Genomic DNA, 60,948 nt, shown 5'->3' with positions numbered 1-60,948 from the left:
GACAATGCGAGAAATATACATACATTTATGCAGATTTTTCATTATTTAATTTCTTCAAATATAATGCAGGACTCTAACATTTGGTGGCAACAGTTTGAAAAGTGAAACGGACATTTATAGTGATTCATCGCAAAACGAAAACAATTGTCCTTCAGGGACAAAGCCCGTTTGAACTAAAAAGAATTAATTTTTAGAATCAATATTTACTACGAGATCACACATCAAAAATTTTACTGGGATATTTTAAAACAAAATTGCGGAGACTGGAAATTTCGTTAAGGGCTGAATTTAACCGCCACTGAAACAAATTATGAGACTTGCATTTACATTGCATATATATATTCGTTGTTAAATATAGTATTTGTAACAAAAAGTGATTTACATTTTGCAATAAATAAAATATTTAATAAGTATAGCAATTTTAATAATTTAATAAGCATAGCTGTTTTGCTATAAAGTATAAAAATATGAATAATATGGGGATTTTTTATCTTAAGATATATTTTTTTGGAATACATTTTAATGATTTATTTTTTACATTCCTCCAATGATATTAATGAGAGCTTTTTTATCCGATAAGCGACTGATCAATCGATGAAATTTTAACCGATCGACTAAATTATTCGTCAAGTTCTCAAAATTTTAATCGATTTGAAAGAAAATATGGAATATTCCCGCTGAGGAAATCAATGTTTAATTCTTATTACCGTATGTATTCACGTAATAGTCGCGCATTTTTTTGTCAATTTTTCATTGTGAAAGTCCCTAGGTGCGATTATTATGCGGAGAAATCTACTACACAATATTATACGCTTTTGACGATTTTTCCGGTTCAAAGTAGGGGGGGGTGACTATTATGCGAGTAAACATGGTAATGAGACGGAATTACAGAAACATAGCGTGGCGTTTTAGGATGATTTAAATTAAGGTTTTTCTGCCTGGCTATTGACGAGTTGCTCGTCATTAAAGTCAGGATTCAAATGCTTGCAATTTAGTGCATAGTAAAAAGAGGTAAAATTTGGTCCCAATTGGAAATGCTAATTAAAAGAATAGCTTATATTCTTTCCACATGCCGGTCATAAAAATATTTGTCTCAGATGGCAAAACATGACAAATGGGGAAAAAAAAAATGCGAGTACCTGCAACATCAGGACTATCTGAAAGCCATTAAGCTCCATTTAAGTGAGGGGAAAAAAAAAAAAAAAAAAAAAAAAATATGCCGAAAAAGCCGAAGAATGCCGAAATGATAAACTAGAGCCGAAAAATGCGAATAAAATTTGTGCATTTGAAATCTCGATTAGAGAGAACAAATTAAATTTAGATTTCGTAAAGCAAATACTACAGATGCATTTTATAAATTAATATTAATTAATCCCAACTGCTTTCAATTTTTAATATTTCATAAATTAATATTAATTAATCACAACTGCTTTCAATTTTTAATATTTTAAAACTTAATCTTTAAGCTGGGGTTATTTGTCCTCTATTCTAATTCCAAATTTTCTTTTCCTTATGTTCATAGTAAAGCAAGATGGAATATCTATAATAATGGAAGATCCATTAAATTTTTCCCTGCATTTATTAGCCGTGGGGCATTTAAATGTAAAATTTCGAAAGATATCTGTAAAAGTTGGTGAGGATACCTTTCATTTATACATCAATAATTTTTTAATTCGATTGATCCATTGATTAATCGACTTATAACTTACTCTTTGCAGATTGAAAATATTAGTCGAATCTTACTCCCACTACTTAAAATTAGTTAAATATTAATCGAGAAGAGCCTTTTTCACTTCTTCCGTCAGCACTGATTGCGTGAGAGATAACACTTAGCGTCTCCCAGTATCAGGAATCACTCTATATCAGCCTTCTTCCTCATTAAACGAAGCAGAAATCAAAGCTCGAATCTAGCTTTCTGGTCGGTTTCGAAAGAAGCCCCACACTGATGACTGTTTACTCTTTTGACACCTAAAAGGATTATTTAAGGGACCGCGATCATTGAGGTTTCCAAATGAGGTGAGAGAAGGAAAGGGTTTGTTTATCTTACCGTGGGAAAAAATCTCCTCCCCACACGTGAGAAAGTCTTTTTACAACGGTAGGACAATGTAACATTATCTGATATAAGCAAGTCTGTAGAATATCGTCCTGTTTAAGCGTACGAGGATCCTTATGCCTATCATTATGGGCTTTTGTATGATAATTGTATAATTTGTTAACGTTTTGGGAGGTTTGTAGTTTGAAGTTTCCGAGAAATACGTCTCAAGAGTATTATAACTTTAGCATTTATCCTTCTGGGAACAATTTCATTATTTCCGTCTCCTTAACTTTCTTAAGTCCTGTTGACTTTTCCGAACGCATAATATGGCATTTCGTCTCCACTATTCTTTTCTTATGTCTATCTGTTTTAGATATTTAAAAGAGAAATGGAGAAATTTCATATTTTTTCTCCTTATAATGCTAAACAGACATCATGATAAAATGATGCTATAGTGAAAAAAAGAAATGATATTGGTTGCGAAATTGAGATTTTTTGCGACAACTGACTTGAAGAAAAGTTTCTTGGAAAAATTATAGCACGAATGATTTAACAAAGTCCGAGGAGTTACTGTTGTATCGCAGAAAAGTACTTTGCCAAATACGAGTGCACGTCCTTATTTTCCGAGTGACATTTTTTCCGTTCCTTATTTTCCGGGTGACATTTTTTCCGTTCCTTATTTTCCGGGGACATTTTTTCCTTTTCCCTTTTTTCCGGGTGACATTTTTTCCGCACACCGGGAAAAAACACTGCACAAATTCATAAAGTTCAAAATAAGAAATGCACCTTTCATAAATAATAATGCACCTTTCATAAAGTTCAAAATAAGAAAATTCAGTTCCTCCATTTTTGATTACTCTTTGCAGACGTCTGATGACTAATCATAGCATTCGATTATTAAATACTTAATTAATTTATCTTTAATAAATTCAATTATTTGTAAAATTTTCGAATTCGCATGAGATTTTAACATTTCAAAAAGTCGTTATTGTTCTCATTTAACATATTTAAAATTACCTACTACCAAGGCAATAGCCGTAGACGCCAATCCCGTCTTAAAAACTGAAGACTACACAGGCAGCTTGAGTATTAATGCAAACGTTGCTAGTGAGCGATGCTTAAGATCTTTCACCTAAGCGTCTCTGCAATCGATTCTCAGAGCGCTGTTATTCGGCAAAGCATTAGATCGTTCATGTGTCTTTGAAATTTAGTGAATCTATTTTTGATTGATAGCCTTGAAAAATTAAAAAAAATATATACGCCCTTTTTAGTGATTTATTTATTTCTTTTCTTTGGTAAAGTATTTCATAGATATAAATCAAATTAGATTTGATAATTTTGTATCCAAATAATAAATTTAGTTAAAGTTTGTCATACGTAATAAAAGATACTGTTAACGCGTATTTTTACAATTGATCAAGAACAATTTGTTTGTCATTAGGTTATTTCGAAGCAGGAGATGTGAAAAATGTCCAGTGCCGTCTCCAGGACTCGAACCTGGACATCTCGATTACGCGTCGAGCATGCTTACAATTATACCATGAAGGCACGAGAAAAGGAAAGAGAAAACACATTATATACTCTCCCTTTTAAAGGGCGACTGGGGATCAGGAGACCCAGTCGCCCAATCCTGGTGGTTACGAATAATGTTCCCCACCATTTATTGATAGCTCGGGCGCCATTTGTAGATTTACTAGTTTTTTTCTTTGGTACCAGGAGATGTGAAATATATACAATGCCCTCGCCGGAACTCGAGCCTAGACATCTCGAATACGCGTAGAGTTTGCTACTGTTACACATTAACGCATGTTGGAAGGAGTGAGGGAAAAAAAACCTTATATATATATATATATTAACAAACATGTATATACGTAAAAAACAAATTTAAAGTTAAAATAATTAAAAAATGTGCAAACATATATAAAAGATTTAATTTTCGAACTAATTTACAATATCATTTAAATTCAGACAGCATAAGTAAATCAAGTGCAAAACCAAACCATGAAAATAAATTCACCAATTTAGCAAATTAAAATTAATCTAAAATTTTTTCTAAAAAATGCATAAGTGAATGACTGTTGAGCAGGCAGGAGACAGACTTATCAAGGGAAAGTTGCCTCCAAACCTAACTCCACAATCATTCAATTCGTGTTTGGTCATTCATGCAGGCAAGGGTAAAAGTCAAAACCAAAAGTAAATACATAGTGAAGAATGTCCAAAAAGAAATACCAATAAAGTGGTACCTTGAGAAATTAGCAATTCAAATAAAGGTTTAAAAGGAAAATACGAATTTTGAGAATTAAGCAATATAAAGTCTAATATTAAATTAAATTTAAAAAAATTGTTTTTAATTAAAAAAAAAATTTTTAAATTAAATTTTTCAGAAAACTTTAGAAACCAATGCATTATATATATATATACTGCCCCTTTTAAAGGGAGATTGGGAATAAGGGGGCCCAATCGCCAAACTCTGAAGGTGACAAATTATCGTCCACCATTTTAGTTCGGACGCCGCTTGTAGAATCTTCTATAATTTTTTCGATGTCAGTAAACGGAAGAATTTCGCAGTGCCCTTGCCGGGATTCGAACCCAAGTCCTCTAGGATGTGCATCGAGTAGAAATCCAGTTACACCACGAAGGCATGTCGAAAGAAGAGACAAAATACCTTATATGATTTTAAATTTTAATAATGTATTAAATTTTAAACTAAAAAATAATTTATTATATATTTATATTTTTTTGAAATGTTTAATGGTAAATTCTGTTTTCTGAAATGTCAGATTGTAATGCGAAATTTTTAAACTGCAAAGTCTATGTTTTATTTATTTATTTATTTATTTACTTCAAATATAATCTCTAATATTATTTTATGTCTTTCTTAAAAAAAATAAACGGTACTTACGTATTATCGCAACCAGGTTGGCGCTATTTGTAAGTTTGAGTAAAAAAGTATGAATAGAAATAAAATGTACATTTATTAATTACAGATAATTTTTAATACAGTTTTTTATATTATTTTGTTTTAAAATATAAAATAGCAATTAAACCCTTCCGGTTTCGAATTTGAATAAGTTGCAGAATTAATTTTTCGGCGAAAATCTTTTGGCTATTGCTTTTAGCACTGATTGAAAACCGTATTCGCCATAACCATGTACACGTCGACTTATTTTTAACTTAAAAAAACATCCCAGAATTGCACAAAAATCGCATTGCGCACACTCTTGACTTTATCCATGTACACTGCTATTTTCTCATAAATTACAAAAATTTGCACGAAAATGCAGGAAAATTTTGTGAATCTCTACATGCTCTTTTTACAAAACTACGTATAACACGTAGAGTTGCCGTAAGTAGGGTCGCCAAATTTGGCAATTTATGCGAATTTTGGCCTGATTGCGATAATACGTAAGTACCAAATAAACTCCTGGTGTCAAGAGTACTAAAACCGAAAATGAATTCATTTATGTACAGTCGCTAGCAGTAGAAGTTAAGATAGAATTTAACTTGAATCTCTTTGAAAGATTCTTATATGAGGAGACAAAAATTCTATTTAGTGTCGATGAAGTAACAAGATCAAATTTCAATACTATGTGATGAAATTATCTTTTAAATCTAGATTCCATAAGCAGTTTTGGTTACACGTTGAGTGCGTGATATTTCAAACTGACGTCTATAATTTACCTTCACCAAATTTCAGTTTTTTGCAAGTATCGAATGTTGAACACAAAGGGGGTTTTAGTCGTCTTCTCATGTTTTAAAGGTCTGCAAATTAATTCATATTTGAAACATCTAAACATAGTAAACGAAATATTCTGTTGAGGGGCTTATTTTGCAAACAAATGCTGATTAAAAAAATTCTAAAAACTTAATAAAAATGCAGGATTTATCCTTCCTCTCAACTTGATATAATTATGATAGTTATAGTGCTTCGTCCTCAGAAAATTCGCGTTTGGAGGACATTTCGCTCAGAACTTAAATTGCGCCGGAGCCCACCGGAGCCCCGCTCTGGTACTTCTCAGTTTTCGAGATAAACCGGAGCCCTAAATAAAAGGGCGCCGGCACTTCTTTTATGTAAGCAAACCAAAATTTTAGCAGATAAATTTTGTTTTTATAGTAAACATGCCTTAAAAATCAATTCTAACTTCTGAATGCAGGCCTGTTTTTCACTCGCACTTAATCACAGAGGCCGAGACTGCTGTCACTTGTACAGAGAAGTCTTATGTTTATTCTCACGTTGTATTCAGAAAAATTTATCAAGTAAACGTATTCAGGGAAAACTTCTACTTGACGGCTAACATTTTATCGGCAGAGCATCGCGATCAGAAAGTCTTGAAATTTTCCCTCTTCATTTTCAAATCTACACTTTTCCGTTAAATTTCTTTCCATATTCTCATACCGTTTCTAGAATTCTAACTATTCTCTTTAGTGGAGCTTTAATCGTTTTCCCTTTTTCCCTTGGTAGGCTTCAAAAAAAGAGTGGTATCTGGCATCCCTTGGAATAGAACATTATACTACGTATAATCAGGGCTTCAATTCAGACGGAGATCGGCTGAGTTGCTTCTTAGCATCTAAGTGGAATTGTAATCCTAGCCGATGCGCTAAATAAAACAAAATTCGATACTTTTTTTTTCTATTTAACTATTTAAACTTAATTTAATAATTTGTTAGATTTCTGTTTCTGTGTTTACCATTTTCTTAATTTAAATTTATTATCTATTTAATTGATTTAATTAATTAATTGTTGAATTAAATTAATATTAATTTAAATGTATTGTTTAATTATTTTAATTTAACTGGTTTTTTTTCCTTCTTCCCAGTCTTCCATAGTGCTCCGGCACTTCTAATTTTAGAAATTAAGCCCTGATTTCGCTTCTTTCTTTAAACAAAACCGGCACGTTTATTTAATCATTTTTAACTTTAGAGCATTATTAAGGTAAATACAAATGGAATAATTTTACTTTATACTAGTTATTAATCACCCCCCTCCATTAGAATTAAATTACACTTTTTCGTGAAATACGGTAATGTAGATAAACATCGGATATCTTAGCAATATCAATGATTGCACGTGAACAGCTATCGGGTATTGCAGTTAACTTCTACGATTTAGAAGATTCTTCTCCAGGAATAAGTTGTAAAATAATTGGGCATGATTGCTGGCAAACCCAGCGTGAGGTTAACACCGTCTTAGCCCTCCCAATGATGCCATTTGACGTAAACACATCGACGTGCTAAAAGTGATGCAAATACGATGAACGATAGTGAAAGCAGCGGTGCGTAGTTAAAGACTCCCATGGGGGGTAAACGATTGATCTCTTTTCCAAAAAAACCCCTAAAAACAAATGTTTCTGCCCGCAAAAAAACATGAGAACACATTTGGCACTTTCCATTCCTTCCCTAACAGCCACGCTCGTGGCGCGATTCGGAACAAGCGATTTTATTGCACTGTGGCCGCGGCTTTCCATTCATGACACACTAAGCAATAAAACCAGGAGGGGAGGAAATGCCCTCCTGACCCCTAAGGTCACCCGCGAACAGAGCTACTGACAAACACACAGAAAGGGCCAGCGGTTACCCATCCTCTACAAACTACTAAGTAGCACTTTGGGACGCTCTGGGCTTAGAGTATGACTTTCGACCTTGCTTGTCCAACTTAACCTGTAATCGTTCTTCTTGGCTCGTGCGGATGATACGTATATTAATGACGCATAACCGGTCGTCCCATACTACCGAGTATGAAGAAGAAGAAAGAACATAGGAGTTAAGATGGAAATCCTTTCATGCCGATTGTATTGCAAGTGTGAAGGCGAATGAAATGGAAGGTGAAGCTAAATCATTTGCGATTAACCATGATATAGTTCAAAGCTGTAACTGCAATATTTTCTTGATTTTCCAAGGAATTTTTCAATTACACATATTGCCGGCACCCTATTTAAACCAGAAGTCTTTGTAGTGCTTACTTATATAGCTTATTTTGATTGTATTCAAAGTTTTACATTGCTAGAAAAGAGAATACGCATCTCTAGAAATGCCTATAAATGAATTAATATGTAGATGCCAAATTTTGAGTTTTTCTCGCAATCAAAGGCAGATCAAACCTAGAAACACACTTCTCTAAATAATGATTTTGAAAATTCGGATTTCTAGCCTGTTGCAGGCATACAGTTCCTTTCCTTAAATAAGCCACCAAGGTATCCAGAAGAGTAAAGCTTAATCAGAATCTCACATTTACACTGATGGCAGGGTAGCTAATCAATCGAGATTTTAGCATGTTTGCTCTTAAGGCCTGCTCTTATTTAGCTTCGTTTTAATTTTGATGGAGAATCCCCCAGGAGGAAGGGGGGATACAAGGATACTTCTGTTACTTTACTATCAGACTCTCGACTTTTAGTTCTACAGCCTTTTAGTTCATTCCGCAAAAGCACTATACACTTACAAGCATTCTTGTCTTCTCTGAATCCGAGTTTTAGCATGTTTGCTCTTAAGGCCTGCTCTTATTTAGCTTCGTTTTAATTTTGATGGAGAATCCCCTAGGAGGAAGGGGGGATACAAGGATACTTCTGTTACTTTACTATCAGACTCTCGACTTTTAGTTCTACAGCCTTTTAGTTCATTCCGCAAAAGCAGTATACACTTACAAGCATTCTTGTCTTCTCTGAATCCGAGTTTTAGCATGTTTGCTCTTAAGGCCTGCTCTTATTTAGCTTCGTTTTAATTTTGATGGAGAATCCCCCAGGAGGAAGGGGGGATACAAGGATACTTCTGTTACTTTACTATCAGACTCTCGACTTTTAGTTCTACAGCCTTTTAGTTCATTCCGCAAAAGCACTATACACTTACAAGCATTCTTGTCTTCTCTGAATCCGAGTTTTAGCATGTTTGCTCTTAAGGCCTGCTCTTATTTAGCTTCGTTTTAATTTTGATGGAGAATCCCCTAGGAGGAAGGGGGGATACAAGGATACTTCTGTTACTTTACTATCAGACTCTCGACTTTTAGTTCTACAGCCTTTTAGTTCATTCCGCAAAAGCAGTATACACTTACAAGCATTCTTGTCTTCTCTGAATCCGAGTTTTAGCATGTTTGCTCTTAAGGCCTGCTCTTATTTAGCTTCGTTTTAATTTTGATGGAGAATCCCCCAGGAGGAAGGGGGGATACAAGGATACTTCTGTTACTTTACTATCAGACTCTCGACTTTTAGTTCTACAGCCTTTTAGTTCATTCCGCAAAAGCACTATACACTTACAAGCATTTTTGTCTTCTCTGAATCCGAGTCAGGCCTAAGTCTACGAGAGCCGCCTTTCTGCTCTGCAGGCGAGAGCCGCCTACTTGCTACTACGATCACTCCTCTACACGTTTTTGTATGGGAGCGTTTGCATAACTACTATTTAAGCCCCCTTTATTTTCATCTCGTTATATGCGTAAAGTAAATTTTTGTACAATAATACGGGGCGAAGTGCCGATTCACTTCATCTTTATTTTAACTTTTACGTTTTCATTTCTAACTTAGCCTCTGATGACAACTTAAGGATTCAGTAATTTTATTCGCAGCTGAATCTTTTTAGGATATTATTTTGTATGGAAAAACATTGCATGACTTTTTTGGTTTTTGTTCTATTTTGTTTATTTAATCTTTTTTTTTTTTTTTTTTTTTTCATTTTCAAGATGTGCCTCAAAAAGAAATATCATCTGGATCCAGCCTCTTATAGTCTCTTAAAATATTTACCTATAAATATTATTTATTCTTTTCCAAAGTTAAAAATGTCACATGTTGAGAAAATTTCCATATCAGAATTTCGCATTAAGTTCAATGCAACATAAAGATATCATTTTCAAAAATTCCAAATAGATAGATTTCCTAGAGAACATTAGTTTTTAAAAATCTGCCCGATGCGTATTAATAATAATAATAAAAAATAATAATAATTTTAAAAAAACCTTAAAATATTTAAGTGAGGTATAGGTCCTTAGAGTCGATCACTACACAAATTTAATGTAATTGCATATTGCTGCGATCTCTTCCTACCCTTTTTCACTTAAAGGTACTCACTGTTGAGTTTAAAACAAAAAATAATAAAAGACGAAAAAGTATATTAAAAAATTGCAATATTTAGGCTATTTAAAAAAGTGTTTTATTGAATTTACTCAGATTTCAAAATTGGTTATAATAATAATCTTTCAAGCCAATTGACTGTCTATTCCAAGTCGAGTTTTTAATCGTTCATCTCGTTTGAAAGGTGTAGTATTTAATTAGCTCACCTTTCACTATACGAAACTAGGCAAAACCTCGAAAACTTCTCGCCCAGCCAGGCCGTTCGCTGGAATTTCACGTCGAACTACCAGTATTCTGCGATTTTACCGCTTGGGCCACCAATGGCCACGGGAAATTGAAAGGAATTCGACAAATTCATATATTTCTATCGAAATGCGTTTAATGTTAAATAAAACACTTTATATAGCTTTGAAATGAGTAAACGTGCCTAGTAAATTCTTCCCCTTCCCGTTCTTTTTATGATAACTAAGCACGAGACGTCTCAAAGATGAGCTTTCAGCTTTAATCTCAAGTTTTAACAAATATGTTGCACTAAAGCTTAACGGGTATCTAATTATTAATTTTATTTTAGAATATACTCTGGCAACTAATACGTATTTAAGCATAAAATTGCTCTTGATGTTGACCAGAATAGATTATTTTCTCATTCTAATTCAAATTGCCTCTCCGGTAACAATGCACCATCAACCCACTCCATCCTCTGTCAAATTAAACCCAAGCCGTGTCTATCCAACATACGATAAGGCGAATGCTATTATCCCGCTCTCTCCATATCCCCTTCCTATTGCCACTGCCGCAAATCTCAATTAATAGGTATCAGAAGGGACAGTTACTGTACCCGTCGTTACTCCGTAACGGGTCCATCAGAGTCTGGAATGGAGCTCGTCATTCGGTCGCCATCGAAACTCTCGCGAGGAAAACCTTGTCATTACACAGACCAATGGGGAAGAGAATAGGCAAGGATTGTCAGAGCCAATAGAGAGTCAGAACCGCTAAGAATTTCATTTCTCATGGTTGCCACATTTGGCGCAATAGCTATATTTTAGCACTTAAAAGTGTGGCTAAATTGGAAGATGATCCGTTTTTATTCTCAAGAATTGTTATTTGACTTAATTGTTGTCAAAAACATTAAAACTATTGCATTAATAATAAAAGTTATTAATATTAAGAGTAGGTAAAGTATAAATACAATTGGCAATGAACCATATGATACGTGATGCAGAAATACTGTTTGAATGTTAGCAGGGTTACAGCCAGTATTGCGTTAATATGACAATAATTTTTAAAATACCTGTCAGAAACAACTGGTGGCTAAGATGCAGACAAGTTCTTTAAAGTAGGCTGAAATATCTTTTTCTGCTGGACGTACCAAACACATTGAACAAGATGATGCATCTTGCTAATCAATTAATCATCATCGCTACCGCAGTTGCACACCAAACTTAGAACTGGCGATATACAGCAAATCTGTATGTCCTTCAATAGCTCTTAAAATTGCAACGTCCAGACAGAATAAGTCTCCCAAGTATTTACTAATTTGGAAATTGCGAAAAAAATTAATTTTCCTGCGCTTTTTAATGGTGCAAGACACAGAATAGTATCTTTCTAGCAAAAGTATTTTCGGTAAGAAACTGGAACACTCAAGTTGAAATCAGCATCAAGATTCGAATTTCGCCATCCGTCAACCTTCATATGTCCAAAATTGCCATAGTGTAACATGAGCAAAAGGAGTTCGAACGTCAAGATCCTGCAGACTTTTAATAGTTGCTGCGTAGAGCGAGGAAGGAGGATTACTATTTATTAAAAATCGCATTGATGCGAAAACAATACTAAACTTCTGAATCCATTTCACAAGTAAGGCAATACAGCAACTTCGTTTTATAAACAGAAAATTCATTTCGAATCCAGTACGGTTGTTTGAATTCTAATTATTATTATTAGTCCAAAGGGGCTTTGTCCCTGAAGGACTATTTTCGTTTTGCGATTTTGTGTTGTAGCAATTTTGCTTTTAAGCAAGAAGAAAGGAGATGAGGACTTTGGCGAACGCCGTTTCCTCCAGTCCGTGAGGATTTATCCGGATATAAATATGGACACATTTTAATACCTGAGAATATTTTAAGATATTAAGGTTTTCATTTATTCAATAAAACATGAACTTAATTAACATGCCTCCTCATCTATATGGGAAAAAAAAATCTGAAAGCTTTCAGATTTTATATTACGCCCAAAGAGGCCCCTTTTTTTAACGGTTTGTTTGTTATCTTTATTTATTAAACATCACGTTCTTCGCACTTAAACCATAAAATTCAGCAGCAGTATCACAAAATAATGTAAAAAGACAATAACTTTAGAATTTACGATACACAGTCTCGCGCGCTGGACATAAAAATGTTTTTTTTTTTAATCCAAAGGGGCTTTGTCCCTGAAGGACTATTATTTTCGTTTCGCGATTTTGCGTTGAATCACTATAAGTGTCCGTTTCATTTTTCAAACTGTTGCCACCAAACGTTAGAGTCCTGCATTATATTTGAAGAAATTAGATAATGAAAAATCTGCATAAATGTATGCATATTTTTCGCATAGTGATAAAACAACGGTACATAGAGCCATCGAATTTTGAATGACGTAATCATCCTAGAATATGGACATGTGGAAGACCAAATTTGAAATTTGGAATTTGTTTTATTATCGATTTCATATTTTGTAAAACTTTAACAAATTTTTGATTAACAAAATCAAGGATTTCAAAGCGAGCCATGGCAACACTCTACGAAGGGGGGGGGAACCTTTTTTATCTCTAGCGCGCGGATCTGTGTATCGCAAATTCTAAAGATAGGCTCATTTTAAAATTATTTTGCGATATTGAACTGAATGTTATGGTTTAAGTGCAAAGAACATGATATTTAATAAATAAAGGTAACACACAAAACGTTAAAAAAAAAGAGCAATAAAAAATCTGAAATGTTTCAGATTTTAAATTACGTCCAAAGGGGCGTTTTTTAACATTTTGTGTGTTACCTTTCTTTATTAAATATCATGTTCCTCGCACTTAAACCATAAGATCCAGTGCAACAGCAATATCGCAAAATAGTTTTAAAACGAGCATATCTTTAGAATTTCCGATACAGAGACTCACGCGCTGGAGATAAAAATGTTTTTTCTGCACAACGTTGCCATTGCTCGCTTTGAAATCCTTGAGTTTGTTAATCAAAAATTCGTCAAAGTTTTAAAAAATAGGAAATCGATCATAAAACAAATTTCAAATTTCAAATTTGGTCTTCCACATGCTCATATTCGTTGGAGGATTACGTTATTCAAAATTCGATGACTCTATGTACCGTTGTTTTATCACAATACGAGAAATATTACTACATTTATGCAGATTTTTCATTATTTAATTTCTTCAAATATAATGCAGGACTCTAACATTTTGTGGCAACAGTTTGAAAAGTGAACCGACATTTATGAGTCCGACGCAAAATGCCAAAACGAAACTAAATAGTCCTTCGGGATTCAAATCCCTTTGGACTAAAAAACGCCCTTTTGGACGTAATTTAAAAATCTGAAACCTTTCAGAATTTTTTTTTAAAGTAGGAACTATGCGGCCTTTTTTTATTTTATTTTTTTCATAAATAACGAAAGAAAGGTTAATTTTGCAATTTATTTTCTTTCTCGAGTAAAAAATATTACTGAGCACTTTTCAAGAGTATTATCCGAATAAACATAGAGTTCTTTTTCATATGATACGGCAGATAAGAAATCGAAAGGACTGCTATCAATGAATTTGAGGTTGAGTGTCTGCAAATGGTCCGTTTCGTAGCAGCATTACTTAATACTTCATTGTCAATTCATTAAATACCAGGATTAACGAAAAGACCTTGTAATCAAGTTTTATAGTCATATACAATTTTTTAAAAAAGTCTTTTTTGAATTTCTTTTAAGTATGAATTTATATTTCTTGGAAAATCGCGTTAAACCCTTGATGCCTATGAAATAAGTGAATGATATTTAGATGATACATTGAAAATCAGCTTTAACTTTATAAGGTATTTTCTCCCTTCTTTCTGCATGACTTCGTAGTGTAACGGTAGCACACTCGGCGCATATTCGAGAGGTCCAGGTTCAAGTCATGTTTCGAAAAACATAATGCCTCTGCAATGGCACCCGAACTAAAAAGGTGGTGGATGATGATTCTTCACCACCATGATTTGGCGACTGTGTCCTCTAATCCCTAGTCGTCCTTTTAAATGGGTAGTATATAAGGTTCGAATGATGAAGTTTTCTCTCTCCTTTCTGCATGAATTCGTGGTGTAACAGTAGCACATATACACAGTGGCGCGTATTCGAGAGTTCCAGGTTCGAGTGCCGGAGACGGCATTGCTCATTTTTCATTCTGCTTCAAAAAAATAATCTATTGTTCAATAAAGTTTGTTTCAATAACTTTTTACTCAAGTTGAAAACTTTTGAATAAGTATTTAAATGGTGTTTCACTTTATTACTTATCGGGAATAAAGAGATGAAGAATTTTGTTTGGTAATTAATTCACTACATAGAAATGACTGCATGAATTCTTTGTGCCAAACTCAGATTTGTCGCATTACATACAACAAAGTATTTATATACTATACAGAGGAATAATTCCACTAATTTTTCGAAGCAAAGGTAATAAATTTTTTAGTACTTTTGTTATTTATTCTTTTTTCGCGGCCAAGGAAATTCAGAGCATTTTTTAGGAAATTATAGAATTAGTGTAATTACACTGTAGTTTAGTCGTAGCATTTCATACTTTTGATAAGCTTGAATGTTTCTAAATGGGAATTCAATTATTTTGTTAAATACGTTTTTATTACATACACAAAAAAGCTTTTTATTATAAATTAAATTATTATTTGAAGAGTACATGCACACACCAAACTCCTGATTATCCTTTTTTGAGAAATATTCATGCATTTTTCCCTCTTCCAAAACATTCCAAGACTAGAAACATGGAAAAGATGAAAAACAGGCAAATTTTGGGTAGAAGCTCACAATTTTTAATGAGATAATTTCATTTTAAGGTTGAACTAAAGTCAAATATTCAAAGCTAGAAAATTCCCTCCTAATATCTTTTAAAAAGGCGAATTCTCTTGATTTCTCATTTTCAATTTTCTTGATTCTCTTAAGGTCCTAAGTTGTTGACCTAGGTAACAACCCTACGAAGAGGTAAGTTACGACGAGTACTAGGTTGTTGACCTAGGTAACGACCTTGATGAGATAATTTCTGGTTTTCAAGAGCTTGAAGCTATATAAGTTAAGGGAATAGGCAATAGGGGACATAGGAATCTATCAGGCCAAGTATTTCAAGGTGTGTGTGCTTATGGCAAAGCCTCGAGGGCTATCTGCCTAAGGGAAGGAATGCCTTCGTGGAGGACTTTCTAAGGGAAACTGGCTCGTATACACGTTACACATGAGGAAAACCACGAAAATGCCCATGCAGCTAGCCCGTTCGCGGGATTCGAACCTCGGACCGAACTGCCAGAGTATTTCAAGGTATTGTAGACCAAGAATATAAAAAATTTCAAGATGACTTGAAACAATGACTCTAGGATAACCATTAAAAAAGCGGAATTAATTAAGGATATAAATATCAAACCTATATCAAATGTTTACAGTGATTTAAACTACTACACTTATTTACAATTATTATTACTACGTTAATCTTTCACAAAACTTTTTTTTATGTATTTAGTTATTTTTTCAAATGGCCAAACACTTTTCTGGGACATTTGTCAGAAATGGTCGAACCCATTGTCATTTATTGGTTTTCCCCATGTGTAACGTGTATACGAGCCAGTTTCCCTTAGAAAGTCCTCCACGAAGGCATTCCTCCCCTTAGGCAGATAGCCCTCGAGGCTTTGCCATAATTACACCACACACACACACACACACACACACCATTGTCATTTAGCCTCTTGTCCACGGACAGCATTTCCAGAGAGGCACCATAGTAAGCGACCGATAATATACACACGACTGAATAAAACACACGTGCAGTCAAATTTTACATCGGAATCGAACCTATAGGGCTTGGTTTCGGCTTGGTACTCATTAGCCTTTAACCATTATATCGTCAAAGGCTGTCCTGTTAATCAAAATTAACTTTAAACTTGTGGTTGTAAGCTAAAATATTTACTTTTTCCCTTTGCTGTAAAAATGATATTGCAAAAGCCATGTAAATTTAATTCTGTTTAAAGAAATTTTCTGTTTAAAGAAAATTCTATATTCTTAAACAGCGGTCTAAATTTTTTCAATAAAAATTTTATCTCCTTCCATTGGAACTGGTAGATTTTTTATTTTTGTAATGAATTTCAAAAGCATATGAATATGAAAGCTATTCTTTACATTTTGTGGTAAATCATAAAGGATTTCATGTACTCCATTTCATAGCTATATGCTGAAATTAATCTGGGTATTTATTACATTCAGCAAAATTTTACATTTTCGAGTTTAAAATTACCACCATTTTCATAAGCAACTTAACACTATTTAAATAGATCAGCTTTACTATTTACATCTGAACTGATTTGCCTCTGTGGGTGTTAATACGATTTAGTTCGGTATTCGAAAAGCTGTCAGGGCAAACGGAACTCCAAGATTTACTCATATAAAAATTTTTTTGTTGCTTATATTGGAACTAAAGTCTACTTAATTTGTTACTTGTAATAGAACAGCTAATACTAAAAATCAAAATGTATTAACTGCTATGCATTTTAAATGAATAAAAGTTGAAAAACTTTCCTGAAAGCTTTCCAGTGTTTAAAATTTAAATACCTGAATTTTATTTCAAAAGAAAGCTGGTAAATTTTTATGGTATATATATATATAAAGCGCAAAAAGAAAAGGGAGTATGTGGAAAGGATTTATAGTTCTGTAAAAACAAACAATAATCTATTTTTCTGCGCTTCATATTTCCTGTTCCTTCGAAGTTCAAGAGCATTTAGGATAAATAAATTAGAATGAATTCAATTAAAGTGTAAAAAAAACATACTTCAAGAAGTTTGTCAATACGCTTCGAAATTTAGACGTGTCAGTTTCCAATAACAGTTCGTAACATCTGCACAATTTTTAGCAGTGCAAACAACTGTTCATACTTATGCAATGGAAGATACACTAATTCTACACGTTGCCCTTTATGCATATAAATAATTCTTGCTTTTGGATTTCGGTCATGTACAACAAATAATAAAATTTCTTTACTAAATTAGCAAGACTATTAAAATTTTGTAGAAGGATTATAGATGGCTAGTCTGAGTAGAAGTTAATGAAATCGTCGATCTTTTCTTATGATTTGTTTTCTTGCTTTTCTTGAAACAACTGAGTGTATTTATAACCAAGTTAAAAATTATATTAATTGTTACAATTGTCGACATATAGTAAACTATATAGCATGCCATGTATAGTAGTAGTAGTATCTACAGATATTTTGTGCAGAAGTTTATATTTTCTATTCTTACATCACGCTTTAAAATTAATTGAAGGGTTAAGAAAAAAAGGGTTATCAATTTTATTTTACGACTGACAATACAGAGGCTGTTCACACATTTTTTAGACGATTTTGGTAAGCGGTAATAACAAATCGTATGCTACAAAAGAAGTAATTGCAATTGTACTATGTTTTTAAAAGTCAAAATTATCGTCTGTGGCTTGAAAGTTTTGTTTTTATTCAAAATGGCGAATTTAACAAAGCAGTGGTTCGAAGGCTACATTTACGCTCTTTCCGAAGAGAAATATGCGTACTCCGTTATCCAAAAACGATGTGAGAGTCATGGTTTAGTGATATCTAACACGTCGATAGGTAATATCATCAACAAGAAAGGAAAAAAAAAAACGTCAAATTGGAGCCTCAAGTGGGACAAAAATTCCAAACAAGTATCGAAGGAAAAAACGCACATCTTCGACTATTGCAAAGGTACGTTGTTTAATGTTAACAGAAAATCCCCCTAGTCAAAGGACAGTTGAAAAATCATTAAAATGCTTGGTATCCACTGTAAACAAAATGATAAACGTTGATTTAAATCTTAAGAAAGCGAAAAAACGCAATGTGCATCGTCTTCTTCCAAAGCATACTTCTCAACGCAGGACACGCTGCAGAATTCTATATGAGAAACACTTATCCAAAGAAAAATGGAAAACAATTATCACGATAGATGAAGCATGGGTGTATTTAAATGATTTTAACAAAAAAAAAAGAGCCATTTATTATCGTAAAAGGGGAGAAAAAATTTAAGTACATGGTTCAAAGAGTCGAAAGAAAGTTTTTCTAAGGGATTCATGATTGTTGCTGGTTTTTCTTATAATGGCAAGTTAAAAATAAAGAGAGTGCAAAAAAATGTCAAGATTAACTTCAAATACTATCAGGAACATATTTTATCGCCAATTTTTCTGAATGAAATACCATCGCTTTACCCACAGTGCCATCAATCTGTGAGTTTCCATCAGGACAAAGCTAACAGTCACACATCAAAATCCATTGTAAATTTCCTAAAAAAGAAATGAAACAAAAAACTGGTATCAAGGCCATACACTTCACTGATATCCCTACTAAATCTCTCGATGTGTCACCTATGGATTTTTGTGCTTTCGGACTTTTAAAAACTGCATTATCCAAACGTTGTCCAGAAACCCTAACAGGACTCTGGAAAGCTGTTCGGGAGGAATGGGATAGAATATCTCTTCTGCCACTTCAAAAGGCATTATTATCCTGGAAATTGCGGTGTCGAAAGTTAGTTCAGAATAAGGGATGTCAAATAGAACATTTAAAACTCAAGAATTTTATGTAATTTAGTTTTGTGAATACAATATACATCGTCAAAAAATGTGTGAACAGCCTCTGTATATCTTGTTAGTATTCAAATAGTATTTTCTTAATCTTTTTATTTTATCGTGCTGCAGAATTTGTTTACAAATAAGACACTTAGCATACACTGAAGATTGCGGTTACAGGTAAAAATGTTTGTTTCCTCGAATAAGGAAAAGTATTCAGGGGTATGTATATGAGGAGAAAGATGCTTCGTGGATGACTTTCTGACGGAAACTGGTTCATATTTACGATATACATGGAAAACTTAGAAAAATATATTCAGCCAGCCATGTCGCTGGAATTTAAACTCCGCTATCGTAGGGTCCTTATGTAAAATGAAGTCTTCACCTTATGTTTAAAAAGGAAATTAATAGTAATAAAGTTATGTTAATTATGGGTATTTGTAAAGATTGTCAATGCATAAATAAGCTTGAAAAATTTCTTAATAATTTTCGTACCTGACTTCTTTTCTCAACAATGGGACGAAACATATTCGTGAGAAATTAAGAAATAGTTGTTACTACAAGAATAAAATCAATACCTGTAAAGAAAGCGAAACAAAGTGCTTTCCATTTACAGAAAATATTTTATCATATATAACACTTCAGCATATTCTTGTGAAGGTTAAGGAATTTCTTCGAAATATCTATTTTTTGTCTCGCTGATTTTGCATCTTGATGGTAAAATAGGAAATATATCCACTTGAGGAAAATAAAGCAAACCAGTTCATTCTCAAGCAAACAAGGGCAGGGCTATGTTTTGAAATGTGTCAATTTTTTCCCCCGTCGGTTGGCTTTGCAACTCTGAACAGCTCATTTTAACTATAAAATATGAAATTCTATATCTTTAATTTCTCAAAGACCAAATCTTAAATTGATAGGCCTGCAACTGCATAGCTTAAAATTGTTCAGGCTATTAAACTGAGATCTTCATGTCAGGATCCTCTCCGTGCCAGTTCCTCTTTAATATTAAAGTTTTTTTATATATTTTTTAGTTTTTAAAATTATTTTTAAAACCTTAAATTTTAATGATAATCTCTTCGAGGTACTAGATTGTGCTCTGAAGTTTTCACTGCAATTTTTTCCAAGGTCTCTAAAAGTTTTGTTTTGTTTGTTTGTTTCTGCTTGAGCATGTCAAGATCCATTAAATCCTGAAACACTATAACAGTTTTCAAGTGGGCTTTGATAAACTGTCCCTATAAATGTCTATTTTCAAAAGCAGCGCTAGAGCGACCTTGCTAGTCAAACGATGTGCCATTGCTTTGTTGGCCATCGAGATCCTCAGATCTAACCCCCTGTGATCTTTTCCTATGGGGTTTTGTTAAAGACAAAGTGTTCGTGCCTGCGTTTCTCCAGGCTTTACAGTACCTGAAGCAGAGGATAACTGAGTGCTCGAATCGTTAACAAAAGCACAATAGGTCACTAAAAGTTTATTTTCCCGCAATTATTTGAAGTTCGAATGATCTTTATTTTGAATAAAAACGCAATAAATATATAGTTTGATCCTATTTTTATATATTTGTTTATTTTATGTGCGTGTATGGGAAATCCCGTCCCAAATACGCAAAGTACTCTTTTCAGGAATTATTTATCATTAGGTTACATAAAATTAATCTAAAGTGAGTGAAAAAGTCGACTGTAAATATACATTGATTTGCATTATTATTATTATTATAAGTAGTAGTATTAGTTTTTTTGGTGAGAACGAAGTACATTTTCTCTCCTTCGAAACCACGTGATAAAAGTTAAACTTTTTAAGGGGACGGTGGACTCTGAAATAGTTAAAAGTCAGCCGAAATTTCGAGTTTTTTTTCTTTTGCGTTTACAATGTTCAGAACGTTCTGATGCTACTAGTGTTTCAGTTATGTGAGATACGTACATATGTAAGTACAAACGTCACGAAAAAGTCTCTTCCGGTTTCATTTTAAATTCATTTTACAGTCCGTTTGGGGTGAAAGAGTCCTTTATTTTTCCCATACGTACAGATTTCACTCAAAAACATCTTTCAAATGGATTTGAGAGCGATCAAAATGGATATTTTCATTGAAATATGATACCCGAAATTTTTCACGATTGCAATATTTCCTTTGCTTCGTACAAGGAAGAAAAAAAAAAAGTTTATCTGCTTAGGAGGGGGGGGGGGGGAGGCAGAAACATATCGAATACTAAAAGATAATCTGAATGTAGGAAATGAATGTAAAACATATGGTGCAAGTGAATTTTTAAACTTTACATTGAATACAATCAGTAAAATAAATTATTCCCATGTTTACTCGCGTAATAAAGTCAAGGTGCGACTATTATGCGGGGAAATCTACTACACAATATTGGACACTTTTGACGATTTCTTCTATTTCAAAATGGGGGAGCGATTATCACGCATAGAATGTTTTAATAATATGATTGTTTCGGTTAATTTTAATATTATGAGGATAAAAACATTTATATGTTACGTAAATTATATTTAATGTTTACAAATTCATGTGTAAAGGTAATTTGCGTTTCTCATGAACATTTATTAAAGGTAAGTTTGGAGAAAAACTTTAAATGCATTTTTCACAATAAAAATTTTTTCGCTGTTCATAAATGCTTCACGCGTCTCATTTTTTTGTTAATGAATGCTATCTTGTTATATGCCACAGCAAATGCGTGTATGCATTTTTACTATGAGTTTATTCAACAGTTTAAACTTGTGAGTTTTAAACAGTGTTTACGAAAAGAAGAGTTTTTTCTTTTCCAAAACTAGGTTTGAGTTCCTAAAAATATATTTTTTTAATTCTTTATATGTCAGATTTAGTAACGAATTCAAAAATATTTTTAGTAAATTAAAATTTTATATATATTTTTCATAAACTGATGTTATAATATTCATAACTACAAAATTTCTTGCTTAAAAAACTAAAAAAAATCATTTTAAAAGTCCACTGTCCGCTTAATTAAAATATAAAAATCACGAGATGAAATTCAAAACACTGTCAAAGTCGTCTGACAATACTCGCCAAATATCGCCAAAGCCGCGTGACTAACTGGAAAGCAGCCGTAACGAGGTAGGCGTGGCTACTTCATAGCTCCGTCCACCACTGCTGAAGATCGCGGAGTAGTTGGCATTCAAGAAGTCAAGTCTAGGTACAGCTCAACAGCTTGATGCTGGAAATAGGTTTCCGGAAGTTAGGAGAAAAAAATTCTTGCAGCTGAAGTTTTGCTCTCATAGACTTTTTTTTATACTTCCGTTATTTAAAAACTGGTATCATGCAACAAGGTTTAAGGGCTCAAGACGTTTGTCTTATGGAAGATGACTTGGAGAAAACAAAATTCGATTTGCGACTGCATTCGGAGCAGATGAGGCACAGGACTTCGGTGGACAGTGGAAAAGGGTGTAGACCACATGATGATGGACACCGTAAAATGTCTCCGGTTAAAGACAGCAATGAAGGTAAAGATGAAAAATCTAGAAAAGGTAAGCATTTCTTCATGTTAACGCTCGTCTTTCCTTGCATGTGCTATGTTGTTAACGCTACATATGCAATATAGATTTTAATTTGATTAATCTACATTAATGATTAGCTATTACTACATTTGTGACATAGCTTTGAATGATTTTTAATTTATTTACTTTATTAATTTGTATCTTAAGAATTTGGAATCGAAGTATTTCCATTTTTACGTATCTTTTATCAGATCTAGTTTCCAATCATATTTTAAGGATGCATTAACCCCCTCCCCAGCTTATTTGCTGAATAATAATAATAAAACACCGTTGATGTGTAAATAATAAGATAAAACTGATTTGTAAATAAGATAAAACTGATGTGTAAATAACAAGATAAAAATCAAGCCAAGAGTAAAATTACAGGTTTAAGAATCTAGCAAATTGTCTTCTGTAACCTAATGTATGGTGGTAGATTTCTATGTTCACTTTATATGTTCTTTTTTAATACAAAGACTTTATCCAGCTTTTATTGTTTGTTTGCTAATGTATGATATTAATGAATAACATCTTGAAACAATATTTTTTGTGCACTTTTTTGAAATAATTTTTATTCTTCGCGATTTTCAGTGCAAACAATAATATTTTAAGGTTTTGAGTATTTTAAGGTTTTTGAATATTTTAAAGTTTTGAATATTTTGTTTATATAATATGATGTAGAATGTAAAATACTCTGGCGGTTGAAAAACATTTTTTCTTGATAAATAAGGGACTTTGATTTTTCCTTCCTTTTCATATTAATTAAAGAGGAAACTTCTAGTTTCTCAAAACAAGCTATTATATTAATCTTATGGTAATATATGTCGTATACTTCCATTTACTTGGATTGCTGTGTATACCTTCTAGCCAATTAAGTTTCTCGTAAATTTGTTTATATGATTTTAATGTTTTGTTGATTTATAATAAAACAACAACAAAGTATAGCAGACTCTTAAATTAATTTAGATGAACATGTATGATATGTTTATTGACTTAAATGTAATTTATATAAGCGAATAAGGATGTCTTTCACATTGAACACGTTTAATTAAACAACACAGCGCCCTACATTATTTGATAAATATGTAGCTTGTGAACATTTAGAGAAAAGCGCGTAAGATCATAGTTCGTTATATTGCGCGTCAGATCATAGATCTTTATATACTCCAATAACCATTAATTAGACATTAAGTGTTCCTTCCTTAAAAACAATAAACATCATGATGATGATGTCATGTCATTCTTCATGCAAAGAATTTGTCTTTATGTACTAATGTACTTAGGTCTTTATAATTTTATAAAAAAAATTATAATTATAGTCAACTCTCAAAACTGGATTTTGCGTTGAATCACTAGAAAAGTCTGAATCACTTTTCCAATTGTTGCCACCAAAAATTTCGGCCTGTATTATATTTCAAGAAATTAAATAATGAATGTATGCATGTTTTTCTCATTGTGGAAAAACAGCGGTACCTAGAGCCATCAAATTTTGAATAACGTAGTCCTCCATCTGAGTATGGACACCTGGAAGCCCTAATTTTGAATTTGTTTTATTGTGTATTTCATATTTTGTAAATCGTTAACGAATTTTTGATTAAAAAAACATTATTAAAGCGCAGAGAGCCAACACTGTAAGGAAAAAAAGCATTTTTTTTTCTCTAACGCGCGAGACCTTTTAGCAGAAATTCTAAAGATAGGCTGTTTTTAAATGTTTTCTGCCCAAATGAACATTAGCCCAAAATGCTCTGAAAACGTGTATGTGAACGTAAATGAAAAAAATCCGCCTTTGAGCGTAATGTAAAATCTGATGGCTTTCAGATTTTTTTTTTTAAATTTTTAATTTTATTCATAAGGAAAGTATTATCTGTTTAAACGTATAAAGTGTATTTAGGCAAATGCAAGATAATTTCAGTGCTCAATTCTTTGAAATACACATGTTTTGCAGTTTTTTAAAAAATACAAGGACTTTATTTTTTTAAATACATAATTTTTATTGAAATAAAATGAAATTTAATTAAATTTTTATTGGGAAAAAAGAAAAAAAGAAGTTGGTCGACTCTTATCAGTATGGAGGGCTTATAATCTCAGCCTGGATAACTATAACTCTTTTGCAAATATATTGCTCATTTGCATTGCAAAAGACTTTTATGTCTTTCTGAAAGTTTTTTTCTCTTTCATTTTATAATTGATCCCTTAAATTGTATGTCAGAAACAGGGCAACCTCAATGTATCAGCATCATTTGGGAGCTCCCGAATGCAGAAGCCTATTTTTAGAAAATTTATTTTCATTTTTCATAAAGCTGGTATAGATAAAAAGGTTAGAACTCTTATACTCTCATTGTTTAAATATGATCTTGATCAAAAAGTTTTAAAAATGTTTGTTACCTAAATTTTAGTATGGAATATTAGGCTAAAAGATAATAGATGGAACGAATTTACAATATTCTACTCAAGCATTTATTTAAAAAAATGCAAATCTTTACTATTTTTATAGCATTTTGCATTGAGAAGCAAGTTCAAATTAAGTTCTTACGATTACGGTGACTACAAAGAGTGTTTAATAATAAATTAATTATTGGACATTATATCAATACATTTTAAATAAAATTCTAGCTTAAAAAAAGTTAAAGTGGTAATTATGTAATTATTTTAATTTTCATGCACTATGTCCACCACACTATTTTGGGAGATGTGAAAAATGTCGTGTTAATCAAGTGCTTAATATAGCTCATAGCGTTGTCGATTTAAAAATAGTTTATTAATTACTTCCCCTAATCCTTTTTGACTACCTGGATTTTATTGAAACACTATTATTAGTTAATATATATACGTGTGTTAAATTTAAAGCAGGTCTGTACTGAAAGCATTTAGGATTAATATGTCAAATCTGATGAATTGTTAATTTAATCCGTGGGGCAGTAAATTGATTTAATTAAGGACCATTGAGATTAATTGCCTTCGGGTTAAACAAGTTTTTAATTTTTGAGTGTCTCTACGAAATTCAAAAAGCTAAATAAAAGCTATTCGCTACTCATCATAATTCTACATTCTTTTTTATTATTATTATTAGTCCAGAAGGATTATTAATTTCGTTTTGGCCTTTTGCAGCGTCCACTATAAAACCGCGTTGCAATTTCCAAATTGCTGCCACCAAAAAAAAAAAAAAAAAAAAAAAAAAAAAAAAAATTAATGAAGAATCGGCATGATGTATGTATTTTTCTCGCCCTGCGAAAAAACAACGGCACCTAGAGCCATTAAATTTTGAATAACGTAGTCCTCCACTCGAATATGGACATCTGGAAGCCCAAATATGGATTTTGTTTTATTATCTATTTTATATCTTGCAAAACTATTTTATTATACATGGGGAAAACTATGAAAGAGCGCATGCAACCAGCACATTCACCAACACTCGAGCTCCAGACCGACCAAGTTTCGCAGTGTTCAGCGCCTTTTACCGCTCCGCCGCTGGTGGGCCTATGTATTCTCCTTTAACATAGTATTTTATGACTAATCGAAAATTTATTTAATAGATTATCTTCTTATTATTTGATATTGTAAATTATTTTTCAATGTGCTAAGAGATAACAAGAGTTAGTTGAGCTGTTATATATAAATGAAATATAGCTAGCTTATTGACCATGCTTTATACTATTACATTTGTTACTATAGAATATTTTTCTACGTTCCATATGTAGTATATAGAAAATTTATCTTAGCATTTTATCTTAGTATAGAAAATTTATCTTAGTATTTATTTTACTATAGAAAATTTATCTTAGTATTTTAGAAAATTTATCTTAGTATTTTAGAAAATTTATCTTAGTATATAGAAAATTTATCTTAGTATTTTTTAAATTTATCTTAGCATTACGAGTAATTTATCTTAGTATTACGAGTAATTTAGCTTAGTATTACGAGTAATTTATCTTAGTATTTTTATGAAGTCATTCCTAAGTAAATTTAGAAAGCATCAAGTAGTAACATTTAATTTTTTTTTTTTCTCCCACTTTTGCAGTTAAGGATGGTGGTCCGGTAAAACCATCGAAACTGGTCCTGTGAAAATTTGAAAATATAGCGCTGATTTTTGGTGTTTGACTTCTGAATTAGTAATGAGTGATAGTATACAATGATGCATAACTTTATGTAGATGGGCTTTTATATGGATTTAACAGTTTATAAGGTATTTTCACCTTTCTTTCCATATGCCTTCGTGATGTAACTGGAAGCACGCTCGACGAGTTCATTGCAGATTCCATCAACTTCCTGATATTGAAAAAATTCTGAAAGACTCTCTAAGTTATATCGATTATAAGTTACATCAAGTTATATCGCTTACATTTTTATATGGATCTAAAGTATAAAACTAAGCACACGAAAGTTGGTTAAGTTCGATTCCAGTTTTGATTTAATGCAAGGGATTGAATCTGAGAACTTCGTATGATTTTCCTTATATTTAGTTCTCGAAAGGACTCTGAGATAGACCAATATTAAGTGCCCACACTCTCTTTTATAGTCACAAATATCTATTTCTTATTCAGAATTCGAACCCAAAACCAACATCCTAAACTTCAGTCATTACTAAATACTATACCGTTGGAAAATGCTTTCATGAGAGCTGTCTTAGCATTTATATCACGTATCAAAACTTCATAGGGTAGATAAAGGGTCCAAAAGTAGGTTTCACATTTTTATATAACCTTCTTGGCTCTGACTTGTTTATTTCTCATACACATTTAAAAAATTATTTAAGAAATTTAAGGTACTCAGGAAATTTTTATATAATACAAAGCTTTCTTGTTACAATATGTAAGGAAATCTATTAAGTAATTTTTGCATTTTTTTTTAAATTATCCAAAAAATATAACTTTTATATTTTTTGTAGTAATCATAAAATTAAACTCTTACAAACTGTCCAAATTCATTATACTGTGATTTTATAAGAGGGAAAATAAGTGTGCCAATTTTAAGTTATTTCAAACAACAACAACAACAACAACAAAAAAAAAAAAAAAAAAAAAAAAAAAAAAAAAAAAAAAAATTCAGGATTAAAAAAAAATTAAGGAACTTCGATAGCAAAATCATTTGTATTGAATTTCGCGTTTAAATTTTAAGCAGAAATTCTTTCTAGAGCTTTAATTTTGTTTCGCTCTTCTGCAATATTAAATTTTTTACGAAAAATTAATGTTATTACTGTGTATTCGGATAAATCATAAGAGTTAATTCAGAAAGGAGCATTGGAAAATATGCACATTTTACACAGGAGTAACCTCATCGCCAAGTCCTTTCCTTTCATCATTTCCTGAACGTCTTTTTTATAATGACTTATGAAAAATTTTCAAATACCCTGATCTAAGGGCTGAATGTTAAAAGTTATATTTTCAGAAAGAGACACTAATGTTGACAGACTACGAAAAGCTTTGGTAAGTATCAGTTCGGATGGTCTGGCACTGAAGAATGAGCCTTTTGCCAGTCTAAGTTTTTCCAGGGGCGATATGAATTTAACAAAAGGCTGTTTTCCTATTGGTTAGTACACATTTGTTTTAGTTCCTGGAAATTTAAACGTAAAAATCGTCTGAGTTTATTAACTATTGAATTTAATAAGTAATACTTCACTGTCTTGGTTTTAATATTAATGTCCTTTTTAAGCTCTTTTTAAAGGGTTGTGATATATAAAATCTAATTCAAAATTATCTGTAATGTATGACGACAAATTTATTACTTAATTTAAACTAATGTAAATCTCGAACTTATTTTACATATTTTTTTATTCTTACACAGAAACAACTGAGGATCTTAAAGCGAAATTATCTAAGGACAATCATTTCTTCGTAAGATTGCAAGGTTCAGGATGACGATTATGAGTTTGCAAAATTATTTGACATATTATCTAATTCCTTGCATTAAATCAGCTTTATTCAGATCTAGGAAATTTTCAAGGAGGGAAAAATGGGAATACTTGGAGCACAATGTCCTTGATTTTAGTTTTATCCTACAATACATTCATATTATATCTTGATAAAGATATTCTTTGCTGCTTTTCAACTGAAGCTAGCCAGTTTACGAATTGTCTAATTTTCTGAAATTTTAGAATTTTATTTTATCTTGCAAAAATGGAGAATCTTTATTTTTCCTATTGTATTAATTTTTTGGGGGTACCTAAAGTTTTTCTCAACTTTTCAATTCAATAATTTCCGTATCCTTTCGCCTCTAGATCGTCTTGTTTTACATACAACGTGTTTAAACTAAGCTTTTAATACTTTTTCACGGTATACAATATAGGAGACCTACCACTGTTTTGAATAACGAACATGTGCCTTTCTCCACATTACCTTCTAACACGTGGCTGACCATCCGCGGGCTTTTCATCGTTGACCCTGAGGGGTATATAACCCTTCAATTTCACAGAATGATTAACTAGCTAAAGCGTTGATTTATGTCTTGAAAGGTGGCAGCGTTCAATTCGTCCGTCTGGCTGTCTGGCCACGCTCCGTTTGTCAAACCCCTTAACCCTTTACAATGTGATGTTTCTGTCATTGATGATCAAATGTGTGCTTGCCTTCATTTTTCTCCAGTTTATAGAGAAGCTTAAATCCAGCCGCAATATAACTGAACGAACATCTGCCTTCAAGCCGTTAAATTCCAAAGTGCCTCTCTAATGCTGGTAATTAAGATGTCAATTAATGTTTTTTAATTTTTTAGCTGAACTGAAGAATTTTACTTAATCGAACTATTTATGCAATAGAACGAATTTCGTAAATACTAATCACATTATCGAAGTGCAAAATTTAGAAGGTTTAATTAATTGAATTCATGAGTTGAATACACGTTCTTCTATTAATGTTACACAACACATTATTGAAAATAGAATCATATCGTGAACATTTTTCTTCCTCTCATATTATCTTTAGCTTGCTTAATGTCATTGTCATTCGCTGAATTGCTGATATAGAGAAAAGGGCAATCGAGAATTAAAAATCATTTTTTGGAAACTGTTTTTCGTATAATTTTTCAAGCTTTCTCAGTTTTCTAAGCTTTTAATAAAGATCATTCATTTTTTTTATTTCGTTACTTTCGATAATGCTCGCAATGTTTTAATCAATTTTATTTCAATTCTCTCATCTTTTCCTAAGTATTGTTTAATCCAGTGGTTCCCAGATATTCTGGTTTCTCCGTGCCCTTGATATATTAAAGTTCTTCCGCCGGGTCTTTGGTCTATCAGAGTATTTCCATAGCCAGCGAATTCAGAAATAATTACGTAACTGTTACAGCACCATGGGGATAAAAAATAAATGAAGCACGTGTTTCAAATTCAGAAATGCACTATATAAGTATATATTTTGAATGCCATTGAATAAATTAATTATTATTGATTTGTTTTTACTAATCTCATTTGTCTGACAAAGGGTAGTGCAAGACCTAGACATTTCATCGTGGCAAGGCGTCAAATGAGCCTGTCTTCGGCAAGAGTTTTGAGCACCATAGAGATAACAGCCCGATTTTAGCTCAGTTCCGCCTCCAGTTTTCTTCGGCTTGTCGTATATATAGAGTGCCCTCATGCCGCACAGACACTATACATTTACAGTGTCTTCTCGGGGATTCGAACCCATGTACTTTGATACGACAATCAGAGTCACTAACTACTATCCCGGTCGAGTAGTATATATTATATCTTTGTGTATAATGATTACAATCAGTAAAAAGGGGGGCGGGAACGTTTTTCATTTCACATCTTTTGAAATCTTAGATTTAAAATGGACACAGCCGTATCATTTCCTGTTTCATTTTTATCTTCCTCAATACTGACTTTTTCTTACAACAATGCCAAGAGCTCACTTATGCACGCACAAACATATCGTCATACATACACTGTTCTTTTAATGATACCCGAAAATCATTTAGCTCTTTGCTGCTGAATTTTGTCTCTCCTAGTATATTATCGCGATATGGCTCAATGCGATTTCTTCCTATAAAAGTAAATTCAGATGTAACTTTGGCTTCGAAATTCACGAGGAATATCACATTTGAATTCACGAGACCATATTATCTTCTTAAATAATTTTCAAAACAATTAATAAGTTGATAGGTACTTTTTAAATCAGCGGTTTGTACTATGTCTATTGCTTCTTCTTCCTATCAAATCATTAATGCATCAATAGTTCGATTCTAAAACAACGTAGATTTTAAATCATTTCATTTCTAAACAGTGATGGAATATTTCGGGCATCCTTATAGGCCATTCACGGTAACCGGTAGCCCAACTTCCCCTCTGGGCACAATCTGGGAACAATAGGGATAACAACTCTTACTTTCGAATTACACAATGGTAAGTTTACCAAAAAAATGTTTATCAAACATTTCGGTTCACAGTTGAATCAGAGATGTGAGATCGATTATACGTTTTTTAATCTATTCACCTTCGTTTGGCAACTAACTTTATTTTTACTGCATATTCCAAGTAACTTTTGTCGAAATTATTAAATGAGAGGAAAGTTGTGGAAATGAACATTGAAAGGAAAATTTTCAAGCTACTTTTTTTTTCTTTCAAATACTAATAAACATATATTTGGTAAAACAGCTTGCCGACTATGCAACAAATATTAGCTTTTTTGGGGGGAAGAGGAATTTTAATGAGAATAAAACATTTCTATTGAGAACTACAAAGAAAATATACACCACGCAAAAAACGAAACTATAAAAAACACAAAAAATCTGCGCCTTCCAAATTTTTTTAAATTAGAGCAATAAATCACATTACCCAATAGCACTAAAAAGAAAACAATAACCAAACAAATTACAACTCTCAAACCAATGTTTTGTGTTATTGCAAATTTTTTAATGCACTATACTGAAGAATACCTGATGCCTTCATAAGCGCTCTTTTAATTGCTTTTCAAATAAGATTAAATCCTAATTTATTTTATTTCTAATTAATTAGTTGCCACAAATTCGTTTTGGAAGTGAGATAAACGTATTCCTGCATTTTTTAAACATACTTATTTATTTTTATAAATTTGTTCTCAAATCAGATTAAATAAATTTTTCAAATTAAAAAACTTCTTTTAAATTTTTAATTAAAATGTAAAATTACAAATTTCAATCAAAATGCTTGTTAATATGCATAATAATAATAATAATTTGCTTCCGAATAAATTGTCATAATCAACTATAAGGAAATAATAACGATCAGCTAAAAAAATAAAATCAGACTAAATAAAGCTAAATAAAATCATAATGATCAGCTTCGATTCTAAGATTTGAGTTGAGCCCTTTTTTCAGCTAAAATTCAAACTAAGTGCTCTGAGTTCGAATTAATACGAACTCACCTAGTTTCAAAATACCAAATTTTCTCAAGTTTGAGATAGGAGCTGCATGAGATCCTTCATAAACTACTAAAACAGAACATTGTTTTCAAATTGCAATTATTTTATTTCTGCTTTGAATGCTCGCTTGTGTATCTTTATTGCACGAATGTTAAACAGCTAAGACGATAAAATGAGCGCAAATGCGTTGTCAAGAGAAAAATAAGCGTAAAAAGTTATTAAATTTAGAGATAATTCTGCATAATAAATAACAAAATAAAGCACAATTTTTCTACCACGCGTACATCCAAGCACTTCAAATTTTACGTTTATCATTACGTATATATAAAACTTCTTATTTAAGCATGAATAAGTAGCCGCAAAGATTCTTTTCTTTCTTTTTTTCCTTCGACAACTCTGTTCCATCTCTTCGATGTAAAATAGCAAAACAAAACTGTCTGCTGCTGCGATATAGAAGACGAGACAATATAAATAATGAAAAAGTAAAATGGTTACAGTTAGAGAGTGCTTGCGACACACTTTTTCACTACACTTCGGTGCCGCAAAGGGGAAAGAGGTGGCAGTTGAAGTGAAATGATGGCGTCAAGAGGTTAAGTAGCCGATTAAGCCGAGGGTCCTCAAGATAAGGCCTCAAAAGGGCCTCCACTTTTACTTCAATGACATCCGAAACTTCCCTTTCCAGCCCCCTTTGTGTCTTCCCACTCTTTGAGGGCCATTCGTCAAGTCATATGTGTCTTTTTCGTGGTTTCTTTTCATACATTTTTTCTATTTATTTATATTTTGACATTTAATATAATACCAAATTTTAATTATACCACGCGTCTTTGACACCTGTAAATATTTAAGCAGAGATAGAACTTCTTAGTTGCCTTAAGGGGACTCATACACCTTAAAACCCATAACATGTTCGAATAGGCGACTGTTGCAAGAATTGGGATAACTTATTTATTTTAAAAGCAATTACTACCAACTTTTTACAGCTGACTACATAATATAGCTGCTTTTTGAAATAGTAATCAGAAAGTTTGTGTTGCCCCAAATATTTTTATAATTTAATCCCCTTTGTGACAACATTTTTCGTCATGTTTCCAACTTGCGCGCACGGTTTAAAACATTCTGTTTCATAATTTAATTCCATATTTAATATATAGCTTTTATAACATTTGAAAACTACAGTGAATCTAAAATTCTAAAAATTTCATGTTAAATTTTTATTTTATTTTGAGTTTAGTTTATAAAATGTATTTTATTAAAAATTTTTTAATGTTTTCGTCCATAAAATTTTTCAATATTAAAATATTCATTAGATTGTTGGTTCAGGTAGAAAGTAGTGCCCATATAAAGAACTCCGTCGAATTTCAAGTATGTACCATTAGCCATTTTTAAATTATCATGCGCGCAAGGTGGAAATATGGCGAAATATTTTGTCACAAAGAGGATTAAATTACAAAAATATTTGTGGCAACACAAACTTTCTGGTTACTATTTTCCAAAGCAGCTATATTATGTAGTCAGATGTAAAAAGTTGGAAGTAATTGCTTTTAAAATAAATAAAATATCCCAATTCTTGCAACAGTCACATATTCGAAGATCATAAGGGGTTTAAGGTGTATGAGTCCCTTAATGCTACTTTTCAAAGCCATATCCGAACTGAATTCGTGATTATATTTAGGGTACTATCTTATTTCATATACATATTCACAATATAAGGTATTTTCTCCCTTTCTGCATGCCTTCGGGGTGTAGCGGTAGCACACTCGGCGCGTATTCGAGAGGTCCAGGTTCGAGTCCCGGCGAGGGCATTGCTCATTTTTCAGTTCTCCAGCATCAAAGTAATCTAATGACTCTGCAGTGGTGCTCGAACCAAAAAGTGGTGGACGGTAATTATTCGTCATCACCAGGATTTGGAAATTGTGTCTCCTAATTCCCAGTCACGAGGGTGTATATAAGGTATTTTCTGCATGCCTTTGTGGTGTCACGGTAGCACGGCGCGCATTCGAGAGGTCCAGATTGGAGTCCAGGCGAGGACATTGTATATTTTTCACGTGCTCCTTAGTGATGGGCAACTTCGGTACATTCTTGTACCCGGTACGAGAGTAACGGGTACAGACAAGTACCCGGTACAAAATACCCGTTACTCAAGTAACCGTTACTTTGAAAAGTACCGAAAACCGATTTCAAGTACCGAGTACCCAAGTAACGATTTAGAGTACCGAAGTAACGAAATACCGGAGTAACGGTTTGCTGTACCGGAGTACCCTAGTAACAGTTTGCTGTACCGGAGTACCCTAGTAACGATTTGGAGTACCAAAGTACCCTAGTAACGATTTGGAGTACCGAAGTGCCCTAGTAACGATTTGGAGTACCGAAATACGCAGCTAACGATTTTGCGCACTGAAGGAACTCTGCCACATCACCACGTGTTTGATTTTATCTGTACGGAGTAAGATATTGAATATCAGAAAACATGTCAACTACGGAAGTGTCTGAGGAGCAGACCATTCATGGACACAAGGAGCGCATATCAACCTTTCGCAAATACAACCAGATACTACTGTCCTCGTACCAAAACCGAAGTGAGCTGAACCCTCATCGATCCTCCAGTAACGAATACCGAAATACCGAGAAGAGACGCATATTTTCGTTACAAAGTAACGAATACCGAAAAGTACCCGTTTCGGTACCAAAGTAACGAATACCGAAAAGTACCGATTTCGGTACTGAAGTAACGGGTACTTGGATGTACCGATTTTCAGTACCCGTTACAAAATACCCGGTTCGGTAGTACCGACTCATCACTAGTGCTCCTGCTTCAAAATAACCTAATGACTCTACAACAACAAAAAATGCTTCTCAGATTTTGGGGCCCATTTAAACTGAATCCAGTTTAAGATTGCTAACTTTAAAAGAAAATTTAATTTGAAACCATCTGAAGAGCTTACCATAAAAAATTTTTAAAATGCTGCAAAATAAAATATCATAAAAATTATAAGATTACGAAGAAACTGCAATTTGATCTCGAATCCGGATTTCAGATTAACAAACCTTATTCAAACGGATTAAAAATCTGCTATGCTATGCTATTAGATGACTAGTTTAAGAATTAACCAACTAGTTTGACTATTTAGTCATACTAAAATCTAACATGATTAGTTTAAGAATTAATCAACTAGTTTGACTAACTAGTTATACTAAAATCTAGTATGACTGGTATAAGAATGTAACGGAAGGTGAACAGAGGGAAAAAAAAGAAACTTAATACCCATCTGTTAGCTGCACAACTTCTGTCGTGTAGTGTGGGATTAAATATTTATATTAATATAGACAGGGAATTACTTGTTTGCAAAGGTACAGGAAACCAACAAAATGAAGTTTAAATTAGAGGGGTAAAATATAAAATAGTTGATATATATATATAAAAAAAGGTGTTCAAGATGCTAAAAAATAAACACACATGCTAAAAATATTTGCTGTGATATCATTTCATCTTAAGTTAACATGAAGGAGCAACTGAGTACTTATTTAATATAAAAAATTAGGCTATCAAGTTGTAGCTATGCAATTTTTTTTTTAAAATCACTTGCCCACGAGATTTCCAATGAATATTTTCCTCAGGAAACCAAACTTACTTTCCTAGGATTAAAATCATCAAAAATAAATACAATGAAACTCGATTCACACGAATTTAATACATTCTTGAAAGTTGTTCTTCAACAGAAATGGTATGAAACCGAAACAATTTTTCCATGAGAATTAATGTATGGATTATTTAAATTTTGCAACAGTCCTTGTGGACAAATTTATAAATACTTAATTTAGTTTTTCTGTACCATTACGAAATGAATGGAAAATTATGATAATGTTATTGTTTGGGTTGTAGAGACATTAGGTATATTTTGGAAGCAAAAGACTTGATAAATATTCAACGCCTTCGCCGGGAATCGAACCATGAATCTCTGAAATACCGGCTTAGCTTGCAGACCACCCCACCACGAAAGCACGCTAGGAAGGCGGAGAAAATACCTTATAGTGTGCGAAATTATTTTTTAAAAAATTGTTTAAAAAGAAAAAAAATCTGAAAGCTTTCAGATTTTAAATTATGTCCAAAGTGGCGTTTTTTTAACAGTTTATGTGTTAGCTTTATTTATTAAATATCATGTTCTTCGCACTTAAACCATGAAATTCCGTTCAAGAGCAATATCGCAAAATAGTTTTTAAATTGAGCATATCTTTAAAATTTCTGATACGCAGTCTCACGAGCTGGAGATAAAAATGTTTTTTCTGTACAACGTTGCCATTTCTCGCTTTGAAATCCTTGAGTTTGTTAATCAAAAATTCGTTGAAGTGTTACAAAATAGGAAATCGTTAATAAAACAAATTTCAAATTCAAATTAGGGCTTCCAGATGACCATATTCGGTAGAAGATTATGTTATTCAAATTTTGATGGCTCTAGGTACCTTTGTTTTATCACAATGCGGGAAACATACATACATTCATACAGATTCTTCATTATTTAATATCTTTAAATATAACACGGGGTGATAATACTATTTGCTGGCAACAATTTGAAAAGTGAAACAACGCTTACCGTAAATCGACGGAAAATGCCAAAATGAAATTAATAGTCCTTCTGGGCAAATTGGACTAAAAGCATCATTTAGGTGTCTTTGGGAGCTATCTTCTTTTATCTTTAGCTTCACTCGACAATGTTCGAGTTTCACTATGCTCTTGATGCATTCAAAATCATACCTAACAAAAATATCTTGGGTGTCAAAGCGCTTAAATTCTCCATTTTCAACCCTCCTGGCCATAATTTCCTCCATGGTCCTCCGGAATTCATGGTCTTGTTCAGTCATTTGTTGCCAGGCTTTGTTAATGATAGTTAAATAATGACAAATATTAAAATGATGTTTCCAGTAATTCCTAAGTGTTAATTACGTGCCATCGGTTACTTTAAAATATCTTTCGAAGTCATGTGTTGCCACTTTCGAGACATCATTCGTCATTCCAGGCGTTCTTTATTCAAATAATTTGTTCGTCAGCCGAATCGTTCTTTGAGTGAGGCTTTCGTGATCAGACATACCACTTTACTCCCTCGAGCTTTTCAAAAAAGTCCAAGAATGATGACAATGTAATAAATATGATGCTTTGAATGCTTTTAGTTTCATAAATAGTTTTTATTTAAAAGCGCTAGGTAAATTTTGCAAGAAAGAAATTAGTTTTTAAAGTATCCTTTAGCCTGATTTGTCTGTTGTTTGCACATTTCATACAAAGTTGAATATTATAGTTTATAAATGACATATATGAGTTCTAGAAAACTTCCTTTTCAATAAAATTCTCGAACTCTTTTTCTCATTGCTATATGCTTTTTTTTTTTTTTTTTTTTTTTTAAATTGAGAAAGAAACAAAATGCAAAAGCTTCAAGTCAATTGAGATATATCAATTGTTTCAAAAACTGAAATATGAGGAAAACTGGATTTAATGTACTTTTCGAAACCGGTACTAACATTTTAATGATATTAGCATATCCCGCTAAATTTAATTACTTTACTGATGAGGCAAAGGCTGTCCAACAAGCATGGATATCACCTCTCGTTAAATGTATCCACTTCCTCCTGAACTAAACGTTCCATAACGAGAATGATAAAAGACTCGAATTACCTTTAGACCCTGTGCATTCAGATTTTAAATGATTTCGGAAAACTCTCTCTCTGCATTTCCTATTTTCTGTAATCTTCTTAAATTATTTGTTGCCATTATCGGAAATCATGTAACAATGGCAGAAGGAAATTTAGGCACTCATTATAATGAGTTTATCATTAGTTTCTGTTAATTTGGAATTAAAGAAGTGTTAAATCGCATTTAACTGGGACAACCTCGGAAACATTTACAATAACGTGAGGATTTCCTCAATTTTCATAAAAGAACTTTCCTTTACCAAGAATAAGTAATTAATGCTAAATGAGCTATGCACGCAAAACGCATTCATTCTTAGAATTCAGCTTTGGATTTAAGCAGGACATGAAGGACATAATGTTACTTCTCTGATACGAAAAGGAAATGATATGATAAGGTGAAAAAGTTGCAAAAAACTAATTTAAGGAAGAAAATTAAACATAGTTCATCTCTCATGAATAGTGGTGATTTATCAACACTGTTCATGAGAAATGAAGAAGAATTATTTCAATTTATTTCGTAAAAAATTATTTGCATATTTTTTATACGCTGTTTCGTTAGTATAATGTTTTGTGGTTTTATGGAATTAAAAGTATCATAATTGTATTCGTCTTGATACCGCCAACTATAAGTTTTTAATATTGTGATAAATGAATCATTGAAATGGATAGGAAACAAGCATTCTTTTGCTTGGCAAGCGTAAATCTGTTCAGAAAAAATGCTTTAAATTATTTATATAATGAATTTCAAAGTTTAAAAACAGCGTGCACATAAAAGTAATTGCAGATGTAATTATGTATTTGATTGGATTGGTTAGATGAAATATTTTTAACGAATTTATTTTAATGAGGAAAAGCATTTAGTAATTCTGATTGCTTTATTTCAATCTCTAATCAATAAATTATAAATTTTCTCTGTTTGTTTCTTTTTGAGGGCAAATGTAATATACTAAAGTGTATTAAGTGGCAGGGAAGAGTTTGCTAGTGAAAACACTTGTTATTAACAATCTCTAATGCAGAAAATTTGTCTTTCCTTGTTTCTACAATAGCCTAACATTTGCTACACCACCAACAACAAAGCGGTAAAATTTATTTGCTTAAAAGCTGAGTTACTCATGTTTTCCCTCATGTGTAATGGGAATACGAGCCATTTCTATTTAAAAACCCTCCATGAAGGCATCTCTTCTCTTAGGCAGATAGCTCTTATGTGCTTTGCTATCATCTAACCAATCCATTGTAATATAATTTTACAGTGGTTTAAGTCACGGAATGCATTTTATTTTAAGGCTGATTGTGTGGGTTTTTTCGAATTTATTCAAATGCTAGTTAGCTTCCCTTAGAATGTAGTATATAAGTATTCCTCAATTGAACCAGAGGACCCACGAGCGACCGAGCGGTAATGTGACTGAACACTGGTAGTTCCAATCTGAGTTCCTTTCCAGGCGAACGGGCTGGCTGCGTGGGAGTTTTCTTGATTTCCTCATATGTAACGTGTATACGATCCAATTTCCCTTAAAAATTTTTTCCACGAAGGCACTCTCCCCTTAGACAACCTCGGATTTTGGTTTGGTTTAGTTGATTATGGCAAAACCCTAGTGTGCTTTGCCATAATCAACTAAACCAAACCAAGATCAAACTCTTTAAGCAGATAGCCCTGAACACTTTTTCGCCACTAATTCAAACAATCGTTTGTATATATTAACTAATATATAATTATATACATATATATATATACATATGTTACCGTGAAAGACCGACATTGGAGAATGTCGACTTTTACCGGAGAATGTCAGCCTTCACCAAATACGTCGGTGAAAGATCTAATATTGCACTACATTCTTGTATATTCGGACCCTCACCGGTGTATGTCGACAATCACAGATATGCTCTGGTGAAAGTCGAAAAGAGAGGTTATAAAGTGCCATAATAGTTTAAGTTGTTGCAATAAATAAGATTTGAATCACATAATTTAGTAAGTTTTTTATTACTGTTATTTTATTTTCTCATTTAGAACGTACTGTATAATTAAGTAAGTTTTTAACTTCTATTATTTTCCTTTCTCATTTTGAATGTATTGTGTGTTTTAGGTTCTCATGTTCTTAAATTCTTATTTCAAGTCTCAAGTGCGTTTATTCGCGACCGAATTACGGAGAAGAAAATATAATATTGTTATATGTTCAACATTCACCATTAGAACATGGTGAATGTCGACATTGACCGGTGTAAGTCAGAAATAAGAGTATTTGGAAAATATTTCGGACATACACCAAGAGACTATGTGAATGTTGACATTCACCGGTGAAAGTCGACATTATCCAGATTTCGGTGTTTCACCGTAACATATGTTAATATATATATAAAGCAGAGTTTTTTTTGGGGGGTGTAAGGGGACGCACACAGCTTAGAACCCATAAGACCTTCGAATATGTGACTGTTGCAAGAATTGGGATAACTTATTTATTTTAAAAGCAATTACTTCCAACTTTTTACATATAACTATATAATATAGCTGCTTTCTGAAATAGTAATCAGAAAGTTTATGTTGCCTCAAATATTTTTATAATTTAATGCTCTTTGTGACAAAATTTTTCGTCATGTTTCCACCTTACGCGCACAGTTTAAAACATTTTGTTGCATAATTTAAATCCGTATTTAATATATAGCTTTTATAACATTTGGAAACTACTGTGAACCAAAAATTCTAAGAATTTCATGCTAAATTTTATTTTATTTGGAGTCGAGTTTATAAAATGTATTTTATTAAAAAAATCTGTAATGCTTTTGTGCATAAAATTTTTAATATTAAAATATTCGTCAGATTTTTGGTTCAGTTAGAAAATAGTGCCCATATAATATGCGCGCAAGGGGGAAACATGACGAAAAATTTTGCAACAAAGCGGATTAAATTGCAAAAATATTTGTGGCAACACAAACTTTCTGGTTACTAGTTTCCAAAGCAGCTATATTATGTAGTCAGCTGTAAAAAGTTGGAAGTAATTGCTTTTAAAATAACAGTCACATATTCGAAGATCACAAGGGGTTTAAAGTGAATGAGCCCTCTTAATGGAAATCCTTTGCATTTATGCTAACACTTCTCCTATTTTGTATTTATCCTGACATACCTGCAGAAACTTGCGACGAAATACCTGTGTCTTAAAGTCTTAAAATTACATTTATATTTCTCCTCGAGTTATAACTCCGGCAATAATGGACAAGCTGCACGAAGTTTTCGAATCTTTTTTCCTGTGCTTCAAAATACGGGCAAATCTTCACGAAGGTATCTCTCTGAAAGATATATATCTTTATGTCAAATTTTAATTGCATAAAGCTAATTACGAATAATTGTTAATGTGTACAGATAATGGCTAATTTCTGCATAGGCAACATGATTCACCCATCTTTCATATAATATCATTTGAAAAGATACAGTAATTAGAAGGTATTTTCATGACATTAAATACAAGCTGCCTTCTTTACTTAACTCCTTAATTAAATTTATATTCGGAAACTTAAGATTCTCAAATAACTTTTCTATCAAGTTCCGCTAAGTTCTTTACTATATAAATCGCTTCGTGATCGTTTTCGACGGAACTCAATATCGCAGAACGGACTCAATATCGACGGAACTCAATATTTATCAAAATAAATATCGCAGTTTTAATACAGTTTTAGCTTTTTCTTAAATTTTTCATCAATCTTCTTTTATTAATTTCTCTAGCTGCATGAATACTTTGAACATTAAATAATGAATATAAGTTTTTGCTTAAAGTGCAATTTTTTTTTGGTGATACATAAACGTTACTTCCGGTTTTTTTACCTTTATTTTCGTTAGGTATATTTAAGAAGAAAAGTGTAGAGTCTTTACACGTGAAAAACACCAAACGGAATACTTTAGACGTTGCCATCTAATTGGAAAAACAAATAATGTTCTTCAAGAAGATGAGCATATGCGGCTGCAAATTTTTGAAATTTCAATTTAATTGGTAAAAGTAGAATTCAGAGGCAGACTAGATGGCTGGAGAGTATCATATCTTGAGCCTACAAAATAAAATCCAAGAGGTTAAATTCGGAGGGGAAAATTTGTGAATGGAGTACAGATGGTTGAAAATTATTTTAAGAGAATGCTTAACTGAAATTTGTAGAAAGGTAATGAGGATCTCCCTACCATAGATGGTTCTAATTGTAATTTAACATGACACACACTAAAAAGACACTTAGGAATCTGTGAATTGGTATTAGGAAAAACGAAACATCAAGTCAGGAATAAATTAAGAGTTTCCGTTAATATGCTGGTTTAATAAAGATAACAGAAAAGCAAATTATCCCTTTTTAACGACTTCTGCTTTGTGCTTTATGGGCACCAGTAATCAACCGTTAATTGAATCTTAGCTCTAGTAACATGCTACGTACTGTGAGAAACTCGAAAGTTTTGGAATGTTTTATAGAATTATGACTTGGGAATTCATCAGATACCGTATAACAATAAATATATTATAGTTGTAGAAAAAATTAGAGCGATTTTCTTGAATCTTAAATTTCGATTAATAAAAAACAGTTGCAAAAATACGTGGAAATACAGTAATAAACACAACCAGAAATGGATAATACGATTAATATGAACATATATTAAAACATTATTTGAATACATTATTCTTCTGATAATGTGTGTAAAAAAAATTTTTTTTTGTCATAGGAGAATCATGCGCGGCATACCTGAGAATTAAAGAAAGTTGCTATCTGATATTTCAAATTTATTCTTAACACCTGAAAAGCATACTAGAGACCAGGGGTTCTCAGCCAGGGAAGAATTTACCCCTAGGGGAGAATTCTATAGTTTCAGGGGGGGAATGAGGTCAGCCTTTTATTTACTTGTTAAGTATTTAATTTTAGTTATGAGCATAAAAAATACTTTTGTTCAAGTTTTCGTATTTAGCAATATTTTCTTTTTCTTGTTTAATTTATAAAAGATATTAAAAATAATATAAATTTAACTAAATGTATACATACTTTTTGAACTTTGTAAAGGATTGGATTGGATTATTCAGTTAACCACGAAAACGGCCATGCAGCCAGCCCGTTCGCGGGATTCGAACCTCGGACCCGAACTACCAGTGTTCAGCGCCTTTACCGCTCGACCAAACGGCTTACCTCTATTAATGACCTCTATTAATGATAAATAATGATTGTATGTATCAAGCATGTTTTGAAGATGTACTATATATAATTCTCACATACTATATGGTACACAATAATTATTGAAAGATAATTCAGGAAATTTAAAATTTTAATTACTACTTAAACGATAAATGAAGAAGGTCGCAAGGTTTGGGAATTAGTTTCCCATTTTGCCAGGCAAATCTTTCTTTCATGGAATGGAAGCAAAAACGTACTGGTATCTCCACAGTGTTAAAAAATTTACCATTGAAATTAATTCACTTTATATTTTCAATGCGCAAAAAAAAAAATCTTTTAAAAAAATGTCGATTTTTGACGGATTTTATGTAAATTATAATCAATGAAATCAGTTTTTCTGATTTGTAATACTTATAATTTTAAATAAGATCCTCTCTCAATTCACTAAAATTAGTTATAATTTTCTCGGATTATTTTAGATTAACTTTTAGCATCTGAAAACTTGTGTATGAATTGGTCAAGTCTTAACCAACTTCAGAACTACATAAGCATTCAATTCAGAATTCATTTAAAGACTAAAACTTTAAGGAAAATGTTTATTATTAGCTTGTGATCAATAGCATTACATTGAACTGATATTAATAACTTCTATAATTTACTTGCCAAAGGATGCTGTGACTTAGTCGTATTTTGTTGCAGCTGTTGTGAATAATAAAAGTAATGGACTAGTAATGATTTAAATGGTACATTAGTCGAGAAGTCATAATTATTGATGGGGATTCTGAAGTCCAAGTCCAATCACTCTAGTTTACATATTTTCGTGATTTACTAAAATAATGTGTTTTCCAAGTGGTTAGATCTGGGTCCAGAAGAGCTCGTCATGTGCCAACTAACTCCAGCTAATGAAGTTCTCAATGGCTTTTTCCAACTGTGCTAAAGACAATTATGAAAGGCTTCAGAGTCCAAAACGCATTTGGGATTCATCCCCAATGGTAATTATTATAAACGAGCTTCGGCGTAAGGTAATACATTTGCAGGTCTTGACAGGAATCCGACAGAGCTGTTGACAGTTGTAAATAGAGGATCATAGATCTGAAGCTATATTAATGGGAGCCAGAGAAGGTGATGATTGTTAATAACGGGAAAAGATGCATTTCTTGGGAACAGCTAGAGATTTGAAAGCTTCATAAAGAAAACTCAGTAAGTGATTCTATCTTTAGAAGCAATCATTATATAGGGGAAATTGAAAGTAGGCTGTTAGTCTTTATGAGGTATTAATGAGCGGAATATATCATAAATTAATAAAGTTAACTATATCAGTACAGTAAGACCCCGCTTAACGCGGGGAATACGTTCCATCAAAGTAGAGCGTAATGCGAAACAGCGCTAAACGAGGCTATCTTTACATGTAAATATTGGGGTTAGGGGAAGATGGCTAGGAAATTGGTTAGGTATTAAATTTAAAAAGTATGTTTTTTTAATAAAAATAAAACCAAACATTTATTTCTTAAAGCCCAAATTAATACCACATTATTATTTCTTGCAAAAATAAAAACGAAATATAAATAACAAAGCGAATATTCTTAAAAAAAAAAACAAATAAAATTCTAAGTCGGTCATATTTAGTTAGCCTTCCGCGTTTTCAGTGTTCTGCCTTTTTGTGACAAAAGCATCTAATGTTGTTTGCCTTTTTCTTTTGCGTTGTTCTCTTAAAAGTTCTTCATAAACGGATAGAGCATCTTTAACACCACGCCTTACTTTTGAGCTCCTGTCAAAATTCGGATCATTTTCAATGAATTGATCCATTATTTCAGTTATGGTAGACAAACTCCTTTTTACAAACGCCATCGAAAGTTCTTTTTGCTCTTCTTCTGAATCACTGCTGTCAACATTTTTGTTTTCTTCTTGTTCAGTTAATTCCTTGAGCTCATCATTAGAAAGACTAGCCGCTGCTTCTTGAATTATTTCTTCGACATCTTCCACATTTACCCCTTCAAAATATGTCTGTACAATACCGCACCAAACAAGAAATACAAGTACATTCTTTCGGATATGTATTTGAAACCTATCGCTGCATAATATTTCGGGGAATCCCCGTATGCTGCAATCGATTTCGTGGAATTCCTGGGTTGAAATAAACGAGCGCTAAACCGAAACAGCGCTAAACGAAACAGCGTTAAGCGGGGTCTTACTGTATACTGATAGTTATAACTCACAGAAGGAAAGCAAACAGGTGTTAAATTAAGGTTTAATCTGAGATGGTGCTGCACATCATCTAACTTTCATTTAGAATTGTAAGGTTATCATTGTTCCTTAAATGTTTTTATCGAGTTAATATTTCGCTCGGAGTAATGAAAATGAGACAAACCGCTATTCGAATCGACTTAGTCAATTTGAAAGAAAACTTACGGGTAACACTTAAGTATAATTGTAAACATCTTAAATAAATAACTCCTATTTTCCGTTTTATGCTTATTAATCAATTAGTAATTAATCTCAACTTAGCTCGAATAATTCTGCAAGGTTGCGTGAAGTAGACAGGGAGATGTTTTTGCTTATTGCAGATTTGTAATTAGTAAAATTTGCCTTTAAGGTTATGTTAGTGCAACTGACTTGAAAAAGACAGATTATTTTCAAGACAGATTTCAAGATATATATGTAGATAGAAAAACAACTTTATTTTCTACACATATTCTTTTTAAAGTTTTTTGAAATATTAATATTATAAAAAGAGGCGACTGGATATATTTAGTATGTGTATTACTATGAAGCATTTTCGCAAAATGATAAAAAAAATTAAAATTGTAATATTTGAGGCTTTTGATTCAGCGTATTGATAGAAGGTAAGTAAAGTGAATATTTTTTTTTTTTTTTTTCCAGAGGATCTCAGTTCCATGCGAAGATACCGAACTGCGTTTACGAGGGAGCAGCTGGCGCGACTAGAGAAAGAATTTTGCCGGGAGAACTACGTCTCCAGACCGAGGAGGTGCGAACTGGCGTCCGCGCTTAATTTACCAGAATCGACTATCAAGGTGAGAATGAAACTTCTGGAATACGATTCTTGTTTTCGCTATGATTATTTCAGTTTTGTATTTACATTCATAAAAAATATTCAATCTTTTTTTTTTCTCTTCAAATTTATGAATTGAATTTTTTGTCGTTAAAAAGAAATTAATGTTATACTAAATCAATTTTTCTTCTTTGTATTTTATATTTCATTTTTTATACTAAGATAAATTAATAAAGGAATAATATAATTCAAGATGTCTTTTTTTTTTTTTTTGCATTTGCGTTTGTAAGAGTTCTGCAGATTATTCCTGTAAAAGCTTTCTTCCAGCAACTGCTTTTAGAAAAATAGAGAAGGCAGTGACCATCTTTCTTCCTAAATTCTAACATCAGAAAATTACTTTTATTATTTAGTGTCACTTCTACTGTGATCAAAATAATTACATTTAAGTTATTAATATACTGATATCACATTCTTCATCGGTTAAACTTAACGATGTTAACGGTTACTGGTCGAAGCATTTTACAGAAAATATTTTAAGAAATTATATCTCTGGATTTCATGACTAATTTCGAGACAGATTTTTATGAAGTTAACCAACATTAATGGTAATTTATTTTGAATCAAGATATAGATCTGATTCTCGATATGTTTATCGAATAGATTTGTTTCTTACAATACAGAATGTACACATACAGATATATTAAACTGATACATATGAGAGAGGCATTCAAATCAAAATCAAGATTTAAGATTTTGTAAAATAAAAGATCATACATCGACGAATGGAAACTGCATTTATTTTTTGAGGTGTCCCTTTGCTATATTTATACATTTAATCTCAGCGTTTAACTAATCTCTGAAATATTTTGGCATTGAAAGAAAACTCTTTAGGAATAAACACATCTTCAACTGTGGGAAAACTTAAATTCTTCTATGCCGGTCAAAAGCGAAAAGTTGTCTTAGTTACCAGTATGCATTGTGTTTTCGAAACTGTAAATATTTGTGAAGATTGTATATATTGTGCTAGAGGGGAATTCTTTTCTTGCTCATATTTGACGAAGTGGTAAATTCACAAACACTGGTAGTTCGACCTGGGTTCGATTCCAAGCAAACGGATTGGTTGCATGGGTTATTTCGTGTGTTTTTTTCCATTTGTGGAGATATAAACCACTTTCCCTTAGAAGGTTTTCAATGAAGCCATCGCTCCCTTGCTTTGCATGATTTAATGACTGTTTATACATCCATTACGCAGGACTTAAAAAAAAATTCTCGGAGTTCAGCCTTTCACACTGATGATAAAGTTGATTCAGCCGTACTGACAAATAATATCTCTATGCCAAATATTTTCAGGGATTAGTTAAATGCTAGGATAAATGTATAAATATAGCTGAGGATTATGCCGAAATATAAATACAATTAAAATTTGCTCTTTTGACTTTACAAATTCAAACTTAAACATTCGTCATACATATAATCCAGAAAGTTTAAATTCACACAGTAATTTTTAGAAATCGTCACTTAGAAAATGCATCTTGCACTTGAAATTGAGAAAGTGTTTAAAGGATTTATAATACCTGATGAGAGCGAATAGGAAAACAAAACAAACTTACTTTCTCCGCCCTTTACTTTTCTCTCAAAGTTTTTGAAAACGTTACTAGTAAATTCTTTTTAACGTAAAATATAGCTTATAAATCTTAAATTTGATTTCTTCAGTGCGAAAAGTACATAAATTTTTAAAAGATGAGATATTTACTCCAAACTTCATAAATATCTCACCATTTCTGCCTTAGGTTGAGATGAAGTTTTCGAATGAAAATCAATTTTCATTAGGAAAAGTGAATACTAGAATACCATCATTGCTAAGTTTACTTTACCGTTCTTTTTTATTCACAAATTTTTGTGTTTTAAGGTTTTTAAAATTTTCATTTGAAAAACAATGTATACAGGCTATCAGATGTGTTGGTTGTTGTAATAAATTTTGGTACATACGTATTATCGTAGTCACCTTAGTAGAAGTCGCCAAACTCTGGCAACCATGCGCATAAGAGTTCTTTAGGTAATCATATCCATTATATGCTGCAATCCGAAATTCACCAAATCACTTTTTTTCCTTTTGTAAAAATTGCCAAACTGCTCCAAGGTGGTTGCGTTAATACGTACATAATTTGATTTTTCTTTTATTTCGAAAAATAAAGCTGAATAGCTAGAATGCAAATAGTAAATTCTTACAGATTTGTTTATTTTTATTTCTCTCTCCCCCATTTAGCTTATGTAATGAGCGAAATGAAAATATTTATTCAAGTAAAATTTCTTAAACTAACTTACAAAGAGAATTATTTTAATTTTTACGAAGCAAACTAAATGTAGAAATTTAAATTCAGTTCGTTCTGTGGTAAATTAAAATTTATTGCAATCATTTTGCGTAACGAAATTAACTGCGACTTCAGTCAGTTTTTAATTGAAATTTAAATGGTTGATAGTACTAATAGCATGTTAACTTTATCAGTTGTTTTGTGTTTATAGATTTTAAGCGATTTTATTGCGAGGAATGATGCTAAAAGTAACTTACGATTAAATTCAGTCTTAAAGAGCGGACATTATTAATTTTTATACATGGAATAATATCAAGCTTGTTTGATTGGTGAAATAGACAAATATATTAATTAGTTCCAATATATGTAGTCTTTTTTATAAAAATAAAGTTTTAAAAAATTTCTTCCAAAGATTTTTCATTTTTACCATTGCCACTTATCTTTAGTAACAGAAAAAACAGTGCATTATTAAAGTAAAAATGGTATTAAGTGTAAATATCAGTCACACATATAAATTTCAGTAATTTGTTTTGAAACAAACAAGCATGTATTATGCGCAACTTCATTTGCGACTAAAAAACACTCTTTTAATAGCTCGGTATTCAGAAAACATAGAAACTATGCTTAGGAAAATGTGAAAATTGAGGTGTATATAATGATATTTCATAATTTTAAATTTACTTAACTGTTAATAGCTCATCTTGGTTTAGAAATAGAAACCTTTTAATTTTAAATGGCAATTTTAAAACGTATATTGGAAATAAAAAGTTATGTAAAATAAATAATAAAAAATATATATAATCCGAAAGCTTTCATGTGCGCTTTATTACGCTCAAAGGGGCATTTTTATTACTCAACTTTCTTCCAGATTAAATTTGAAAGCATCTGAGGCTCATAGCCCATTCTATGGGCCTTCGTCATGCTTCAAAAAAGATTAATCTATTTAAAGCCTAAGGCATAAATTTTGAAAATAGGAAAAATTATGCATAAATTTAGAAGCTTAATTTTAAAATAACTTTTCAAGCCAATAATTTCAGAAGCTCCGGTTTGAAGTTTTCTGTCAAATTAAAATATTTGAAATTATTATGTTGATATTCAGAGATTTACATATAATATCGTAAGTAATTATGCATAATAATTAACAATTATAAAACAAGATGAATAAATGATATTTTAACATACACATATTAATTACTATGTGACTATGGTACAAAAATAGCACGGCGAGTCACAAGAAAACATAATTACTAAAATATTAGTAAATAACTTTGCAGTTTAAAAGCGTGAGAAGGTAAAATTCCGTTTGATTTAAGACAGTCATTTTTCAGAAGAAATTAAATTAATCGATTATTACTATATAAAACATAGTGAATATACAAAACAGAAAGTCATAAGGACATAACTTTATGCTTATTCTTTTCTTGATGCTTATACGTAATTCTTTGCAAATGGGGAAGAAATAGAATTAACTGATTAATTTTAGGTATAATAGTTATAATTCGGAAACTTCTTCGGCCCCTTTGTATTTGTTATATTCAGATTTATCTGCATAAAACCTAAGCAGCTTTTTTTTTGACAATAATCAATTAAAGTATAATTTTCAAGGTACAAAATAAACTTTTGGTATTTGGGTTTGCAATATCTTTCAAACCAACTAAACACTTGCAATGGCTCTAAATCAAACAAAAATCATATCAAGAGAATCGAGCGAAATGAATTTTACTGCCGAACTAATTTTAACAAGGGAAATTTTATTAAAACAATTACTGCTGAATTGAATTTTATCAAGTGAAATTTAGTCGTACTTGACACTGAAAAGAAGAAATTCAACGTATTTCGAAAGACAATCTATTGCAAATGTTTGCAACTGACTGCCTCTTCAACAGACTACCAGTACGTAAAATCCAAAAATTGGAATGGATTGCCAATGACATTTGCATCAGATACTTTTTCTGATAAAGACCAGCGCTAAATTGCAATTAGAAATACGATTTCTAATAGCAGTTTAGTCTCTTTTAATATCAAATCCAACTTTCTCTTCCAATATCAGTGCAAATGCTTACTAAACAAGCTAAGACAGCGTTGTGGCATTTTTTAAAATTTATATGTGAATATGTTGTGTATCATGGTACTTTAACATAATCACAAGATTAGTTGTGAAATGATACATGTTTATTAGTTGAAACTGTTATGAGTCAGGTTACTCCATTCCACTTTTAAGATAGAAAAAGGACATGTTTATTAGTTTTATATGATTTTTAAATATTTTTGTACTTTTGAAAGCTCTGGCAAAGAAAGAATGTTTTACAAATTTACAAAAATTATAACGAAAAACAGCGTACGCAATTCAAAATGTAGAAAAGACTGAAGTTTTTTTATTAATGATTATATAGATTACAATTATTCTGCACTTTTCTTTACAAAGAATTAAACTTATATCATCGATGGAATAATTTTCTGAAACTTAAGCAAATTAATTATTTGTTTTTGTGATAGATATGTTAACAAATTACATATAAAAACAAGCTCATGATATCTGCGGGCAATACACATCTGGTTTGAATTTTTGTACCGTTGAATAAAAGTTTATTTCTGCGTATAATCTTATTTCAAAGCAGAAAAAAATCCATCCTTTGACTGAAAATTTTAGTAAAGATATCTAAACATCGCAAATAGTCTTGAAATTAATTTGAATTTCAAGCATTGATTATCATAATCGGAATTATTATGTTTCCACTTTCCTGATCATTCATAAAACGTACGATTGATGATTAGCATAAATAAGAATTAATAAGTATTGAATATTTTTCCTTCAAACAAAAGTTATAAGAAGTTAAATTTTCGAGCTTGTTTTAAAATTTTGAATAAATATTATTTGAAAGTCACTGCGCCTTTAATATTTTAAATCCAAAGTTTAACAAATATATGAGCAAAAATTATCTAATGAGTGACAAGACTTTTCTTCTGATGTGTTTTAATTTATTTTGCAGGTTTGGTTTCAGAATCGGAGAATGAAAGACAAACGACAGAGACTGGCTCTTGCTTGGCCGTACGCCGATCCTCATTTTGCGGCGTACCTAATCAACGCTGCGGCTTACTCCGGCTATCCTCTGCCACCACCTTTCGCCGGGTATTACGCAGCCACCTCCATTGCCACGCGCTATCCACCGGCCGCCACTGCTCCGTATCTGGCAAGCCCCCACGTCCCTCCGGCAAGAGCTCCTATACCTCCCCCTCCGCCTCAGCCATTAGTCACAGCTGGGACATACGTCAGGAGTGCAGCTGATGCCCCCCAATTTACAACTTTTGGAGCACCTTGCGTGGATCCCTGCCGATGTCATCTTGTGGGTTTCCAACCTCGCCCTGTTGTCTCCTCCAGTCCTCCAACACCACCCTTAGCATCCTCTCAAGAATCGCCGCGAGCGACCGTCACCACATCACAGACCTCCCAACAGAGAACAACCCAGTTGTTTCAGCCATACAAGACAGATCTAGAAAGACCATGACTTTGAAGAACTCGCACTTTATTTTCCTGTGACCCATTGTACAGCGTTTTATTACACTTAAGAAGGAATACATGCTGAGAATGTGGAACAATCGACTATTAGACTTAGCAAAAGTTGGACTTTCTTGCTGAATAGAAAAACTATACATGATAAAAGAAAACTGAATGGCTACTAAAATCAAATAGTTAGAGCCAAACATCAATGTTTACCGAAATGGCATTTTAGTTCCTTCAGCTCACTGGTTTCTTACAATCTATTTGTCGCCACAGTAAATTTGAAAGTTTAATTACGTGGCGTTTAGAATTATCTACCGAATGTATAATATTTTCTTTATAGAATTCTAACCAAGAACGGCAATTTATTTTGTGTTTAAAAGTGTACAGTTTATTTTTATCTCATTTGATATGCATTCATGCTAAGGTTTATTGTTTCCTATCCTTGAGAGTTAATCAAATTTTTTAAAGGTTATTTAATTTTAAGGGTTATTAATTTTATCTAATCATTAAAATTCTTAAATTTTCGTAAAATAAGCTATTGTATCATGTAATTAGAATGTATCATGTATTGTATCATGTAATTAGAATACTATAAATAATAAGTATTCTAATTACATGATTTTTTATAGTTCGAATTCATTGAAAACTCCGAGAAACATCGTAGACTGAGAGTTCTTAGTATTTAATAATTCTGTACTTTTCTGATAGGAGACAGGAAGAAAAGCGGAAAAAAAAATTCAGAATGCCTATTAATAATATAATATATTAATAATATATTAAAAAAATATACATTCTTATACTATTTAGCAATCCAAGTCCCAAAGACAGTAGAAGATTTATTTTTATATAGGATTACTTTTACTTTGATCACAAATAACGGAAATAAAATATTTTTTGCAAGGAAAGCACAAAAAGGGGGACAACAAAAATAAGTAAGGCAAGCAATTTTTTTATATCATTTAATGAGAAGGAAATATTTATTCTAAAAAGGAAAAGCAAATATGCAAAATATTTCATTCTTACTCGAGATGAAAACAAATAATGAGTTTAATTTAAAGCACCTACGATTATTGCGCATAATTTCCGTTCGCATATATTTGTCAGTTTTTAGAGAAATTTAAATACATTTTAAATCTTAAATGAGCTTATCGAACATAATGTACTAATTGGAAAAACTTAACAATCCTACAATTGATTCTTTCTTAATATCATTTGAAACTTCATACGCATAGAAGCAATTAACCTTTAGTTGAAGTGCTATTTTCAAAGCAAACTAGCAGTATTTTGAATAATTTTGCTCTATTTGTATATTCTTAAAATTTTATTTGATTTGTATATGCAATTATTATTATTATTTATTCAAATTTTCACAAATATTTGAAAATGATTCATGGCATTAAATGAAAATGTCTATACTAGTCATACCATGATTTTCTTGAACGTTGCGTGTTGCTTACAGGAGTTTCGTTCATATGATAAAGAATATTCTAAATTCTTTATAAACTTTTTTTCTCGGATGTGAACACGTTCTAAGAGAGATAGTAGCAATGTTAATTTATTTAGAAGCAGAGGTTACGCCATCTATCGAACATTAGAAATACCATTATCTAGTAAATCAAAGGTAGAGTTTTGATAGGTGAATAAAGAATGAAGTAAAGTACATACGTATGAGGAAAATAGACATAAATATAAAAAAGTAATAAACTATTATAAAGAATAGTTAAAAACCACTATTTTTTAAAATAATAATGGATTGATTTGAACTTAAAGATTTATTAACTAAAAGTTTTAATTTGACTTTAAAGAACAATTTGAGCTTTAAAGAAAGAAACTTAATAAAAAATATTTTTCGTTTGTACAGATGAAAATCTATAACCTTTTTTTTTACATCATTCTTATGTAGATTTAAACAATCTGCTGATCATAATCTTTAATTACTCATTTAGAATTATTTTCATTCAGTTCACATCGAGAAAATGCTTGCAACGAATATTGTTTGGTTTCATATAAGAGTTAATTCAATTGGTTTTAAATATTCGCAGAAACTCTTAAGCAAACGTTTAAAATGTGAAGAAACTCCTGTAAACTGATCCACTATTGTTGTTTGTAAATAATGTAAATTTGTACGGTACCTTTTTCAGTGTTCAGCACAGAAATAAAAGAAGATTTAATAAAATTTTCACACCCTCATTTGGTTGCACTTTTAAGTCATAAATTCGTATCATAGTTAGCATATCGGCCAGGTAGCCCCGCTGACGGAAATAACTTGAACAAAATTACACACTTATAAATACATATTGTGCTCAAGACGACTGCTGGGGGCAGTGCAACAAATGCTGGACAAGACGATAGTGCATGATGGAAGAAGGTTGCATTGCTGGTGAGAAGAACAATTTCAGTTACATATTTACACAGTTATGGATAGGTGGTTACAAATACTAAAAGTAATAAGAAATAAAATACTAGAAAGTGAAATAATACATAAAATAAAAAAAAAAGGCAAAACAGTGGAAACAATACATAAAATAATGCAAAATAATACTGAAACTCAGAAATTTTAATCAAACTTTCGCCAAAAGTTATAAAATTGGCGAGAAAGGACTGGCTGTGTCCCTTAGTCGTTTCAGTAATTTAGCCATTTCAGCAATTCTACCATTCGGTCTTTTCGGAAATGATCCTGCAGCAAGGACGTTGCCTAAAGGATTGGCGTTACTTTCTAAAAGGACTGAATTAATTTATGTAAGTGTATTTTGAACATCTGAATTTCATTTTAAATGCCTTTGATGTTTTCAATTTATTTTGTTCTAGTCAAAATGAGTAGTATTTTCTTTTTTCTTAAACAAATAATTCCTGTGATTCTTTTGCAATTGTGCTAGAGGATTACTTACTCAAACGCCTTATTAGTGTGTCGGTTCGAATTTACTCACAACAGAAAGCTAGTGAAAAACAATTTTTTTTTTTTTTTTTTTTTTTCATGAAGAACAATGATATCTATGTCTCATAGCCTTCGAAACTGGTAGAATTTTATTCAAAATTTACGCCAGTTTAAGGTTGATTTTCAATCTAATTTTATAGCTTAATCTTTGTGATTTGCAAAACGTTTAGTGAAAAGAATAGAAATTCATTTTAATTACAAATTAAAATAAGGAATAATAGGACGGAAGATCAAGTACTTCACAAAGGCTTGTGTTTTCATTCAGAGTTTAAATACAGTGTTATTATACCAGCAGTCTACTTAAAAGTTTCGAAATATTTCGTACACCTTACTACAGTTTATGCTCCCTGCGAATATAGAGTGCGTGAAGCCTTTTCAGTACAGATGAACTATTCAACAAGAATCTGAAATTTAAATTACAATGCTAATGTCAAGAAATTAAGTGAATTCTAAAACCCCTTCAGAAACTTCTCTGCAGATTTTGTTCTCAGTCCTCAAAACACCACGTCCTTTATTTCAACTGTTTTTCATTCCTTGTATGAAGTAAAGTAAGTACTGTTATCGTAAAAAAATTCCGGGTATCATATTTCAACAAAAATCCATTTTGACCGCTCTGGAACCATGTTTCGGAGTGCATCTGTACGTACGGACAGAATAAAGGGTTATTTTTTCCAAAAATAATTATAAAATGAATTCAGAAGCGATTTTTTTTCGTGACGTCTTTACGTACGTACGTACGTATTTTGCATAACTCGAAAATCATTAGCTGTAGAATGTTGAAATTTTATATGGGACTACTATAATATCTAGTTGTGCATATCCCTTTTTTGTTGCAATCGGCAGCATTAAACATATATAAATATATATCCAACTCTGCTACTCGGTTAGGTGAGCTCAGTTTTTATTCTTATATGTTGGTAAATTGCACATTCTTATATTCTTTAAAAGTCGTTGAATTATGTTGTTCTTATATTCTGGTTAAGGTTTTCATGCTTTTAGTTCTGCATACAATAGTTGTAGAATTATCAACAATTTAAAAACTGTTTAAATGCGACTAAGCCATTTGTTTACACTTGAAACTTAGCAGAATAGTGAACTAAGTCAGTTTCTGCACCTTGAGTGTCTTTTTGTCCAGCGGAACAATAGTTAACTTTAAGTTTTTGTGCATCGAAAATTTTGTCTTCGTGCCCGTTAGCTGAGTTGCTGGTTTTCCGGTAGAAACTAATTTTTAATTGTAATTTTTTTCTTTTAAATTTTTAATTGTGTTCGGTGTTTTAGGTTTTCCTGTATTTTTACAGCTTTTAATGAAGATGTTTCGAGTTTTTATGCATTTTCCCCTTACCGACAATTGAGAACTGAACTGACTGAATGAGAAACTAATGAAATTCGAGTAAATAGGTACAAATGAAGTGAAGTAAAACATGTGTATAATTTAATAGGTCATGCAAGGAAATCATGTGGTGTCCATATCAGAATTTTAAATTATAAAATCCAACTTTCACAAAGTCACTTTAGACGGAATAGCACACAGTAGTTAAATACTTCAATGAAATACAAATACTTTTCTCAATGTTTGTTAACAATATTTTTACTCAAATTATATCATAGAGTCTGCAGACTCTATGATATAAAATAGTTGTCTATTACAAAGACAAAATAGACCCTTTCAGTAGTTTAAAAATCATTTAGAACACACTGACATGCTTCGAAAAGGTTAATCCACTCTCTAAATCCCTCCTTTATACACACATTCATCCCATCTTCATCCTGCTATCTAAATAATAAAACTCGGGGATTGGAACTTCCGAAAAAAGAGCAAGCTAAACCCCGGACTCCTCTTTATTCGATAAAGCCCTTTATATGGATCATCCGGTGTCTGTGTACCCCCAAGGGTTCCATTACAGAAGAAGAGAAATCCGGGACAAATTATTTAATGGGATTAAAGGACATTTAACGCCCCGGTCCCTCCGGGTGACGAGGGTAGCGTGAAGCTGCACTTGTGCTCAACTCAGTGAAGAGATCATCCAACGATAAGTGAAATAAATACTTGCTGGAGATATATTATAGGTATTTTGAAGCTTTTGTCGTCAGTAAACATTTAGGAATTTGTACTTAGGAAAAATATCTCTCACAGGAATTTTTTGTAAAGATAATCTTACATTGACGAATTACGTTTCATGTCATCTGACTTTACGATAGGATTCAAATTCACAGGGAACAGCGATTTTTCTTTTCCCTTTGTAATCTGCTATGATGAAGGAGCCAAGCTATATCTGGAAAAGCAAATTAAATGATTGATATTTTTTCTGACTTCAAAATACATATAAAGAAGAAATTTCACAATTTAACCATTAACATATATTACAACGAAATGTATATGGTTGTAAGTATATCTTTCTTTTATTTTCTTAACCCAAAGGGGCCCTAACCCAAAAGGCTATCAGTCTCGAAACGAGGATTTGGGTTGAATTATTAAAAGCGTTGTATCACTTTTCAGATTGTTGCCACCAAATATTATCACCCTGTATTATTTTAAAAGAGATTAAATAAAGGAAAATATACGTGAAAGTAGGTACGTTTCTCTCATTGTGAAAAAATAACGAGCCATCAAATTTTGAATAACGTATTCCTCCACCCGAACATCGGCACCTAGAAACCCTAATTTTGAATTTCGAATTTGTTATATTATACATATGATACATTACATTATACATTCTATTATAGTGTGGTATCTGAAATTATTTATTTTTCATCAATTTATTACAATCTAAAGAGCATACTAATTTCGGTTTTGCTTTTTTTAGCCCAAATGGAGTTAGCCCAGAAGGGCTATCAGTCTAGAAACAGCATTTTGCGTTGGTTCACTATAAATATCTGTTTCACTTTTCAAACCGTTGCCACCAAATATTATCGCCCTGTATTATATTTAAAGAAACTAAATAATGAAGAATCTGCATTAATGTTTCTCGCATTGTGAAAAAATAACGGTACCCAGAGCCATCAAATTATGAATAACATAGTGTTCCAACCGAATATGGGCACTTGAAAGCCTGAACTTAGAATTCCAAATTTTTTTTTTTTTTTTTTTTTTTTTTTCCCAATTTAAAATTTTGTATAACTTTAATGAATTTTTGATTAACAAATGCAACGATTTCAAAGCGAGCAGTAGCAAAACTATAGGGGGGGGAAACTTTTATCTCCTGCGCGCGAGACTATCTATCAGAAATTCTAAAGTTATGCTGTTTTTAAATATTTTTAGCACAAAGGGACATCAGCCGAAACCTCTCGAAATGTGTGTGCATCATTTTTTTAATTATAATTATTATTAATCTGAATAAACGCATGGGAGTTATATATTTGTCCGCACCTTCGATTTATTTTTATAGCAGTATAAAAATTGATCACGTATCTCTAATTAAAGCTTAGAACTCTATCTTTAGAAATAAAAATGTTAAAAGAACGTGAAGGATAATATGAAAAAAAAAAATTTTGTGAGAGTTGTACAAATTTTTGTACGCAAATGTTTACAAACGATGAAACGCTTACCGACACTTCTTCAGAGCTGGAAGTCACAGAAGTCTAAGTTAGTTTAGTTAGTTTCTGATTATTGAAATTAAATTAAATTAAATTGAAATTAGCTTAAATTTGATTAGTTTTCTGATTAAATCTGAAACACAAATAACGGTACTTTTCCGTTTTGCCGGCGCAAGCGATAAAGTTGCCAATAATGGTACAACCGATGCCAAACGGAATATTCTCGCTGGTAACCTTTTACGCCTCATTTTCAAAACAAGTCGCAGCTTTTTCTTATCAGATTGATTGTTTTTTTCAATACTGGCATAAAATTGCATAGAATTTTTATCAGATAGTTCAGCTTTATGTCTAAGGCCATTTTCGGTAATTAAGTCAATTAGAATGCAACCACAGTGCTTACCTGAAGCCGAAAATATAGAAAAGGTAAAGTCAAGGGTTAAATTCAATTCTAATGAGAATGCATTAGCGAAGTAAAGCACTGCGGTTTTACATAATTTCTGAGTAAGCTATTCGTACGAATTGAAATATTTCTTGCATATAAACTTGTGCTCCAAATTAAGATTTAACTTGAAATTAATGTAGATAATTACTGAGAGCATTAGAATTTTGTAGAGTAGTTTTTGTGAGATGAGATCGCTTGGGGTCACGTGATATGAACCGGCGAATCAGGATGGTGAACCATGAAAGCATAGTAAATTCTTAAATTAATGTTTTTTTTACAAATTTATTGGCTTTTTATAAAATTAAAAAAAAAAAAAAGAATTCTTAAAACTAACATTTTTTTAATATTTTTTATGTGTATACTGTATGTTGTCGCCAATAAAGTCTGCTTGGCGAAATTTGCGCCGGCGAAACGGAAAAGTACCCAAATAACTTATGGTTTGCAGATCGGCGCTGCTTTCAAATAGTTGAGTTTGGTAGTCAAAGGTTCACTAAGTCTGCACAACACATATAAATTTTAAAAAAAAAAAAGAAATTCCAAAATTCGGGCTTCGAGTTGCACATATTAGGATGGAGGACAATACGTGCTCAAAATTTAGAGGACTTATTTTTCCACACTGCGAGGACCATACATACGTACGTACATACATACGTAGCACATAGGTACACGCATACGGAAAGATTCTTCATTATTTAATAATAAAGACTATATTTTCGGCCTCTGTTGCTGAAGTTGGTAAAAGTAATATATTCAATTGAATATTTCAATGGAGTTATGTGTTAAAAAATGCAAATAGCAGATATATGCCTTCTTAGCCTTAATGATGAGAAATATTTGATACTTTTATACAGTTTAATTGATAATTCTAAAAGTCTTCACAGATTTCAGAAAAGCTGAAAATTAATCCCCTGGATTTCTTCTTGAAAGACATTTAGGCAATAATCAGAACTGCGATTTTAAGCTTTATTTACCGTTTACATGAAATTGTGAGATAAAATTAAAAAAAAAAAAAAAAAAAAGTGCTGTTTCGTATAGAAAGCTAGGTGGATTGTTTAGAACTGAGCATTTTAATGTGTCAATACAGAAATCCATCAATAGTAAAAATAATCTAATTAATAGTAAAACAGTGTTTTAATACATCAATGGTAAAAATAGTCTAATTAATAGTAAAACAGTGTTTTAATACATCAATAGTAAAAAGGGTGTTTAAAATTATTTTATTTATTTATTTTGCTTTTTCTCTTGAAACTGCAATTTCTGTTTATATGAAACCTCGTAACTTAAAAATATAAATTCACAATACTTTTAAATTTCATAGATATATTTTAAAAGGTAGAAACTACCCTCCTGGTCAGATATTAGCTAATTTCAGATTTATACAGGCTTTACAGCTTTACGCCAGTTTTTTAGCAAAAATATTCTTTGGAACTGCATTCAAGCTGCTTTAACTGTTAGTTTAAATATACTGTAATGTTAAAATCGTCTGTTTTCCGAAAAATGACTTTAAAATCCTCATAGAATTTGCAAAATGTTAATACATTTATTTAGTTTTGAGTCCTTTTGTTTTACGTGTTTTTAAATTTTATGGTATTACGAAGTATAGGAATGCTAAGTAAAGAGCTTATAATTCCAAATACCTACTTAGAAATTATTTGTTTTTTACCGTTTGGTATTTATTCAGTTTCAATTTTAGGAATATACTTAACACAGGTTTTCCCAACGTTTTTGGAAAATAATGTTATGTTCTTTATTACACCTTTTAAGTTCTTGTTGAAGTAAATTTTATAATTTAGATTTATTTGAAGATGGAAAGATATATATATATATATAGAAAGAATTTATATATATGGAAAGATGATTGGTATGGAAAGAATTTACTCTGCTGTACTTGGCAAATTTTTACTAATATCGTTTTTCTTTCATAGACGTATCATTCACCTGCCTTGGTAAGTTCACGAAACTTATTAGTCCTTTAATACTTTCTATGTAACCGGTTCTCAGGATATTTGCTGTCAACAAAACGTAAGCATTTTAATTTATTTTCGAATTTAATCCATCTATAATTGCTTAAAAATCTCAAATGGTATAAAAGGCATTAAGAGCATTTCTTATTAATTTGAGTTTTTTTCTTTTTTATAATACATCTAACTGATATTAATTGAAATATATTAAAATACAGAATTGCGAAGGGCTTTAAAAGTGCTGTGTACGTACTTGGTGCAGAATCTTCTGCTTTATCTTCATTTCTTGCTTATAGATATATTCATAGCATATAAACATATTCATAGCATATTTCTGCTTGATGGCTGAGTAACATAGAGATAATTATTACATACTTTCAGCTTATTAATTTTTAATACTTTATTTACATTGGGAGAATAATTATTTAAATCAATTTTTAGTCTAAAGGGGCTTTGTCCCTGAAGGACTATTGTTTTCGTTTTGCGATTTTGCGTTGAATCACTATAAATGTCCGTTTCACTTTTCAAACTGTTACCACCAAATGTTAGAGTCCTGTATTATATTTGAAGATATTAAATAATGAAAAGTCTGCATAAATGTATGTATATTTCTCGCATTGTGATAAAACAACGGTACATAGAGCCATCGAATTTTGAATGACGTAATCCTCCTACGAATATGGACATGTGGAAGACCAAATTTTAAATTTGGAATTTGTTGATTAACAAA

The 60,948-nt window shown here is 31.8% G+C and overlaps 1 protein-coding gene across 1 annotated transcript; it reads left to right on the top strand.

Annotated features, from left to right (window-relative positions):
- Positions 1 to 21,997: 21,997 nt before the first annotated feature.
- LOC118192655 (uncharacterized) lies at positions 21,998 to 53,529 on the top strand. Its single transcript, XM_035363658.2, has 3 exons — positions 21,998 to 22,381; positions 45,403 to 45,554; positions 50,835 to 53,529. The coding sequence occupies exons 1-3, from the start codon at positions 22,174 to 22,176 to the stop codon at positions 51,348 to 51,350; spliced, it is 876 nt and encodes a 291-aa protein (XP_035219549.2). The 5' UTR covers positions 21,998 to 22,173; the 3' UTR covers positions 51,351 to 53,529.
- The last annotated feature ends 7,419 nt before the right edge of the window (positions 53,530 to 60,948 follow it).

This window comes from Stegodyphus dumicola, chromosome 2 (genome assembly GCF_044657685.1).
Source record: "Stegodyphus dumicola isolate Sdum_Otavi_A_Nest chromosome 2, ASM4465768v1".
Classification (NCBI taxonomy): Eukaryota; Metazoa; Arthropoda; class Arachnida; order Araneae; family Eresidae; genus Stegodyphus; species Stegodyphus dumicola.
Note: the sequence above shows the minus strand (reverse complement) of the source record. Positions and strands in the feature narration are given on the sequence as shown.

Excerpts from the sequence above, each read along its gene's own strand:
- LOC118192655 (XM_035363658.2), top strand. The coding sequence starts at position 22,174 with ATGCAACAAGGTTTAAGGGCTCAAGACGTTTGTCTTATGGAAGATGAC. Across the intron at positions 22,382-45,402 it reads AGATGAAAAATCTAGAAAAG|AGGATCTCAGTTCCATGCGA; the intron begins GTAAGCATTTCT and ends TTTTTTTTCCAG. Across the intron at positions 45,555-50,834 it reads TACCAGAATCGACTATCAAG|GTTTGGTTTCAGAATCGGAG; the intron begins GTGAGAATGAAA and ends TTTATTTTGCAG.